Source organism: Glycine max, chromosome 16 (assembly GCF_000004515.6).
Source record: "Glycine max cultivar Williams 82 chromosome 16, Glycine_max_v4.0, whole genome shotgun sequence".
NCBI lineage: Eukaryota > Viridiplantae > Streptophyta > Magnoliopsida > Fabales > Fabaceae > Glycine > Glycine max.
In genome coordinates, this window is record NC_038252.2 from 2,513,140 (window position 1) to 2,576,563 (window position 63,424).

General features: G+C 31.9%; 8 protein-coding genes across 9 annotated transcripts; 5 read left to right on the forward strand and 3 right to left on the reverse strand.

Moving 5' to 3' along the window:
- Positions 1 to 2,382: 2,382 nt before the first annotated feature.
- On the forward strand, positions 2,383 to 6,024 carry LOC100500065 (abscisic acid receptor PYL9-like). Its single transcript, NM_001249399.2, is given in 3 exon segments — positions 2,383 to 2,713; positions 4,176 to 4,391; positions 5,267 to 6,024. Coding segments are annotated over 3 exon segments (558 nt in total). The 5' UTR covers positions 2,383 to 2,587; the 3' UTR covers positions 5,483 to 6,024.
- A 1,784-nt stretch (positions 6,025 to 7,808) lies between these two features.
- On the reverse strand, positions 7,809 to 11,126 carry LOC100801069 (pentatricopeptide repeat-containing protein At4g01030, mitochondrial). The gene has a single exon (XM_003548376.5). The coding sequence runs from the start codon at positions 10,835 to 10,837 to the stop codon at positions 8,000 to 8,002; it is 2,838 nt and encodes a 945-aa protein (XP_003548424.2). The 5' UTR covers positions 10,838 to 11,126; the 3' UTR covers positions 7,809 to 7,999.
- Positions 11,127 to 13,154: 2,028 nt separating this feature from the next.
- On the forward strand, positions 13,155 to 14,152 carry LOC100781253 (uncharacterized). The gene has a single exon (XM_003548422.5). The coding sequence runs from the start codon at positions 13,245 to 13,247 to the stop codon at positions 13,455 to 13,457; it is 213 nt and encodes a 70-aa protein (XP_003548470.1). The 5' UTR covers positions 13,155 to 13,244; the 3' UTR covers positions 13,458 to 14,152.
- A 1,871-nt stretch (positions 14,153 to 16,023) lies between these two features.
- On the forward strand, positions 16,024 to 21,870 carry LOC100784482 (rhodanese-like domain-containing protein 4, chloroplastic). Its single transcript, XM_003548427.5, has 8 exons — positions 16,024 to 17,008; positions 17,625 to 17,727; positions 17,839 to 17,919; positions 18,281 to 18,358; positions 18,477 to 18,551; positions 20,206 to 20,286; positions 20,488 to 20,748; positions 21,524 to 21,870. The coding sequence occupies exons 1-8, from the start codon at positions 16,368 to 16,370 to the stop codon at positions 21,569 to 21,571; spliced, it is 1,368 nt and encodes a 455-aa protein (XP_003548475.1). The 5' UTR covers positions 16,024 to 16,367; the 3' UTR covers positions 21,572 to 21,870.
- Positions 21,871 to 22,675: 805 nt separating this feature from the next.
- LOC100788198 (histone H3-like centromeric protein HTR12) lies at positions 22,676 to 26,295 on the forward strand. Of its 2 annotated transcripts, none has more exons than XM_006598851.4 (6): positions 22,676 to 22,890; positions 22,980 to 23,041; positions 23,132 to 23,158; positions 23,292 to 23,399; positions 24,358 to 24,456; positions 25,934 to 26,295. In XM_006598851.4, the coding sequence occupies exons 1-6, from the start codon at positions 22,851 to 22,853 to the stop codon at positions 25,934 to 25,936; spliced, it is 339 nt and encodes a 112-aa protein (XP_006598914.1). In that variant the 5' UTR covers positions 22,676 to 22,850; the 3' UTR covers positions 25,937 to 26,295. The 2 variants fall into 2 exon arrangements, with proteins under 2 accessions (XP_006598914.1, XP_006598915.1); XM_006598852.4 differs by having other exon boundaries at positions 24,358 to 24,432.
- An 11,266-nt stretch (positions 26,296 to 37,561) lies between these two features.
- WRKY60 (WRKY transcription factor 60) lies at positions 37,562 to 40,783 on the forward strand. The gene is given in 3 exon segments (NM_001251748.2): positions 37,562 to 38,228; positions 38,333 to 38,461; positions 39,777 to 40,783. Coding segments are annotated over 3 exon segments (1,122 nt in total). The 5' UTR covers positions 37,562 to 37,908; the 3' UTR covers positions 40,450 to 40,783.
- Positions 40,784 to 48,703: 7,920 nt separating this feature from the next.
- On the reverse strand, positions 48,704 to 52,552 carry LOC100794524 (protein trichome birefringence-like 25). Its single transcript, XM_003548443.5, has 3 exons — positions 51,948 to 52,552; positions 50,944 to 51,221; positions 48,704 to 49,799 (listed from the first exon to the last, which is right to left on the reverse strand). The coding sequence occupies exons 1-3, from the start codon at positions 52,219 to 52,221 to the stop codon at positions 49,032 to 49,034; spliced, it is 1,320 nt and encodes a 439-aa protein (XP_003548491.1). The 5' UTR covers positions 52,222 to 52,552; the 3' UTR covers positions 48,704 to 49,031.
- Positions 52,553 to 57,793: 5,241 nt separating this feature from the next.
- Positions 57,794 to 62,999, reverse strand: LOC100798240 (protein ENHANCED DISEASE RESISTANCE 4). Its single transcript, XM_003548447.5, has 5 exons — positions 62,330 to 62,999; positions 59,884 to 62,107; positions 59,214 to 59,274; positions 58,905 to 59,128; positions 57,794 to 58,211 (listed from the first exon to the last, which is right to left on the reverse strand). Exons 1-5 carry the CDS (start codon positions 62,442 to 62,444, stop codon positions 58,157 to 58,159), a joined length of 2,679 nt encoding a protein of 892 aa, XP_003548495.2. The 5' UTR covers positions 62,445 to 62,999; the 3' UTR covers positions 57,794 to 58,156.
- Between the last annotated feature and the right edge of the window lie 425 nt (positions 63,000 to 63,424).

Sequence of the window (63,424 nt, forward strand, 5' to 3'; positions counted from 1 at the left end):
GATGGGAAAGGAAAAAGGGTTGCGATATGGCCAGATGGGAAAGGGAAAAAAAGGTTAATAACTTGTTTAGCTTTGGAACAACATTATTAATGTACAAGAGCAATTTTTACGTTAAAATAAAATAAAAAAACGTGAAAGCTATTGAAAGTAGCTTTAAGTCTGATGTGTGTTTAAGGGTGTACGAAAAAAATCAATCGCATACTAAATTAGAGTGAAGTGAGATGATGATAATCTTGATAGTGATGACGTGATTTATCATTAATGAAGTATATTTTTTTTTATTTGTAAGAATTAAATATAATATCTCAGAAATTTATAATATTCATGTTCATAAATTGAATTAAACTTCTTTGATATTATTTATTTATTATATGAATAATAAAGTTTGGCTCTAAAATAACAAGGAATAAAATGTTTAAAAATAAATCATAAGACCAACATCATAAAATTGCAAAATAAAAAAATTTAAAAATTTATTATAATGAAGTAATGTAGCTTTTAAGCTTGATGTGCATCTAATGGTGCACTACAAAAAATTAAACGCATACTAAATTAGGGTAAGGTGAACAAAAAATTAAACACATACTAATTTATCATTAATTGTGTTTTTATTAACTATTTTAATTGACGATATGAATGATAAATATTGACTCTTAAATAATAGGGAACAAAAATGATTAAAAATAAAACATATATAGTGAGTGAAAAAATATAAAGATAAAAAAGAAAATAAAATAAAAAAACATAAAAATTACTGAAAAAACTCTAAATTCGACGACGCGTGTTTAGCGGTGACAACAAAAATAAATAAAAAAACTGATTAAAAATAATGGTGATAATGCAATTATCATTAATTGTGTTGAGATAAACTAAACATAATGGTGATAATGCAATTATCATTAATTGTGTTTTTATTAATTTATTTTAAATTGATGATATGGATAATAAATATTGACTCTAAAACAACAAGAAACAAAAAACTGATTAAAAATAAAGCATAGTGACTAAAATCCAAAAAGTGCAAAAATATAAAGATAAAATAGCTATTGAAGTCTAAAAAATATAATAATTTAACTTTAATACATTTTAATATTTTATACATATAATATATTATTAATATAAATTATTTTATATTAAAATTTATTTGTATATTAATATTATATTCACAAGATTAAGTGATACTATATGTTAAAATACAAAAATAACATTACAATATATTATTAAATACATTTTCATAAATGTTGTGTTTAAATAAAGTTAATATAACTATAAGTAAGAACTTAAATATTTCAAGATTTTATTAATGCCTATACGGACATATCACATACACAATCAATAAGAAACTAAAAATGCTGTCTATTTTTTTTTTATGAAATGATTTCAATTAGTTTTTTTTAAATATCAAAAGCTCTATTTTTCAGTTGATGGTCCATTGTTTTATTAATAAATGTCCATGTCGAAAATTAATCCGATTGGCATTTCTTTGAATTAAGTTTTTAACTATTGTTAAAATTGTGGGAACTGTTTGAAGGTTAAGTCAATCCCACTCTGTAGTTTGACTTTAAGTAAGTGCATTTGCATTTCCTAAATGGACAGAAGAGATTGGCTGTGATTCCAAAAAGACCTTGTACACTTTGTGACACCACTAGACCTGTACTTGCACTTTCTTTTTTTCCAATTTTTTAACCTAACAAAAGAAATACCAAAACAAAGTACTTTATTAGGTGCTATCATTTACATCTATTATCATATCATATAAATATGAACAACACCATCGTTATAGCATTTTAAAATTCATAAAAACATTTTTTTTTTATGAATACAGGGTATCTTTCATAGAATATCTGGATTGACGTTCCTATGTAGTTAAGAGCGCGTCAATCTGAAACTACTTTTTCTTGCTTCTTTGTCGTTTTTCTCATTTAAACGTGAGTTTAACTGTTTACTTGCGTTTTTGAAAATCAATTCAAACATTATTCTGTCGGCAGCTAAAAACATATTTTTTTAAAATATTAATATATATTCATAAGCTTCATTTTTACTATAATAACAAATATTTTTTTCATACATGTAAAAGATTAAACCTTTAATTTACCTACTTAAGTGATATGATTATCCAATCATATCATATTGTCATGCTATGTTCCACAATGTGAATGAGGATCCCTTTTGTCTCAAACTTATTTAAAGAGGCAATAGTGGGGCAAAGGGAAAGGTCATTTGGGAACATGAGATAGATAAAATAATAACACCCACTCATTATATGCTTAATGTTTTGATATTGATGTGTGCTAAGCATAGTTGAACAAAAACAATAAAATATAAACATTGTCGGTGAATTCATGGATTTTTTATGTACTGCCAAGCTAAGCTAAGGTTGACACTTTTTTACACCAACTCTTCTCTCTCTCTCTCTCTACACAGCCTAAGCTTAAGCTTATCCCTCCCCACTTGTTCCCTCTGCCGAATGTTATAGCCAAAAGGGTGCGAGAGAGAGAGAGAGAGAGAGAAACAGAAACAACAACCAACCATCAAGGGAAGTTAGTGAGAGAGAGAGAGAGAGAGAGAGAGAGAGAGAGAGCGGAAGATGAATGGTGGTGAATCTTATGGTGCTATTGAGACACAGTACATAAGAAGGCATCACAAACATGAACCAAGGGAAAACCAGTGCACCTCTGCACTTGTTAAACACATAAGAGCTCCTGTTCACCTTGTTAGTTTGTTTTTCTATCTTAAACTTTTTGGACCAATATCATGTTTTTTGTTTTGTTTTTCTTCTGAATTGTGCGTGTTTGACTTGTGTGGTGTGGTGGGAGAAAGTTATTTATTTTTTTGTTCTTTGGAGATCTGCGAGGTTTTGCTTGTTTTGTGGTGTGTTCTTTGAGTTTCCAATTCTGTATAGTTATCTGGGTGCGTGACTATTAGCATTTCTCTTGTTTTTTTGTCTCTTTCTTGGGGATGGGTGGTTAATTGGTTATTCTAGAATTTTGGTTCTGTCAGGGTGTTCCAAAAGTTGGTATTTTTCAGCTCATTAGATGCTAGTTTTTGTTGGGTTTTTGGCTAGATTTTAAATTGTGGTTGCGGTTGCAGTTTTGTCACCATCAGATGCTATCACAATTGCGGTCGGGATGCGGTTGCAGTGACTCTAAAAACCTCGATACTGCCATCAGCTGCAATTGCAGTTGTGATACAGTTGCAGTGACCGCAGCAATTGCAGTCTTGGAGTGATTCCAAAAAGCTTGATGCCACAGTATTGGCCGCAATTTCAGTCATGATGCGGTTGCAGTGACTCCAAAAACAATGATGTTATGGCTGAAATTGCGGTTTTTTAAAACCGTGATGAAATCAGTTTTGGGGGAAACATAGTTTTGAGTGTGTGCGTGGATTTGTTTGTCAAATTTTACAAAAGTTTGATTTTTCAGCTCATGAGATGCGAATTTTTTTTTGGGTTTTGGCAAGATTTTAAATTGCAGTCGCTGCTGCGGCTGCATCACCATCCTTGCTGTTGTGGAAAATTGTGGAGAAATATGATTGATGCAGCCGCAATTGCAGTTGTGATGCAGTTGCACTGACATAAAAAACTCTGTCGCTGTGGTATCAGCCACAATTGCAGTTCCGATGCAGTTGTGCTGACATCAACAATTGCAGTAACTACAAAACCTCCATGCTGCGGTAATGCGGTATCGACCGCAACTTCAGTTGTGATGCGGTTCAATGACTCCAAAAACCATGACATTGTTGGTTGTTTCTTTGTTTTTTTGTGTGTGAATTTGTTTGTCAAGTTTTAAGTTTCAATTCTTTTGGCTATAGTGAGTGTAAGCGGAAAAAGAAGGAACTCTGAAAATTTTACGGCTGGATTTTTTATGCAATACATTTTGCTTTGCAGCTGATGAGAGTTCTTCACTTATTTCAAGTTTCTCATCTCTATAATGCCCTTTAATTGATTTTTTCTTGCAGACTTGTTTTCAGTAGACCAAGTAATATGTAATATTCTTAACTTTACAAAGTTATCTTCCAAATTTATTCTTTTTATGGGAATTACAATTGGGATTCAGTGTCTTGAAATTGAAGAAATAAGTATATGTGATGGCATGTTTTGTTATTTGGTGGATTTTGTAGATGTAAAGGAAAAAATGAACTATTGTTTGATGTGGTTTGGTTATTTCCCTTCTCAGGTGTGGTCGCTGGTTAGAAGATTTGATCAACCTCAGAAATATAAACCATTTGTTAGCAGGTGTATCATGCAAGGGGACCTAGGCATTGGAAGCGTTAGAGAAGTGAATGTTAAATCTGGCCTTCCAGCCACAACAAGTACTGAGAGGTTGGAACAACTGGATGATGAGGAGCACATTCTTGGAATAAGGATAGTTGGAGGTGACCACAGGCTGAGGGTATGATCCATTGTGTTGCTCCTTATTCGTTTTTATTTTTGTATTATTAGACCTTGAAAGCCAAATTATTGTTCTTTTCTACGAGATCATAATATTGTATATGTAAAATGTTAGTGTTGAGTTATTAACTGAAAACACTCTTCTCTGTACAAACGAAAAGAATTATACAATCTAATAATTCTACTGCTTTTGAAAAGAAAATCATGAGAGCTAACTATTAATGATTAAATCTGGCTGATGGGAAACAAAGCGGGCATTTGAAGATATTGTTAAATTGGTATAACTTTGGGGATCTTTCTTTTCATAATTACATTTGATTTTTCTATATATAAAAAAGCCTAAAACTAGCTCTTTTATCATGTATTGTATATATAAAATAGTTTGTAAGGATTGTGGATTGCAGAGTCCTATTTTGTCCTTGGTATGTACTCTGTTTGGTCTATAATTTGTTATGTCTTGCAACCTTGGTTTCTCAGTTTAATTTGCATGATGATTACCTTATTTTTCCAACTTATTGCAGCTGGCTATTCATTTACCAAAATATACCATTAATTGGAGGAATATTTTTATCAAATCAAGCAAATTTATTGACAAAACTTAGATACAATACCATAAGTGCAGTAGGTAATGTCCTTTAACCAAAATCAACATTTCATTGTGGTAATTGTGGCCTATTTTAATCATCGAGATGAAAGCAAGGGTTTTACCAAGATGAAATGCCGATATTTGTTTGAACTTGGATGATATGCACTTAGAATATGCTAACTATTAAGTTTGTTAATTCATTCCTTATGCTGTTATGTTGTCACTAAATCATGTATTTTCTAGCTCTGTCACCAACTGTAATGCTCAATCATGTTATGTGGAATTTGCAGAACTATTCTTCCATAATCACCGTCCATCCGGAGGTCATTGATGGGAGACCCAGTACAATGGTGATTGAATCATTTGTGGTGGATGTGCCTGATGGGAACACCAGGGATGAAACTTGTTACTTTGTGGAGGCTTTGATCAGGTGTAACCTAAGCTCTTTAGCTGATGTCTCAGAGAGAATGGCCGTGCAAGGTCGAACCGATCCTATCAACCATTAAGCATGTCTAGGGAAGAATGAAGCTGGGTTCATACAAATTACATGATCCATTGCTCTCTGATCGTAGTTCAAGTGTGGACATTGGTTGGAGTATACCTTCCATGTTCCCAGAAGTTTTGGAACTTTTTTCCTCTGTATCATGGATACATTCCCCCTACCACCCCTCTTGCACTTTTTAGCTGTGTAATCACTCTTTTGAACAGCTAAGTTTCTCTTCTTCAATATTTGTAAGATGAGATTCAGGGCCTCATGAAAACACAGGGATGTAGGGGGGAAGTTTTTACCTGCTATATTCTTTCTGGATTTTGTGGATGGTGTGTTACCTATAGTTATTTGTAAATATTTTTGTTGAACCAAAGACAGTTTCTTCAGTTTTTCATGTTTCATGTTTCATGTTTAGTAGCAACTTTTTGCCAGATTTATGTGCTGACACAAGGAAACTCCAAATAGTGGATACTTCCATGTTATTTTCTTTAATAAGTAGTGTAGCTTTTGTAAGTTATCTATTCCATATTCTCCTTGTTTAGGACTATGTTCAGAACACTCAGTTAAAATGATTTTTGCTTCTGGCTCACGGTTGGTATCATGCACCTTGTTTTGTGGAATTTCAGAGATACTCTTTCTTCGTCCACCTTACTTTCAGGAACTTCTAAGATATTATGTTTCTTCATGCACCATGCTTTGAGGAACTTTGAAGATACTGTTTCTTCATGCACCTTACTTTGAGGAACTTCAAAGATATATAGTGTCTTCTTCCAAGTATTGCAAGCGCTTCCGAATTGAACTTTTTTTTTTTTTTTTTTTGTGTCGCTTTGTTGGGTAGATAAAATGCTACTCATAAGAAAAGAAAAAAAAATGGTTTAAAGCAATAGGTGGATCCTTGAATCCTGGTGGCTTCTTTGATCTATAACTTGGGAGGGACTGCATAAAGGGGTGTTATGTAAGTTGGGCATACGTGACACGCATACAAGGGTTAGTGCATGTTTGGTTTCTAGTTCCGTAGGTCAAAAGTAATTTTACCAATATACCAGGATCATTGCTTATGCGATCATTTTGTTTTTGTCCTTTGGATTTGTATTAGAATGCCTGTTATAACATTTCTAACTGCAAATTCAATTGAATCTGAAAAGGGAAGTGTGAAGAGCTGTGTTAATCATAAGGATGGAATTGCAAGGGAGTGAAGTTTTCGTGGTACTTTTTTTTCTCATATGTTTGAATGTATTGACATAAATATTTATGAATATCACTTTCATCTTGTCTATACATGAGATAAGATTGCATTAAATACCCTGAAGCTTAACCGGATCACGCTTGTAAGTGTTGTGCCTGAACCTTGACGTTGAGGTAACAACACAAACAATCAATACTCTAGAAGTTTTGTAAGTTCAAGTAGGAAGGGGGTGGAGCTATTTAAGAAGGTATTTTAATGCTCAGTGTTTATGTCGGTGAAGTAACATTGCTAAGAGTAGATTGCATAAACATAATTGATGTGGCTTAACTGGCCTAGGTGTAGGAAGTATAGTTGTTAATGTCATAACCACTTATGGAATATAGGGGGGTTGTAGTAGAAGAATATTCTAAAACTACTGTTATGTGATGTGTGATTATATTGCGAGGGATTTTGTGGTTTTTGAGTTGTGTTACTCCACGTAAAGCATTGCAAAAAATATTATCCTAGTTCCCAGTTCCTACCACTCAAATTCACCTCAAAATGAGGTGCACGTTGATAATTATCCTTTTGTCATTTATATATGCAACTCAAACTCGATTCCAAACTCAATTTTCAAAGCCCGTGTTACCGTCTACATCACTTACTAACTTGAGTGAGAGTCAGAATAACTTGTCAAACTTGTAATATTAAGTTTTTATCTTATACATACCCTGAAAATTGCCTCACGTATATATTATTTACAAGTGCACGCTAATAAAACAGTGTTTCTGACATCGAACTTATGTGAAAGGTGGAGAAGAGGAGAGGATGTGAAGAAAAATACTGTAATAGCCATAGACAAAATTTCTATTGAAATAAATGATTGCTTTTTTGTCAAACTGGATTGCTAGCAATGTGAATTTGAAAAGTATTTTTTATACTTTACTTTCATTTGCTGTTGAAGCCAACAGATGGCCACTCTTGACAGTGGTGAAACCTGGAAGTACAAGAACTTGTTGCAGAAGCAGCACAAGGCACATTTTGTGCCACTGTTTAGTAACTTGCATGATATTTTTCTTCAGATTGCATGCAACCTTTTAAAGCGAGAGCTAAGCCACGTTGTTGGTGATGCTGGCTCCCAAGTAATGTATCTATTCTAACTCCTTCATACTGTGACTTGCAAAAAAAGGCAAACTATTTCAGGTGAAGATTGCCACTTGCAAAAAGGGTATTCTATGATTCCCCGAGAAACTTAGTCATTCCTTAACTTAGCACAAAGTTCCCTTCATGAACACACTCCCTCTGTTGATACACAAGATCACAATAGCCAGAGAAGAAAATGATTCAGGCTTTTGGCCATGTATCTTATTACCAGCGATCTTTGCAGGAGCATTCTCCATTCATGAAATGGTGAAAACGGCCACCATCTCTGAGGAAAATCTCGCGGTTTCGAGCCAAGGAAATGTACTTAGCTGTTGTGTGACAGTCATGACAAATTCTTGTGTTCTTCACCACCCTGATTGGTGACCCTCCTTTAGTTTTCATCAGTCCATATGTCATAGCCAACTTCTCTGTGTGACTGAGCAGAACCTTCTCCTTCTCACTGTCATCAATGTTCTGATGCACACAATTAATATCAAGTACATACCCCAGCTTTTTTATCTCTGAGATTAATTGATACAGCTCAAAATATATTTCTCCTTCTTCTGGATGTGATTTCCCTTCTGTGGAGAACACATGAATAGTCTGCTTAACTTGTATCCAACTCCAAACATTTGGGATTTTCACCCCCAAGGCAGTCATTGACTCTTTAAGGCGCTCCACGTCCCCCCATCTGTCAAAAGTGGAATATATGTTCATCATCAACGCATAGTTAGCAGAATTATATGGCTCCAACCTTAAGAGATTCCTAGCGGCAATCTCCGCTATCTTAATGTCTTTGTGAAGTCTGCAGGCTGCAAGAACAGCACCCCAAATACTAGCATCTGCCTTTTGTGGCACGGCATGAATGAAATCCAAAGCTTCATCAAGAAAGCCAGCTTTTCCAAGAAGATCTACCATGCAAGAGTAGTGCTCAATTGTTGGATTAATATTGTAATCTGTCTTCATGCTGTCAAAGTACTTCCACCCATCCATAACTAAACCTGAATTCTTGCAGCCAGATAGAAGAGCTGTGAAGGTTATAGCATCAGGTCTAACACCAGTTTTGCGCATTTCGTCAAATAGAGTAAATACCTCTTCCCCATGGCCATAAATAGCGTATCCCATCATCATGCAATTCCAACATGGTAGTGTTTTCTCCTTAATATTCCTGAAAACCTCATGGGCTACTTTAAGTTTTCCTCCCTTACCATACATGTCAATGAGGGCTGTGGCTATATATATGTCATCCAGAAACCCATGTCTCATACTGAAGCAGTGTATCTCTTCACCTATCTTTAACAGTGATGAGCCTGCACATGCCCGGAGAAGTGTGCAAATGGTAGTAGAGTTAGGTTTTACATTTTCTTCTTGCATTTGGCTGAAAAACTGTAGGGCATCCATGTAGTTCTCATTTTGACAACAGCCTGATATCATAGCAGTCCAGGACACCACATTAGGAGTTAATCCCAAACTCTTGATCCGATTGATCACAGCCAATGCTTCCTCACTGCGGCCGCTCATTGAATAACCTGAAACTAAACTATTCCATGTCACCAAATCAGGTTTTATTCCTTCCTCCTTCATCTGGTTGAGTAGCTTTTCAGCATTGTCAAACAAACCCTTGTAGGTGTAACCAGATATCAATGAATTCCAGGCACAAATATTTTTGTTTTTTGTATGATGGAACACTACTTCAGCTTTATCTAAGCAATCGTTCTTAATATACTTATCCACCAAAGAAGTACAAACGTAGACATCATACTCAAGCTTACTTCTCATTATGTAACCATGGATTTCTTTCCCTAAATTAAAGCAACCCAATCCAATGACTGCTTGTAGAGCACTAGTTATTGAACATGAATCTGGCTTGAAGCCTGCGCTTTGCAGGCTCCGGAAATTGGTGAGAACATTTTCATATGACCCCTGAAGAAGATGGCCAGACAATAGAGAATTCCAAGTTATAATGTCTGGTTTGACGCCGGAAGATTCCATTTCTTGGAGGAGATCCCAGGCACCATTCAAACAGTCATTGACTGCATAACTCGAAATTATCGAGTTCCATGATGCCGAGTTATGATCCTCAGTTGAATCAAAAGCTACCCTAGCTAGTTCAAGTCTATTGTTCCTAGAGTACATGCTAACTATAGAGTTGCAAATTGAAGTATTTGACACTCTTCCGAATCTTATAACATACCCATGAATCTGCTTCCCTTCATTGAGAGCTCTCAATTTTCCACATGCTTGCAGCAGCTTGACAATAGTGCCATCAGTGGCTTTGGCAGAAGCCGATTGCATTCGACGGAACAGTTCCAAGGCATCCTCCCACTTCTCACTCCTCAAGTTTGCCATAACAATTGTATTCCACAAGAAATCTTCTTGTAGTGGGGTCTCATCAAAAACTTGATTTGCCCCATCTATTCCCAAATATTTCTCATAGAGATTGATCAATGCACAACTCAAGTGTACATCAACATGGAAGCCTCTCTTAACCAGACAAGCATGAACTTCCATCCCAAGCCACAACTCCATTAAAGCCAGACAAATTTTCAGAACAACAGTGAGAGCTTTACTGTCAAATTTCACTCCTTTATCATGCAATTCCTTGAAGACCGCCAGAATCTCATGTGAATCACCTCCAAAACTTGCAAACTCCTCAATAAAAGAGTTCCATAGAAGGTAGTTCCTTGCAAAACCCACAAAAAATACCTTTGTTGCTGACTCAAAGTCTCCAAATTGCAAGTAGTTTCTCATCATGCTTCCATCCATTGTAACCAAGTTCCTCTTTTTTGGCATTTTGATAATCTGGGCATGCAATTCCCTCACAGAATTCAAGGTTCTTATCTCACCAAAAGGGTGAAAGAATGGAGAAAATTTTGGTGGGGAAAATTGAGGAGAAGAAACAAGCTGAGCTTCTGACATTCCAAGAGAAATTGAAGAGGGTGAATGGCTTCTTGGCGGCATGTGTGTTTGTGGGTTATGAACAAAATAAGGATTAAGATGATGGAAAGGTGCTGCTAGGTTATCCATGAAGCTATGGTACTGAAAGGAGAAGGAAAATGTCATGAGAGTGTTTATGTCAGTAGTGATGAAATGGTAGGGGCAATTAAATACTGAGAGCTCTAGCTTGAGCTGTAACTCCAATTATCTATTTGCAAATTTGTTCATAGTCTGAATGCTGAGTAATGTTAGAAAGTTCGTGAGCGTGTGGGTTCTAAGATTTTTTTTGTTGATAAGGTTTATCCTATCCGTAAAACTGAATTTTTTTGAGAGAGCAATGTTCCCCTTCATTCAAAATAGAAATGGTGCCGGTAACTGCTTGGGGTGCCCGCATTTTTCCTAGCCATCCAACATTTTTTTAAAATACTAAAAATGTCTTTGAGTATTTTTATTATAAATAATAGATTAATTTTTTTATTTTTGTAGTATTTTTTCTTCTTCCTAAAATTGCACTTAGTATAACTTACTTCTGTTAGCATCTTTTTGTGAGCGTTTATTGTCGTAGGTAATATATGTATGTTATTTACAGATATATGGTGTGAAATTTGCTGATTTTTCATCGTTAGAGAAGAAGAGGTATACATTTTTTTTCTTCAAAATATATAAATTGTCAATCTGTATATTTTGAATTTTTTAAAAATTATAATTTATTTGGATTTTTTTATACATTTAATTTATTTACAAAATTTGATAATTAAATAAATTTGATATTTAACTGAATGTTGGATTTAGATGTTTATTATAGTAATTAATAATAATAAAATTTTAATATTTAATTGAATGATGTATTTGAATGTTTATTACAATGATTGAAAATTAAACAAATATGATATTTAATTGAATGATGTAATTAGATGTTTATTACAACGATTGATAATTAAACAAATTTGATATTTAATTGAATGATGTATTTAGTTATTTATATATGTAAAAAAATACATTATTAGATAAAAATTAACTGTAATAAGATCAAAAAATAAATTAGTAGATTTATGTTAATAATGTATTTTTTTACATATGTAAATTTTTATTAAACATATGAGTTTTATTTACAATTTATATATGTAAAAAATTAATTATAAGATAAAAATTAATTTTCACAAAATTTATTATCTAAATTTACATGTGCATTAAATATACATTAGAAATTTTAGTGTTATATATAACCATATTAATTATTTTATAACATAATTGACCTATCTCTTGCCCATCAACGTGCATGCCTAAAACTTTCTACACTTACACAAGGACATTGCATTGCTTTACGTGACTTTTCGTCATTAGCACCACACTCTAATCAACTAAGTTAATAAGTTAATTATATTATAAAATAATTAAATGTCGTTATATATAACATTAAAATTTTTAATGTATATTTAATACACATGTAAATTTAGATAATAAATTTTGTAAGAATTAATTTTGATCTAATAATATATTTTTTTACATATATAAATTTTGAATAAAAATCATAGGTTTCATAAAAATTTATATGTGTAAATAAATTAATTATTAGATCAAAACTAATAGTCACAAAATTTATTATCTAAATCTATATGTGCATTAAATATACCTTAAAAATTTTAGTGTTATATATAACGATATTAATTATTTTATAATATAATTGACCTATTAGCTCAGTCGATCAGAATATCGTGCTAATAATGTGAGACTCACATGTTTGATTTTTGCTTGTGTCATTAATTTTAAATTAATTTGTAAAACATATTTTTTAAGAAATTAAAAAAAAAATCGTTTGGGCAACTTGAACTATCTTATTTTTTTAATCACATTAATAAGGACATTTGGTTTTCTAGTGAGACGTCGATTATCTCCATAAGCTTTGACCTTAGGGACTAATTATATGACTAATCATTAAAGCTTTTTGTTCTTTTAAAAAAATGTGTTGTATAGAAATCAAACTCAAGTTTAATCTCACAAACTTAACGAGTGTTGCTAACTAAGTGACATCTATCAAGTCTTAAATTGTGTTATTTGATACCAATTCTAATGACTTTTGTAGGCAATATACTAAAACTATAATTTATATTACAAAGATAAATGGTCACTAATAATTTAAAAAATATGAATTTATTATTATATGTTAGAGTGATCAGTTATTCAAATAAATTTAAAGAGGTTAAAAAAGAAGATCTTAAGGATATTTATTCATCAGGATTCTTTCTCAAATGATCTATAAAACGTTAATTGTTAATTGTAAACATGCTAACAAGTTGGTGGCATGTGTGCGGGTATGAGTTGTAAAATGTGAATGAATGAGAATCACTTGATTTTGTAACCTTTCTAGGCAAGAATTTCTGCCTTCCTAGTCATCAATTTCTTGTCCCTTTCTACCAACCTCACCTTTTTTCAAGTCCCATGTGCACATTACACTCATTGAAACCACCAACCAAGAAGCATTGAAACTTGAAAGACACAAGAGTGAGAGAAGGAAAAATAGCAGAAGAAGATCATGGCTGATTGGGGGCCAGTTTTTGTGTCTGTGGTGCTCTTCATTCTCTTGACTCCAGGGTTGCTGATCCAGATTCCTGGTAAAGGCAAGATGGTAGAGTTTGGCAACTTTCAGACAAGTGGAGTGTCGATATTGGTTCACTCCATCCTCTACTTTGCTCTCGTTTGCATCTTCTTGATGGCTATTGGAGTACACATGTACACTGGTTCCTGATCCCATACCATCTTTTGTATACACATACAAACACATTATTTATAATTCATTTCTTCTTGGTTTAAATTGTGGGGTTTATTTATTTTGGTAAAAACAAAATCCTGTGCATTCATATGCCTGTGAGGGAATGACAAACATTTTAGTTTTCAGCGTATCTGTCAAGTAAAACATCATGGTCTGTTTGTTCCAATGATTCTAATATTTGTTACTAGGAATAGGAGTGTTACAAAAGGGTTGAGACTTTACACTTCAGTGTTTGTATATGTCATTACGTATTGGCTTCTTCGATGTATTTTAATTTATGATACTACTAATAAGCATTTAGATGCCAACATTTTAGGTCAGATTCCCTTATATGTCATAATAAGGTTTTCATTATTGTGAACAAAAAGATTTATAGACATTAGTTGTTAATGCTTTCAACGATCCATCAAACTGCTTGAGTAGGTTTGATGCTTTAACCGAGACAACTTTCAATTCGTTTCTTGTGTCATAATGATTTTCTAATACAAGAACAAGGCTGTCTAAATCAAGGGGCGCACAGCGCATGGCTATGCTGTTATGCCATCTTTTACGAGAAATTTGATTCCTTATTCTTGGAAAATTTTGTTAAGGGAGAAAGTTGTTGTTATAAGTGAGATTGATGTACTAGTTGATTTTGTACACGAAGTTAAATGTTCATATCATTCCTCCTTCCTACTATGTTTATTTCAATGTTTTTGAGTCTAATATGAGCCGGACTGTGAGTGAGTCTAATACTCATTGTGTGGTCTAAGTTTTGATTTATCAAAGAGACCGGATTCTGGATTTGATGCAGAACATTCCAGTGATTCCAAGTGTTGTCTTGAAATATTTCTCTGTTTCTAGCCTTCCAAATTATCCAACACGCAACATAAAAAAGAATTCCAGAGTTGCCATTAACATTGTTACGGATCCAAGATGAAATGTGTCAAGAGTCTGAACACCTTGATGCACATCCAAATGAAGAGAATTCCAAATGATTTTGGCTTTGCTGCAGTCCCGCAATAAATTTCTTGATGAGCACCACACCTGTTACGAGAAGAATCAACAAACAAATGTCTTTTAACAAGAAGTGTTAGTGGGTAGGCTCTTATAATCCATGCTTAGAATATCTTTGAGTTACTTAAGCGAGTTGATTTATATTTTTTTGACGTTGAGTTAAAATTAAGGATTTTGTTTAATAATTGGAGTAAATGAGGTTAGTTTTTTATATTACAACTGTTGTTTGTATGAGAAACTTAGTTTGAGAATAAAAAATAATATTTTCAAACTTAGTTTTAAAAAGTTTTTGAAGTGAAAAAAAAGTATTCTTCGTTGAAGGGATTTTTTTGAATCACTCTGGGAAATCAAATTCTTTCTTCAAAGTATTTAATGTAGTTGAAAACATAAGATTCAAACATGAAATTATTGATTAAGTTAGAATAATTCCATATAAGTTGATGCATATATTTAATGGTGTTCTTATCAACGTTTATTATCTCATTTAATATTTTTTTATATATTAAAATCTAGTACTTCAATTATTAAATATTTTCAAAATACCTTAGCAATCATTCACGCTAAATTTTAGATTTTTTTAAGGAAAAATACTTAAGAAGTTTCATTCATAAAGGATACATACAAAGGCAGAATGAAATCAAAGATTTATTGAATAACATACAACCTGTACGTGCTAACAAAACAATGAACAATTTGATTCGTTTGTCTAAAATAAACTTAAATTTAAGATTAAACAAACACTTATGATTAAGTAATTGATACTTATATATATATATATTTAAGAGGAATCAAATTACCTAAAAAATAGATTCAATAATTCATTTTATACAGTAAATTTTATAAATTCAACCATTGTATCAAATGTTCTTATGGAAGATTTCACATTTTTAAAAAAAATTTAAACCTATTAAATACTCCATTAAATAAATTCAACTTAATATATAATATAATAATAATTATAAAATTACATTACTACAGTTGTCGATTTACTTATCATTTTTTGTTAATTGATTTGTCTAACATTTGGTGTATATGTTCATTGATTTGATATCAAAATATTTAATAGTTAAATAAATAAAAATAATATATACAAATAAGTATGGAAAATAATAACTTTACCAATAATTGTGAAGTAATTCCATCCTTATGAAAGTATATCAAATGAAAAATAAAAGTAAGTAACTAAATTAAAACTAATTAAAACATAGTATCTCATCAAATAAAAAAAAGAGTGTAAGAAACAAATATCATCTGTATACTTAAAATAAATAATTAAATTAAAACTAATTAAAACAAAGTATCCCAAGATTTAATCATAATTAAATTGATGTATTAATGTTCAGAGGTGGACGATCACAATTTTTTTAATGGAATAATTCATATTTATATAAAATTTCTTTAAAACAATAACAATTATGTCTTGTAAGAATACTATAAGTTTAGAAAATTGTACTACACTCTCTACTCTCGAGAGTAGTCGTACTCCCATTGTTCAACAGGTGGTAGCAAGTTCATGAGCATCTCTCGGACGTTTCTGAGCCACACAATTGCAGACCATGAAACCTCAACTCAACCCTCATCAGCTGAAGAGTCTCATCTTCATTCTCCACGTGTCATTCAACCATTGGCCATGTTCCTATATCCTCACCACATCAGCACCTCCACTGAATTGCACTTCACCTACCAACACAGGCTTACCCTTTTGCTTCTTCTCTCTCTCAAGAGTTTCCACTCAAACCAGATAGATCACAACCTCCAAAACACAACACCACAAGGAAACAAAACAACCCATTGAGAGCTTGCACAACTCTCATGGTAGTAGTAGCACTACTACTTCACACACTCTCTCTCTGAGTGCCTCACACCACAGATTCTGTGATATATATACCAATGGAGGCCCTCAATGCTGCTGGCTTGACCCCTCTATCTGTGCTCTCTGATGCAAAAACAACAAGAACTAAACACCCTTCTGTTTCTGTATGCAAAGTCTCAAACTTTTCCACCTCCACCAACAAAAAACAAACCTTGCTGCAAAGTTGCATATCAAAAACTTTGCATGGGGGGCTGATTCTTGCAGCTTCCGTTGTAAATGGTGGAGCTGCCACAGCTTTAACGTACGATGAAGCCCTGGGACAACCTTTGAGCCTCCCTGGTGCTGGGGACTTTGATGTGAACGGTTTTGTGGAGAGTGTCACTGGCTTTGCAGCTGAAAACCCTGCAATTCTTGCTGGGGGAGTAGCTGTTTTGGCAGTGCCATTGGTTTTGTCTCAGGTTCTTTTCAAGAAGCCTAAGGCTTGGGGTGTTGAGTCTGCCAAGAATGCTTATGCAAAACTTGGTGCTGATGGGAATGCTCAGTTGCTTGATATAAGGGCACTGGTGGAGATTAGGCAAGTGGGGTCCCCAGATGTTGGGGGTCTGAAGAAGAAAGCAGTGTCAATACCTTATAAGGGTGATGATAAGCCAGGGTTCTTGAAGAAGCTTGCTTTGAAGTTTAAGGAGCCAGAGAATACCACATTGTTTATTCTGGACAAGTAAGAGTAGTACAGAACAATTTCATTTGTAGTTTATTTTTTATCTATTTTGTTGTTATAATCCATGTTGATGATATAGCATATTGAGAATTGGGAAAAACCCATGTGACATGTCCCACATTGACTTGAGATTATACCTGCTAGGAGGTTATAAAGCTTAGGCACCCACTACCTTACATGTTAATTTTGTGAGGATGTGTTAGGCCTAAATCTGAATTTTTGCTATTAATTAATGGTGAAGGGAAAATTGAAGAATTCTCTTTAGCATTCAAGCTCAGTTTTTGTGAGGATGATGAGTTAGGCCTAAAATCTAAGATTAAGTCAACACACTTTTGCTATTAAGTCATCACAATTTTGCTATTAATGGTGACAGGAAAATTGAAGAATTCTCTTTAAAATTCAAACTCAGTTTTGTGAGGATGATGAGTTAGGCCTAAAATCTAAGATTTAGTCAACACACTTTTGCTATTAATGCTGAGGGGAAGATTGAAAAATTCTCATTGACATTCAAAGGTTGTTTGTTGTGTTATTTTATCATGGATATTTGATGTTTCTAATTGCACTTTGCAAGAGAATATTCTTGAATCTGATTGAGTGAACTTGTGATGGAAGCCAGATTTGATGGGAACTCTGAACTGGTTGCAGAGTTGGTTACCGTTAATGGGTTTAAAGCAGCTTATGCGATTAAGGATGGTGCAGAAGGACCGCGAGGATGGAAGGTATTTCCTCTCCCTTTCCATTTTTCTAATCATATTTCTAATATTTGCATTTTAAGTACCAACTTTTTTTCTCTATTGTTTAGTATTCTGACATTGGCTGGAATTCTGCAGAGTAGTGGTCTTCCTTGGATAGAACCACGGAAAACATTGAGTTTTGACAATCTGACAGATGCTATATCTGAAGCAATAGGAGTAAGTATCTGGGATTTGTCTAATTGCATTTCTTATTTCAACGCTGATGCACTTGCAAAATACTACTATTGGTTTTCAGATTTAAAAATAGTAGGCATTTTCATTCTGTTAAATTTAAATGTTTGCCCTCTCAAATTGAGAATTTTTGCTAGCAAGAAAGGAAACTGACCGATCAGGAAAAATTTAGAATGAATTATTAACTGGACTTGCTCATCAGAAAAGTTAAATATGAGATTGAGATATTGTTTTTCAAGAATCTGGTGATTGATCCATTTATAGATGCTTTTAACATAAACAGTTTTTGTTCATGATCTTATTTGACCATTTCTATGTCTTTCTAATGATTGGAGGTTTGTTGCAGGATACCACTGATGGCGTGGCAGTTACTCTTGGGGTTGCTGCAGCTGCTGCTGGACTTAGTCTATTAGCTTTTTCTGAGGTTGATCTGATGAGTTATTACTTACAATTTATTCCCTTCTTCTGAAAAAGCAATAATCCATTATGATGTTACTTCACTGACATAAATTTCTTGTTCATGATGTTTTTTCTGTTTGTAGATAGAATCAATCCTCCAGGTTGTTGGATCAGCTGCGCTCATTCAGTTTGCAAGCAAGAAGCTTTTGTTTGCTGAGGTAGGCAATGTTTTCAAATCAAGATGCATGCTTTTTCCATTTTTGTTGTTTATTATCATCAATTTCTTGAATAATTCTCCTTTGCCTCTAGTAGGCAACCATCCTTTTGTTGCATGTCTGTGCTTTAATTTTAGAGTATGCCCTTCTGTTGAGTTTATTGAGGCATTGTATCAAAATCAAACTTCAGATATTTCTCTTCAAGGAATGAAGAATATGTTCATTTCTTTTTTAATGATATCATCAAAATGTAAGTAAAAGAGAGATATGCTCATGAATTGAATTAATTATGTAAATTAGAGAAGCGCCATTTTAGGGTTTGTAACTACATGTGAGAGAGAGAGGCAGAGAAAGAGAGAGAGAGAGAGCAAGAGCAAGGGCCAAGGTACATTTGAGGTTAAGAAACCAGTCTCCCTCTATTGCTGAAAGAAGAATGTATGAGGGTTTTTCCATTTAGTCCAACAATTTTAACCTGTCAGTTTGTGATCCCAGATGCGATTGTGAGTCCCATATTATAAGCATAGGATCCAATTTCAAGTTATGGGACTTGAGTACCACATATGAAGTGTGAGGTTTATAAGGCCTTGGGTACTCCCAACTGTTATAGGCTTTGATACCATGTTAGCTTTCAGCTTAAAACCAATTGACACTAAGTGAAGTTGCCCAACAAATATATAAGCTGCATCCCGAGAATTGAGGCAGGTCTTGTGGAACTTCCTAACATTTTGGTGATAGAAATGGGACAAATGTTTGAATATTCTGCTACTCTAATGGATGTATGATAACTGGCAACAATGTTGATTGTTATTAACAGATGGTTTTCCATATATCATGTGAATCAAGATTCCTATGTTCAAAAACCAATCTTAATGAAGAACATTTTCCCTCTTTAATGCATTAGTTTTGAGACTTGTTGCTAGAGCATGCAAAGCTATAGCCTGTAGTTTTTGGGTAATTTTCATTTCACATAACATAGTTGTATTCCATGAAAATCCACCAAAGTTGATAGTGATGACTGAAGAAGTTAGAATATAAAGAAAAATACACTTTTCTCCCTAGAGAGATACTTAAATTACATTCTTCCCCTCTTTATTTAGAAGTTGCTTCCCTTTTTCCTGAGACATCAGTATGAATACTTTTCTTTTTTCTTTAACTTTGAAGGCCACTGATAATTAATTCTGAACATTGTATTATCAACATTTGGACTTTAATAATATGTAATGATATTTTGAATTCTCATACTATCAGCTTTGAAACTTCACTTGGAATCATTATTCATCTTCTAAAGTCTCAAAGTTCATAGCAAGAATTCAAAACTAGTTGCTGATAATGTTGAAAGTCATAAGAGAAAAAATTAACCCTAAGATATTTGTTTATATTAAAATAAGAGGGGTAGGGCGGTGTATTTTAAACCTCTCTTGTGGGAGGGGAGTATAATATACTCTAGAATAAATTATTAGGTTAGTTTCACACTCGGGAATTTGTACATTATGACATTTGTTGACAACTGAGGCTGACTGTTGCATGACAATTAACCCTGTCTCATTGGTCATCATGCCCTTTGCTCTGGTTTATTGTCATTTATATGGGTAAAGTCTCAATATCGCATTATTTTTGTTTTTTTTTTTTATATTAATTTCATTTTATTTGATGGCAGGACCGAGAGCAAACCGTGAAACAACTTGGTGAGTTCTTGAACACCAAGGTTGCCCCCAAAGAACTTGTTGATGAAATAAAGGTACTTAATATTTGTCTTGATCTACATCCTAATAAATTAGCTGTAATTATGATGTGATGCATCATTTTGGAGCACATATTTAAAATTTTAATTGAGATATTATATCTGTTTCTGAAAATTTACCTTATATGATTTGTGAACTTTTTTATCACTCTTGCTCTGACCTTGTTCTCTTTGAATGAAATTGCTGGGAAACACTAGGATATTGGAAAGGCTCTTCTACCATCCTCTACCGATAATAAGGCTCTTCCTGCTCCGGCAGAGAAAAGTTCAGAGCTTGCTACAGCTGATAGCACTGTACAGAGAGCAGTAGCTACTCCCGAGTCCAAAGCTGAAGCAGTAGCAACTCCCGAGCCCAAAGTGGATGCAGTAGCTCCTGAAGTAAACTCTGTGCCCAAAACTGAAGTCAAGGCAGAAGAATCACTTCCTGTGCAACCAAGGCCACTTTCACCATACCCATATGTAAAGTCTTAACTTCCTTTCTCTATGAATTTTTCCACTTTTGGTGCTGATTAGTCATGCTTGTGGTGGCCAATTTTCTTGGAACTTTTCTTTCCATATATTATATATTTTTCTTTAAGAAATGCTAGTAACATATTTTCCAAAACACTCTTCAGAACCCATTATTATTGGTTGAAATTGATGGAAAATCACAAAATTTGGTGGGTTTCACTTCTTATATAACGAGTTTCACTCATAATTTGTAGTTTCTAATACATTTTACTCAATAATAGAGGTTTGGTAACAGTAGTGTGTTAAAGACTGTGTTGTTAACACTCCTATTTTTTTTCCGGTGCCATTATGATTCCATTTAATAGAATCTCTTTAATCAATATCAAATGTCACACTGCATTACCAACAAAGGTTGGTTCAATTGGTAAAGAACAAACTCATATCCCAAAAGGGCATGAGTTTGATTCTCATTGCCGATGTGAAGACCTTGTTTGTGGGTAATCTCTGTATGTGCTCTTTGAGTCTTGACGCCAGTCCTGACCCTAGTGAGTCCCTAAGACCCAACTCATTTGTGAGATCCCTCTGCCCAAGAGAAGACTGAAATATTGAATGAAGTTTGGGATGAATATGAAGTTTCATGTGAGAGGAAACATTATATTTCATATTTTTTTTAAAAAAAATAGTAATGAATGGAAATTTAATTTATGAAAACTATATACTCTGTTTATACTGCATGCTCCTGATATAACTCTGCTTTTCCTTTTTTTTTCTTCTTGAATTGTAGTATCCAGATTTCAAGCCTCCAACATCTCCTACCCCTTCACAGCCCTAGACCTTCACTTCTTTTAATCTTGAACAGAATTCCATGGAAGGCAAATCAATTATCCAAATATCCAGCATGTATCAAGAGGTGTACAACTCTACAATCTATAATCCTATCAGAAATAGTCATGCATCTTAATTTGCAGATAAGATCCGTGACATACGTTGTATAATTTTGAAGTTGTTATGATTATCCTTCCACTTTGTGCTACTCGGTACACTTTTTGTAATTGATGGATGTGTTGTAGAGGTAGGTGTCAAGTTAACATTGTAGTTATTTTGAGATTTAGTATAACATTTAATCTTTCAGTTTTGGAGCAAGCAAATAAGGTTTATGTATGAAATTCTGCTTTGTACGGATTCATCAACACAAATTGACTATGCAATTGTGAAAAGAAAAATGTTGATGGTAGACTTTTTCTGAAAATATCAATATAAGATGGATTTAATTTAAGGCAAATGTTAATCAATAATTTTGGTGCATTGATTAAGAAATTAAATGTAGAATTATTTTTATTGAGACGTTTAAAATTGTAATGTCCATGAAATTTTTAATCTTTACAATAAATATTTTTTTTTTAGTTTCTTAACTAATACAATAAAAGTACGAGTTAGCATGACCCTTAATTTAATATATTGATAGTGTGAAATTTTTTTACTGTTAATTAATTAGAAATTAGTTTAGATATACTTTTTAAGTAACTATTATAAAAATTAAATACTAGTTAATATAGTCGTAACAATCCGAAATTGAATGAAAGTGTAAAATGTTTTGTTGTATCTTTTGCTCTGGTGTTTTATGTTTTATGCACGTATTTTTTGCCTTGAAGGCTTTTCATTTTCAAGCGATACTATTATAGCATTCTACTTTCTTTACCGTTAACATCTCCACTTATAATAGGAAAAAATTAAATATGATTAATAATATTTTTAAAAAATATAGAATTTAATTAAAAATACACTGATTTTATAAACATTTTTTTAAACTATCATCTAATTATAATATAATTAAAATTTATTAATTTTTATAATAATAATTTTAAAAATCATATACTTTTTTGAGTTATACGTGAATAATTTAATTAAACTAAAAAGTAAAACATTTTTCAGTCTGTGCGATAATTTGGGTATAATGAAGAAAATGGAGGCAAACCACTGCATTTTGAAAATTCACAAAGTTCCGAATCCGAAACAGAGCCAAAAAGAAGAAGAAGAAAAATGCAGAAACCGAAACCGAAAATCAAATCCGAAGCGTGAAGAAGGTTCGTTCGTTCGTTCGTTTGAATTCCATGGCGAGAGTGAAGCACACGCCAGCTTCTCGCAAATCCGGTATGTCTGAAATCTCATCACTTCACTCATTTTTTTTTCACTTCTCAAAAAATGCAACCCTCATTTTCTTCGCCATGCAAAATTCGCAGGTAAAAAAAAAGCGCCACGCGCATCCACGTCCACGCAGCCATCACTATCATCATCCCAATCGGTAACTCACTCTGTCTCTATTTTTCTCTCTGTGTTTTGATTTGCGAAATCCCTAATTTGACCTTTGTTTTCTGAATTTGAATCTGTGAAGCCTGCAACTAGAGAGAGGAGCCGCAGGGTACGTCTTTTCGCGAAAAGCCTCATTCTGAGTTTGTTTGTATTGTGGTTGTAATAATTATGGTGCTTAATTGTGGTGTTTTAATGTTTTGTAATTATTAGTTAAAAAAATAAAAACATTGCCTGAGACTCAGGGAAGGAAAAAGATGCGCAATAGGCAGGGCACTGTGGCGCTTCGTGAGATTCGGCATCTTCAGAGGAGTTGTGAGCTTCTTATCCCGGCTGCTCCCTTTATCAGATGTGTGAGTATTTCTGAAACCCTCAGCATTTTGCTCTCAAGTGAAAATTAACAGATTTGTGTTTGCTTGTACTCGGAATGATGATAATAATAATGATTATGTAGTGTTAATTTTGGGTGTGCTGCATTGCTGCTGCTTAGATTTTACTCTAAACTTTGTCAATTTTGCCAAAAGAAAAAATCATTATGGTTGTCTATCTATCTTTTATTACTAATGATTAGGGGTGTGTTTGGAAAACTGTTTGATTGGTGTTGAATGGAAGTTTTACATATTATAATGCCAAAGCATAAAGTAAGAGAGGTGTTGGATTGGTGTAACATTGGATGGAATGGATATGTAAACACATTCTAGTTAAAATTAGGCACTTTAGTTAGTAAGTAGATACTAGTTATATTTGCTAGACAGTTAGCAGAATTAGTTCTCGCCTTCATGTATTCACCACAGCTACTAATAGCTGAAACTGTAATTAAAGTTCAAAATCTGTTTTTTTTATAAGGACAAAACTAGGATACAGTTTTGGTTACTTTTAGTGATACTATTAAATTACATTGAAGTTTCACCTCGATAATATGCACAATAAAGGTTTGCATTAAATGTTAGAGTAGGTTACCAAGATGAAACATCAATTCTAATTGGAGAACCACTCCAAAAGCATCTAAGGAGTTGCTTCTAAATTTTTCCCTTTTCATAATTCTTCATTTGCAGCTTCCCTCACTCTAACACTATTTGATGTAAACTTAGGCGTAAAAGTGAGCATCATAGTTTGGTTGCTGTTTTATTTATTTTTTCGTAGGAATATTTTTGTAACTTACCACTTATTCACTGATGAAAGTGCTTGAAGAACATGCTCTGTATGGAATTATTATTTGATTTAGCTGAATTATGATTTGATTTGGCTGAATTAAATCTTGTGAGAAGTTTGTTCTTGCTGTTTTGGTAATATTTTTCTTTTTGGCTATAGGTTAAACAAATTACAAATCAATTCTCCTCAGAGGTGTCTCGTTGGACACCTGAAGCTGTGGTGGCACTTCAGGAGGTATGCAACTTTTTCCATGCTCATGTGAGTTATTGCTAGGGAGCTTGTTTCAAATTTGCAATTCTTCTAATTATAATGCAAATGTGGCTTGTTTCAATTTGCTTCTGGTTGAACTATTTAAATTTTCATACTTACTGTTACTGTTGTCCACTATATTGTCTGCTTAATTTATTTGTATGTTTTACATGATTATGTATTAATTGAAACTCGGTCAGATATTACCAAATCTGCATAGAAAAGAACCCATTGATTACCAAGGGGGTCTGGCTGGTTGAGCAGAGTGTGTGAGTGTTGTAAACCCCTTGATATCGTGTTCTATTTCTACATATATAAAAAAACCCCATTGATTATTGAAAATTGAGATTTTACACATTCAACATTTTAGTATAACACAATATGCTTTAGTTATCTTCAGTCTTAGTGAAATGAGAATAATATTAACTTCTCTACTTAAGAGGTGTTCCATCAGACTTCCAAGTGATATATGTTTCATTAGAAGGCTACATTTTTAACTTTCAATTCATATTACAATATTAATATATCGATTATGCAAGGACCTGGCAATTGTATTTCATAATTCCTTACTAATTCAACAGGCATACTTGGAACTTTTCTTTTTTCCTTGGTATATAGAGGGAAAGGTTATGCATGGCTCCAAAAGGGAGGGGGAGTGAAAAAGGTTGCAGAGTGTATTGCAGGGTTTAAACCTGTTCCCTTGCACTTTCCTTGTATGTCTTAGAGCTCTTCAAACTAAGTTACCTCCAGGGGTGATTATTAATTGAGATCAAATTCTCATTAAGAATGTTGACTGTTTTTAAACCATATTTAAGAATGTGAACTTTATTTTGCTACCACTAGAGTTGAACAGCACACACACGCACTAGTGCAGTGCATGCTTCTTTAGATAGCAAGTAATGCTTCTATTCTCTTCTTTACTGTTCCATTCATATAATCAATTTCAGAATACTTTTTCAACAACTTAGCTATGTTTGGAATGGAAGCGGATATTATAAAATCGAATTAGAGTATGGAATGAAAAGGATTTGCCTTTTGGTGATAGAAAAAAGTCATTCTTAAGCCAAGCTGCCTTTTGGTGGGGGAGCTGGTGTCATACTGTTCTTGATGGATCTCAGTAGCTAAATATTTAAATGAACAGAATAGTTGAGCATACTACTTTTTTGAAGGAAAATAAATGGGCAGAATACTAAAACACAACGTTGGTTTGCTAACATAGTGGTATTTGCCAAAGATCCATAATTCCATACTAGTCTATAGATTAGCGGGCGCTATAGTGTATTAGCAGAGCAGAGAGGCCCTGGACTGCTATGGAATTCAAAAAGCAGAGCAGTTTTTAATAGCAACCACAATCTGAGATTGATAATTATGCAAAGATCTTGTGTTATTAACTGGTTTATGTTTTTCCATTGTGAATATTTTTGTGTTCTCTTTCTGTAACCTCACAAATATATGCTCCATTTGTTTTTCTTGTTTGTTCCCTCAGTGAAAAAGGATATCGAGTTGGCCCGGAGGCTTGGAGGAATAGGAAGGCCTTGGTGATTGGACAATGCCAGTAGAAGACCATTGGTTCTTTTGTTTGTAAAACTTCACACAGTAGGGGGGACTAGAGAGTACAGGGAATTTCAATGGAGGCATTGTTGCTTCTATACCCAGCACTCAAATTTGATGATTATTTGGCTATTAAATGTTAGGAACTACACACTAACTAATGTATGTCAATGATTATATCTTCGTAGGTGAAACAACCATTATAGAATGGTTGCTACTATTTATGACTTTAATTTGATGAGTGAGGTAATAGTGTACCATTGTAGCAATGAAATATTCCAAGATTATTGTCATTCATGTTAACTTTCTAAGGTAGAAGGAATTCAAGTGTCAACAAAATGCGCAGGCTTAAAATTTCTTCCTCATTTATTTGTAATAATTTCGTTTTTCTTTTTCTGAAATCAGAAACGCGTAACGAAAGTGCACTGTAATTTTAAATGACTTAAAAACCAGTAGTTGTTCTCTGGAAAGTGCACTGTAATTTTAAATGACTTAAAATCCAGGAGTTGTTCTCTGGAGAGTGACATTCCAGGTCAAACTGTCAAAAGACATAAATGTATTAAAAGCGTTATGCGATATTATTCATATTCATTCAACATCGGTTGAATCCATTTATTATAGGAAGAAATTTGGTTTGACAGTTTTTAAAATTAGTATCTTAAAATATTCAGAATACTTGTATGCCTGTGTTCACATTACTCATACATGATGAGCTCAAAGATATATAAGGTTGAACAAATATAGGCCAATGGCAAGGATGCTTACTATCATTTTGTTATAATCAGATGACAATGTGAAAAAGTATATTATACATCACTGTTTCTCTTTAGTTTTATTAAATTTTTACCACTTTTGTATATACGTATATTAAAACATTGTCATAAAATTAAAAGAATAAAAAATATCTCACTTTTAATTATATACCCGACACTGGGGTCCAACAATGTTGTTAACGTTTGATGTAACGTCTAACCAAACTAGAGGCCAATGCTTATGTTTTTACGACAGTACAATAATAAATCGTAATTACAATCTTCTAAAAATTCCTATTAATCCTGAGTTCGATATTTGATATTTAACAACTGAGTTAGAAGAAAAAAACAGCAAAGTTAAAATAAAAACAGTTAAATTTCTAATGCTGCTCTTCATACTATAACCCTTTTAGTTGTACATAGAATGAAAAATCTCATCTAATTTTACAATAAATTTAAAATAAAAAATATTTTAAATTCCATCTAATCAAAAGGCATAGACTTGAAAGCATAGTTATGAAATCCGACTCGGTTATTAACCCGATCAAGATAATGGGCTAGTGGTTCAATTAGTGGACCTGTAATTGGTCCAGTTTGATCCAATATATATTAAAAATTCAAAATTATATATGTATCTACTATATATAAGTATATCACTAATATTATTTGAGTAAGAAAAGTTCATTCATATTTTAAAATTCAAAACTTTTTACAAACTCCGAATCACACAGAGACACTCTTCCCTTATGTTGAGATATCGTTACAACTTAAGAGACCCTGGGTCTCTTAAACAGATTTCTTTGTATAAAAAGAAGAAGAATTCTCTCTTTAAGAGAAGAATATTACAATTGAAGATCGATGAAGATTCCTTATTGAATTTGTAAGTGTTTTGGCCAAGGAATATTTTGAGAGTGATAAGACAATTTGGTTTTGAGAGGATAAGATAATGTTGTTCAGAAAAACTCTAAGGAATTTCGTGTCCCAAGCTACCTATTTATAGGCCTTTGATGACTATTCAAAAACCTTCTTGAACAGTTATGACTCTTGGGAGTTATTTTCGAAAATTCCTGACTGGTAATCGATTACATAGTTTCTAAAGAGTTGTGACTCTTCAAACTTGAAATTTGAATTTTCATGTCTGGTAATCGATTACATGCTTTAAAATTTAAATTTAAATTTCTAAAGACTATTACAAAACGTTTAAAACTTCTGGTAATTGATTACAAGCCTTGTGTAATCGATTACAGGCTTAAATTTTAAATTCAAATTTTGTAAGAGCATTTCAGAAATTATTTTGACCACTAGTAATCAATTATAGCCTCTGATAATCGATTAACAGAGAGTAAATATCATAATTATGAAATCTCAAAACTTTTAAAAAATATCCTTTGGCCAAACCTGTGCATTATCAATTAAGAAAACTCTTCCTTAAATTCTATGAACTAAGTTCATCAATTATCTTGAATTTCTGAATTCTTGACTTTGATCAAACATGAGAAACACTTATCTTTGACATTATCAAAACTTTAGAAAATTTCATATCATATTTACTTCTACATATGGTGTATGGTATTAACATGAATCTTAAACTAATTTAAGGATTAAAAAAATTTGTGAAGATACACAAGAAAATTTACTTCTCCACCGCCTAAACAAAATACTTTTGCATCTTTATAGAACCTTGAACTTATAATGAGCAAGTTTCTTCAAATGTTTCATGTTGAAATTATGCTAAAACTGTATACATCTTCCATGTAAGTATCATTCTTGCATCAAAACTTCTATAATACATTATACATCGACTTTAATTCATATTTATTGCTTTTAACACATATTATCATTGACATTAATCCATTCTGTTACAAAGGTGTCTCCTCATCTTCCATAAAGTCCAAATGTCGTTAAACATGCTCTCTTGCCCTTGTAAGTGAACAACTCAAGTTGTGGGTCCATTTCCAAAAGGGCCCCACACTATTTATTTAAAATGTTATTTTTGAATCATTCAAATGTGTAATGCCTTTTAGAGATTACATTATTTTTTAAAAAGAAATTTAATAGATGTTAGAGCCACTCTCTCTGCAATATTATTCGGCAAGTACACTGAATCGTGTAAGTAATATAAAACAATAAAAATCGAATATCATATTTCCAGGAAATTTGTTTCATTCAAAAAATATTTATACACAATCAAAAATAAAATATATATGAAATGGATTTATTTTGTACACGTGCTAATTTTTAACATTTCAAATCTTTTATTATTTTCTAGTATATATTTTTATTTGCACCCTTTACAAAAGTATATATGATTATATATATATATATATATATATATAATATTTCTAATTAAACTAATATTTATAAAAAAAAAATCATTCATTTTGTGTGAAATCAAATTTTGTTTACAATATTCCTGTACAAGTATTTTTCAACATCATGCTGTTTGATACACAGTGCTTCATGGAAATTTTAGCAATAATCTTGTTTGTAAAAAGTTGAGTTGGGAGAGGTAAAGTACACCGGAAAAGAAATTAATCTCCCGTTATTGGTCAGATTAATAATAGATATACATTTCATTTTCATTTTTACATTTATTTACTTTACTTCTAAAAAGACATTTATTTATATTACAAAAATCAAATTAATTAAATACACGTTTATTTATTTTTAAAAGTTAAGTCCTACTAAAAAAAACAGTTCCACAAATTCTTGAAAGAAATAAACACGACAGGGTTGATAAAAGAATGCAAGTCTCTATAAGGCCATACTAAATATATTTTTCACATGAAACCAATTTATTGATATGTCATCGACAGTCTCATATGTTTAAAGTTTATTGAATCGTTTAGCATAATACGTGATAAAATTTTCCAATCATCTATTAGCAGATAGAGAAGTATATGAAAATTCAAATTTTCAGGAAATGACTAAAATCATTAATTCGAACCCATTCTTACTCACGTCTACATACACATACTTTTGAAGTTTTCAACTTGTTGGGCTATATGGCACATGTTCACACACGTGGCTGCTTGTTTGATTCTCTGTATCCAACGCTTTCCTAAAGTTTCTAGATTTTTTTCATTTAGATTTCTGTCCCACGGGTTAATTTAATCATAGAAACAAACAACAAACTTAAAAAAAAAAAACTAAAAATCAATTAGTGGAATTAGTTTTTTTATATCAACAAAAAATGGAATTAGTTTTGATATCGGTAATTTATTAAATTTTAGCTGATCACTATATTAAGTGTGATGATTGTTATGACATGGATAGTATCTCATTTTCGATCCAAATAATAAATAAAATAATTTTAAAAGTAATGATATTTCACTTTTGTTGACTTCATGTTTCACTTTTTCTACACCTCTCATCTTATTCGTAATAAATTAAAGTTTAAATTTCTATTAGAAGATATGCTTACATCAAATACGAGTCTGAATAAGTTGCAGCAACATGCATATATGCATGTTTTCACGCCAAATTCGCTAAAACAACGCAAAAGCTAATATTAAACGCTCCAGAGAATGCCACGCCAAAGCAAACATGTTATAAATATATATTTAAATGCGTCTTGAATAGAATTGTCCTAGAAGAAAATAATGTAAGGAGGAAAAAAAAAAAGGAAAGTTAGAAAAGAAAAGGTGTCAATTTGATCCCAGAACTTTTCTTTCATTTCAAAATTGAAATTATATAAATTTTTTGAAATGAAAAAAATGCCCCTGAAATAGAAATAAATAAGTATTCTAAAGAGAAACCATGTGATATGAAGTAAAAGACAAAACATTTCAAGGTCCAAAAGGCACGCGGTTTCTAGTGACAAAATCTTGAAAACATGACATACGTTACTAGTGTTCCCTGCTCTCACTTTCCACAAAATAACTTGGTAATTTCGTTGTGGAAAATTTGCAACCCGTCTTGGTCTTATGTTATTATTGTTGTTGACAACTTCGTACCCATTTCACTTACAAGAGAAAGATATGTGAATATTATTAAAAAGTGTTTACCAAATTGGAACGCGTCGTTGAGGAGCTATCTATTATTGGGTCTCATTTTCAGATTATATCCTTCCAAAAGTTCGTTTGAATTCCACAATTTTCTTTCTCATATAAGATATATATGAATCTGTTGCGACATCGATTATCAAATCGCCATCATAGTCAAACTACAAAAGGTGTTAATTAATATCTTTCCTTCGTTACCCAAAATTAATTTACTATATATTAAGTGCCTGGATGATTGGTTTAAACTCAACCTTTTCATTTTATGTTTAATGTGTTGTCAATATCATGTCTTCACGAAATGATAATGTTCCAAATATGTTGATGCACTATTTTAAAAAAATAATTAACGTTAATTGGCTACTTAAAATAATGATTGTGATCTGGTCGTTGAATTTTCTTATTAATTAAATAATATTCCATAGTTCGACAAAACAAAGCGTCAAAAAACTGAGTATAAAATTCCAAAAAAATGAAAAGTAGTATATATAAATAGATATGATTTATATATGCATTATCTCATAAATTGATGAGATACAAAACACAAATTTAAATAAATATAACCAAAAGTTGATCGTGTGAAAATAACTTCCCAAACATTAACGTTACGTGTTTAACTTAACTTTCCCAACTGAACAGATGGAAAATGTTCGAGATTAACTTGTGAGAAACTCACGTTATTAAAGGCTAGACTAAAACACGGAATAAAGAAGGTCTTCGGAATCATCGATCTCAATATTTCCCAATTACTCCAAAGTTAAATGAGCTATAGAAGAAGGCATAGTACCCAACAAATATTTGGAGGTAGAAGAAATTTAAGTTAGAAGGACTTTAACTTTAACAGCAAACTTGTGGTAGTAGTAACAATTTAGAGAGATCCTTTTCCATTAAAAGTCTAGATCTAGATGAATGGAGGATGGAGAAGCAAACTTGACATTATTCCTTTTGTGTCCATGCTTGGAGGAGAATGTTATATTTAAGAAATTCATCAATAGGAATGGTTTGAATTGACCCTAATAAAATTAATTTTGAAAGAAGTCGATTTTATAATATTATGATTAAAATTGATTATTAAGTAATAATATGTTTTTTTTTGTTTTTAAATAACAAATATTAGAAAAATGTTTTTCAAGATAATGTTTTTTTCTTCTTTCTGAAACAGCCTAATCAAAGATTATTATTAAAAGAGAGTAGAGGTACAAGACTATAGGTCATGCCCCTACACTCAAAGGAAAAACAATGTTATAACAAAGACACTGCGCCCAACTTGGAGTAGAGGCTCATTATAACGTTGTTATAACAAGGACACTGTACCCAACTAGGATTCCAAAATAATTCATAACCGACATCACAGACCCACCCCCCCCATGCAGATCAAGGACACTGCACCCTACAAAACATATTGTATGGCTATCGATAATAACAAAAGATCAATTTCCACACAAACATAACAGAGGTTGAGACCATCACCATTCAAGATAATGTTATTTGGATTTTTTAAATCAAAATTGATTTTTAGTATATAATTATCAAAATGGACTTGATGTTTATATGTATACTTATTTTCTATTATAAATAACTACGTCAACATTTATATTAACATATTAAAAATAAGGCAGAGCCATAAGAATGGAGAAAAAAGCATCGGGCTAATTAGATGAAGAAATTTAGCTAAAACAATGATGGTCTTGTAAATCCTAGATGACAATACAACATATGTTAAATGTCTTGTATTGTGTAGATCCATGAATGTTTATTTCTTTAATTTATTAATATAACACTTTTTATATGCTTTGAGAGTTATGATTATAGTATTATGTGAGAAATTTAGTTAAACTAGTGTGAACAAGCTTGATTAGTTGCATCTTTGTTCCATATCAATTTTCACTTATAGCACCTAAATATATACTCATTCGTTTAATTTAATCTTTATTTACTCAAGTTTTGCAATGCAAAATTTTTTTTAAGACTATAATATAATGTTTGGGTAAAAGTGGAGAACATATTTTTGATAATTTGAATATACATCCCTGAATTTCAAGACATAAAATAAAGAAGAAGAAGAAAATGATTACTTTGAAAGTAGAACTACTTTTAAATTCTTCCAATTGACATCTAAAGATAATTAAATGGTTTAGTTCTATTTTCTTTTGCACTTGCTCATTTATAAGTGTAAACATGTTAGATATTTATCTTTTTGTGAACATAAATGCTTTGAGTGATAAATTATGTTGAAACGTTTATTGGAGGCATGTAAATGAAAAATCAAACACTTAATCATAGGAAAGAAACACAAAAATTAAAGTGAGGTAAATAATTTCTTGTTAGGTTCAGTTTTTTTTCTACTTAAAATCTATTTTTAAATTAAAATAAAAATAATTTTTTAAAGAAAAATAAGGACTGGTTGCAATTTTTCATTTTTTGGCTGGAAAGATCATTTTAAATTAAAATTTGTTTGATAATTTTTTTTTCAAAATTTACTTTTTTTAAACTAGTTATTTGATTTAACGAAAATTATATTTATAAAATAAAAAAATATTATGTAAATTAATTTAGTTTGCATAAAATTACTTTGGTTAAAAAAGTTAGTTTAATAATAATTTGTAAATAATAAAAATTCAAAAATCACTTTGTTAATTAATTCAAAGTTTTGAAGTTAATAAACGCAAACACTTTTTTCTTGGAGATTGTTTTTTTTTTCATGTCATGGAGTAAATTTGTAAGTATAAAGACATTGAAAATATAAGGGAGCATTAGTTCATTAAAAAGCCAAAAAAAGCTAATAAAAAAATGTAAAACCAACTTTGCACGATAGCAAGATTAGACTGTCCTTATTAATAATAGTTACTCTCTCTTATCTTTATTATAAGGTAATTTGGACATTAATTACACAGACCAATTAAAATAATTAATATAATTTTTTTATTGAATTTTATACGTATACACATACGAATATGATAAATTAAGAGATTTAATTAAAAATACATAAAAATAAGAAATAAAATACTTATCTTGAAAGTCGTAAGACTAAATAGACTAAGAATTCGTACAATAATGTAAAAAGTATAATATGATAATCTTTTTTTTTTAGGACGTTACTATTATATCTTTTATTTGTTCGTTTCTTAGCTAGTTTCTCTGAATGAAAGATTGTCCGCGTTGTCTTTCTAGAATATAGAAATTAATTAACCTCTGCATCATATAAGTTGAAGTGTGCCAACGCGTTTACAAGAAAATAACGTAAATATGGAATGCTAAAACGGAGAAACCAAACCATTGACTTAGGACTAAACAGCCGCAGGTTAGTGTTCGGCGGCTACAATATTCATGTTCTGTTTTGCACTTGTTATTGAATTTATGTTACAAATCACACTATTTAAACAGTGATATTAATCTTTTTTTAATGTATTTATAGTTTATTAAATTTTTAAATAGATTTCTGTATTTTTATTCTAAGTTTCGGGTCTCTCAATCCATTATATTAGAAATTAGTTTAGCTGGCACTGCATGATTGTCTTAGTAAAAATTAATCATAAGTTCTTGCATCAAATAGATTATTGTTACTCACTTGAGTATAGTAAAACCTTACACCACTGTATCAATTAGTGTTGTGAAAATTAATTCGATCATTGACTTAATCAAAACTAGGTCAATGATTCAGAGATTCAATGACTGAATTACTTATTGACTTGATTGATCATATATATATATATATATAACATACAACTAATATTGTAAAAAAATAAAAATAAACATACAACTAGAGTACTTTTCAATTTTTTTGCAGCTTGAATATCTACATGTCATAAAATAATTTTTACGTTCAATGTTTAGTTGTTTACATTTTGAGTTATGCAATTTAATTATACGATGTATTGTCAAATGACATGTACATGTAGACTATGTATGTTATACCACTCTTTTTTTTCATAAAGAAATTATCGACTACGTTTAAGTTGGAAGTTGGCTGCCTAATATTTATGCAAATAAAGTCTACAGTATTATTTATTTTATATTGAAAATTTAATGTAATACTGACAGTTTAAGAAATTAATGTCAACTCGATCATTGTAAAAATAAATAAACATACTAACAATTTAATCATTTGACTTTTTTTTGTTGTTAACACATTTGTTATACCTTTTTAAATTCTAAAAAACTGTTTAAAACTAACTTGCATGATTTATATTAATATTGAAAATTAATGGCAAGTTGGTATTTGCCTATTTATATTATATTGAAAACTTAGTTAATTAATGTCTTGACATTTTAAGAAATATTAACTTGAGTTGCATGCTGGCTAATTTTCTTGTACAATTATTTAGTAATCACGTGAATCATTTTGAAGAAAGACATTCAGTCTTAGAGAGTATCATACATCCAGTTATAACACATATTTGCAGCTTGAATATCTTCACGCCTTACTTTAGGCTTAATATTCAATTTCTTCTTCAAGTTTTACTAAAGTATTTTAATTCAATCCTCATATTTTTAAAAGCTCTGAGTTTTCAAATTTTTAAAAATATATTAGCATTGTCATTTTTTGTCAATTTAGACTAACGTCAATAAAAAAAATATTTCCAACAACATTATCATTTTAAAAAATTTAAGAACTTAATTAAAGTTTTTTTTTAAATAAAGGATCCAATTCAACACTTTAATAAAATTTGATAATCAAAATATTAAATCCTTAATTTATTGTCAAATGACTTATCGACTATCCATAATGGCAAAAATTTGCACACTATCCATGCAAAAAAAGTCTACACTATTTTTTTATTTATTGAGAATTTGGAACAACCATAAAAATTAGATTATTTCAATATAATCGATTATATTCTAGAATTAATTATAAGCATAATTCATATTTTTTTGGATAAATTTGTTGAAAAGTAATTTAAAATAATTAATTTTGGTTAGCAACAAAAAATCAGATTTTACACAGCAAAAGAATATGAAAACAACTTAAAAAAATTGTTGAAAAATAATCATATACTATAAATTTTCAGCTTCGTAAAAAGAATTTAAAAAGTTTTTTTTTTCTTTCTAAGTTTAAATTAGGATCCGAAACATCCAGCTTATTTTGAGAATACTTTGTTTTTCTAAAAAAAATGCTGAAATTTGAAATTGTAAGTTATCCCAAACATGTTCTAAACAGTTAAAAATTGAATATTCATATTTTAAGTTTATACTAGAGATATGATTAGTATAATACATTAATGATATATACATATATAATCATCTATTAAGAAAAATCAGTCCTTTAATCAAATAAATCTCAATCCTACAAGAAATTAAAGTCTCATTCCTTAACACGGACGGCTATAATGTTACCCATGGCCATGGGTAACATATACCAACATCTCTCCTCTCGGTAACATGTACATCATTAGCATATTGATGCAATAACGTAAATGATAGTGATAGTGATACCCATCATTATAAGGGCCATAATGTATCGTAAATGCGTAATCGTGGGAATAATAACTAGCCACATGGCCAATACATAATCAAATAACACCGATTATGAATAACATTATCAAATAACCAAGCACATCAATATGCAAGTGCTTTTTATGCATAAACTAGCACCATTTCTATTTTTCCCCTTTTGCCTTTTCTCCATTATAATAATAATAAATAAAAAAACATGTTTAAAAAACTATGCCTGTTAGCCTTCAGAAATTGTTATGGCTGCTAGGTAAGACTTTAATTTTACTGGACTAACAAAGTAAAGCAAGGGTTTTCAATGTTCCATGGATAAAATTTGTCAACTAAAAATCACAATTATATGAGTGGTTGTTATTTCATTCTACACTCCCAAGTTAAAATAAAATAAAATGAGATGAGATTCATGCAAAAAATTTAATAATTAATAAATACTGCCCTTGGGATTAATATCATTAAATTAACTAAAGAATTAATTACTGGGAACTCTGCTTATACCGCGTATAGAACAAGACACCACCAAACCAAGCTTTTTGATTGGTGGCTCACACTGTATAACTATCAACATCAACGTAAGCAAAGTGTTGCACAGTACGCCAACTCTTCACCTCAGTTTCCTTGTTGTTCAGTAATACTATAATGAGTGCAATTTAATATTAACAGTTAATAAACATAAACATAATTCAACAAAGACAAAGAGAGTGCATGGGAGAGTAGCAGAAATATAAAATAATTAACTTCTGACATATTTTCTCTAGCATTCTTTTTATAATTGATTATAATTTATTAAAAATCTCTTATTTTTGATAAATTTTATTTTTCATTTAATAATTTTATCTGTTGATTTATATTAATAAAAAAATAAAACTTATTAAAATTAATGATTTATAATAAATTTTAATCAATCGTATAAATAGAAAGAGTTTTGAGGAATCTCGAGAATGAAAAAAAGTGTGCTCAGCATTCTTTAATAATTAAATGTATTGAAAAAATTTTAAAATATGAGATGCAAGTGCAAGGAAGAATATTCGACCCCTTTTCCGCGTTGTTGCTCTCCCCCACCGTTTGTGTGTGCTTTTCTATACCCATCCAATGGGTCGATGTGGGACATTTCATACTCATTTGAAGTGGTCAATAATTCAACCAGCATATTCATGAATTAGAATTACTCTTCTCTTTTACTTTTTTTTCTCTCACGAGAGATTATTTATTCTAATTGATATGTTAAAGCCATAATCTTAATTCTGAGGGACCCACAAATGTGGAAAACTCGCTTGTTTTTGGGGCAGTCAAATTCACCTCTTTTTCCTTCTCTTTTCTCACCCTTTAAATCCCCCCTTCCTCTCACCTTCTTTGTTAAGAAAAACCATTCTCTTCCCTTCTATTTGATTCACACCTCCACACTGTCTCTATCACCAATCCCTTATATCCCCCCTCCACTTAGCATACCATAATTCACCGTCAATTTCCCCATTGATGATCCATTTGGCATTTCATCATATTTCACCACTTGTCCTACTCCACTTGGATAATTTCCTAACGTATAGTTTTCAAAAATCCTTGTTCTTCATGAGCTTATAGTTTATGAGTCCTACGATTTTTGGCAATTCAGCAACACTATAGATATATCTTAGGCTAAGAGAAGCCTTAGCAGCAACTCAAATCCAAAAGTGTAAGCCTTTCTTCTTGTTATTAGTCCATCTTCACCAATGGAAGAGAATATGAAGTGTGAACTAGTTGGTCTCATTGATGAGTTAATGCAAGGGAAGGAGCTAGCAAAGCAGCTTTGTGACCATCTAGTCTCATTATCATCATCATCTTCTCATGAAACAAATGAAGTCCTAATTGAGAAAATACTTTCCACCTATGAGAAAGCACTTGCCATGCTGAATTGCAAGGCTAATGTAGGAGAAAGTAAGGCCAACATTAATGGCAGCATGATGGATTCCCCTTGTTCTTTCACAAATGGTAGCCCCAAAAGTGAGGTCATGGAGCCTGAGATTAAGAACAAAGATGTCTTTAAGAAAAGGTAACGTCAAAAGTTCTTTTTTCAAAAAAGTATTGTTTCTTTTGAACATGGGGTGAGAAAGTTAATGGTCTGATTTCAATTTGGGGTTCTTTGAATTTGTGCAGAAAGACCATGTCAACGTGCACAGAACAAGTGAAGGTGTGCTTGGGAACGGCGCATGAAGGATCTCTGGATGATGGCTATAGTTGGAGAAAATATGGACAGAAGGATATTCTCGGAGCTAAGTTTCCAAGGTAAAAATTTGGGTTTTTTTGCCTCAAATATGCATAATTGAAGTTTTTTTACCATAAGGGAAAATTTGCATAATTTGGTATTTGAATATGACTGAAATTAAAGAAAGGTTCATCTATATAGCCTTTTTGATAAACTATTACTGGAGTTACTGCCAAAGGCCATAGGTAGGCACCCCTCAAACAAAAATAACAAAAAATCATTGGCCAATGGAGTCTAAAGAGGGAAATAAATAATAATAACAAATTTTGGCACGCCTAGCTCATGTTCCCTCGTTGTAACTTTTATCACTTTTCAGCCAATGGAGTGAGTGAGGACAAAAGTGCTTTTTATAAAAAGACAAGTAAAACTTATCTAAAGGACAACGTTAGCTAGATTGAATTCACTACAATTGCAGCTTTTTAATAAATGCACAAAGTGTCATTAATTCTGAGGCTCCGGTATGTGTCCTGCAATATAGAAGGGATGCATTAGTACATTAGAAAAATCTGGCAATCTTATCAAGTTGTGGAAATTGTTTGTTTATTTAGCATGATGGTCTTAAAGGGTGTGGCAGGTCAGTTACCCATTTTATTTAGCATTAAAAACAGTTATGTGCAAGCCGAATTCACAATTGTAGTAGAATAGGGGGACAGATTAAAATACGGCTTTAACATATGGATAAATTATTAAGGATGTGTTTGGAAAACCATCCAAACTTCGTTGAACGGGAGTTTTCCACTTTCCAATGTAGAAATGAGAAGCAAGGGGAGTTAAGTTTGGTGTAACTTTTATACAAACACACACTAAATGTGTCTGAGTTCTCTTAAACGCAACCCGAAAGTAATTATTTTTCTGCTTTGTAATTTTTGTATCAGAAAGTGTATTTTTTTTTCCATTCAACATGATTCTAATGCATTTCCAAACATGCACTAAATGATCCAAAATTATTATAGTAAACATTAACATTTATACGATATATAATAGAGATTATTAATCATTTTTTATAAATTGAATACCTACTACATAGAGATTGATCAAAATTGTACATATGTAATTATTTCATACTATTTAGTAATTTCTCTTTGATATTTCTTTATTATTTATATTTTTAGCATACAGCCATACACTACAGGTCAATATAATCTTTGAAGCTACTACTAAAAAGAATACAAAAGCTGTTCAATAATATTAGTTTTGATGTTCCCTATATCATCAGCATATAAAAAAGGGCATTGTGCCATTCTCCTTATATATTCTAATTACTGAAGTAGCATTTTATATTGAAGCAATCCGTGGTCATTTTTTTTTCTGACAAACAGTGGTTTTGCATTGCAGAGGATATTACAGATGCACATATAGAAATGTACAAGGATGTCTGGCCACAAAGCAGGTGCAAAAGTCAGATGAAGACCCAATGATATGTGAAATAACCTACAAAGGAAGACACACATGCACCCAAGCAAGTCACTTAAACAAAACAGTGATACCCCCATCAAAGACAAAGGTGAACTTGTTGGGAGAAAATAAGCACCAAACCCATCAAATTAAGAATCAACCACGGCAAGAGAAAATAGAACAACAACCACCAGAGACATTTTTCACATTTGGATCATCATCAGGTCTTGAAGTTAAAATAGAGGACATCGACCACAAGGAGGGCATATTCCCATCATTTTGCTTTTCTTCTCCATCAATAGTAGGGTCAGAAAATGGGGACGACAACAACAGCAGCATATTCTCATACACCATGATTGAGAACAACTTAATGGAAAGCTTCTCTCCTGCCTTCATATCTCCAACAACTTCAGATATAGAATCAAACACTTTCTGCCACTGGGGGAGCACTGGACTAGGCCAAAGTGTGCAAAGCTCAGGGTCTGATATCACTGATATAGTTTCAGCACCAACTTCAGTCACCAATTCACCAATAATGGACCTTGATTTCTTTTTCGATAAGATCGATTTCGACACAGATTTCCCTTTGAGCACCATGGAACTTTGCACTTAATAAATTGTCCCCACTTCTAAGTTTACAGCATATGTGATTTCTATGCGGATTAACTGTGAGTTTTGTAGATCCTGACTAGCACCATAACCGAGGGAAGGAAGTCTATAATAATCACCATAGATCATGTCCATAAATGAAGACAATGAAAAACTTCCCTCTTGTGCTAATTAAGAGAGTTTTCATGTACCTAGGCTGCAATGTGAAAATAATTTGTAGGTTGTAGCTTAATTTGGTGCATGTTTGGTTTGCAATGGAAATTGTTGTAATGCGCGTTCCAATGTAGATCTTATGGATAAAAGTAAAATGAAATCAAAAGAGTTCTAATCTTTTAGCATAATTATTTTTGACTCAAAAGTCATTCCGCACCGGATTTCCAAACATGCTCAGTCTCGTGTGGTTTCTCACTTCAGTTGTAACATAGTCATGTATCTTGGCTCAAACACAGCAACAAATTGTGAAATAAATGAATTTTGTCTAAAATTATGATCAAGATTTTGAAAATTGGTCCATGATCGAAATTTCGGCCAACATGTTAAGGTTTTTAGAATCACTGTAATTGCAACTGCATCGACAGTAGCCGAGAATAATTTCTTGCAACAGTAAAGATCGTGACAAAATCGCAACTGCAACGACAATTTTAAACCTTAATTATAATCAATGCACCATTATGAATAATGGCCTACTAGTGATTGACAGATAGGGGTGTTGCTAGGTGCACCCAACAGTATTCATGGTGCACCCAACATTTTTATTAATGCCCAAAATGCCCTTGGCTTGTTATTCCTTTTTAAGTTGCTTTTTCTGACTGAGTGGTGATTCGTAAGCAGATTTTCACATACGAATCAACTTGATTTGTATGAATTATATGAATGAAGTTGATCCGTAAGTATGAAGTTTATCTGTATAAAACATACGGATCAAGTTGATCCGTATGAACTTCATTCGTATGCTTTATACGGATGAACTTCATCTATATAAACCATACGGATGAAGTTCATTTGTATTGTTTTTTTGTTATTTTTTTTAAATTTCTTAGTTTTATTTTTTAAAATTATTAATATGTTAAATTACTCATTTGTGCATTAATTTTTTTTACTATTACAAAATTTAATATATATTAAATTTTGTAATAGTAAATAATTTTTATTTATAAAAAAATATACTGATTAAATAATTCGTATGATTTATATCAAAATTAATTGTCACAATTTATTATTTAAATTTACCTGCGCATTAAATATACATTAGAAATTTTAGTGTTATGTTTAGCAATATTATTTATTTTATAATGTAATTGACTCATTAGTTCAGTTGGTTATAGCATTGTGCTAATAACCTGAAAGTCACAGATTTAATTCTTGCTTGTATGACTCATACGGATGAAAAGACAAAATTAGAAAAATACAAAATTACTAGGTGTACCAAAAATTTCGCTGGGTGCATGTACGAGTGCCCCACCTCAAAACCTACCAGGCCCAAGAGAACACAAGAGGCCCAGTTACCTTGAGGACCAGGTGTAGTGCTGGAACCATTCAGCAATTCCACTCAGAAATCCATTACAACAAACTTAGGATATTTCTACAATTCTGTTATTAGGATAATTATCATTATGTTGCTTTTTGTCTTTTCTTTGGTTGGCCTTTTGAGTGGCAATTCTTATCTTTCTGGAGAAGATGCTATAAATACCATAGAAATGAATAATAGAAGCAAGAAAGAATTATGAAATTACCTGTTTGTGTCGAATAGCATAGAGTAGCTTAGTCTTCTGTTCGTATCAGGCCTACTGCTTACTGACAGATTTCAGATACATACTCAATTATGCATTCTTTGAGTAAAAACAGCTGCATATTGTGTTTTTATTAGAATTGGGACCACAACTATTATTCATCAAGTTACGACAATCGTCTTAACTCTAAAAGGCTAAATGGAATCCTAATTCCTCACAAGGAAACAAATGCATAAAGGATAAATGGAGATTTGTATGAATCTGGCTCTCAAACCTCGTCTATCGTTTAGAATATTTGTGGATTGTCTTAATTCCCAACAAATCAGGCTACTCTGAATCCTATAGTACAATGTTTGTTAACCTTGGTGAATAAGCATTAACCTTATTCTCATTTTACGGGACACAGGGACAAGAGGGGGTTACAGAGGTGATGAAAATAATATGCCACCCCTTATGTCAATGTCTGACCACATAAAAATTAAAAAAAAAAAAATCAATTTGACTCAAGTCATGCCAACTAATGTGGCACGATGATTTTTGTCTCTTTCTGTGGGAACTATGACTCGGAATGAAAGCACTAGTGCAAATCTGTATTATCTTGGTACCGAACACAATTAATCAATTATTTACTATGTGAATTCAGAACTTGACTTATTTTTTGGTTTATTTGTGGAAAGTTGCACAACAGAAGATAACTCTTTATTTTGTCTGAATTGCTTCGTCTTTTTCAAAAGACCACGTTTAATGTTAACATATTTTTAGTCAGCACAAAGAATTGAATAATAACTAAATCGTTTATTTTTCCATTCCTTTACTCATTTTCATAGAAAAAAGGTCTTAATCTCCACAGTTTTTACTCATTTTCAATCTTATCCCGTTATGGTTTTTCAATTTAAATAAGTTCTTACACTTCCAATTTACAGCATGTTTTCGTTATAGCAACTGCAACTATTAATTTAGTCTCCAATGAAAAAATAATAATATTAAAATGAAGAGCAATAAATAAAAGAAACGTATACATAGAAGAAAGGAACACATCCTAGAATAAAAGATCTAGAGCGTCTACTATATGTTCTACTACTATTTAAAAAATGAACTATCTGAAGGAGTGCCTACTAGACAGAGAAGCAAACATTGGGTTAGCTAACGAACAGTAATATGATAAAAAAAAAAAATTGACAGCTGAAAACCAGAGACTATTTCAAAATTACATTTAAGAGAAAGAACTAATTAATAGAAAAACTATTGATCTTCAGTCCAAAAAAAAAAATATTGTACTATGTTTAAAATAAAATAAAAATTATACGTACGAAAATTTTAATTTGTTCTTTAAAAATGTTCTAAATGTATTTTTGTGGGGTGTCAAATTCTGGTTAGTTTAGTCCAAGATATTTTGTCGCCTTGTGCAAATATATGGAGATTTTTTTCGAATTCATGAGAGATTAATTGTCTGTTACAAGAGGAAGTTCCAGCTAATTAAGGTTTGTCTTCATCTGCTACTTTTGGTACGATGTTTACATGACAGAGATAAAGGATGTCTTGTTGATTCATGTGGCACTCTGTGTCAAAATTATCGAAATCGTTGTGGGAAAAATACTAGCTCCAAGTTCGAGAAACAAATGCATACGAGGTTCCAAACATTTGTTTTTGATTTTTTGTTTACTTTCTAAAATTGAGTTTATACAATTTTTATATAAAAAGAATATTTTGCATAATAAAAATATTTGAAAAAAGGGGATAGTAATAATAAGAAAAGGAAACCTCAAAAAAAAAAATAAGGATATAAAAATAAAATAATAATTACCTAAGTGCACACACAATTAACCTATTTTTTCTTCTGGCCAGAGAAAATGAAGATTACAATAAATCAATGGACAAATTAGTTAAAGAATTATTATTAATACAACTTATCTAAAAATAGATGGTCCAGCTTAGTACCACAAAAATGGAGAAATAAAATAACTGAATATCGTATAGCTCAAAATAATGATTTAACCAAATGCAATTCATATGAAAAAAGTTAATTAATTCTTTAAAAAAACAACAAGTAAACACATTAAAAAAAATAGAAAACAATATAAAAAATGAAGATATTAAAATGCAGTGATTTGAATCTTGCATCTGTCAACTTTATCATGCACTTTTCATTTTACGTATGGGAACAAAAATAACTTTTATTCCAGAACGGTGATTTTGGAAAGTAATTTTTATTTTTCAAAATGATCATTTTAAAATAAAAATAAATATTTTAAAATTATTCCAAAAATTAAAAATTATTTTTTGAAATAACTATTTTGAAATAAGGTGATAAAAAATTATTTTAAAATAACTATTCTAGAATAGAATTTCTTCTATTATGAAATAGTTGTTTTGTAAGTGTATTTATATTCTAGAATAGAAAAAAATTTATTCCAAAATAGTCTTTCGGAAATAATTTTTTCTATTTTAGAATGGTTGTTCTCAAATATATATGTATTTTAGAATAATATTTTTTTTTGAAATAGTCAACATGAGAAGCTTTAGATTTGTGATTTTTTTTTATTGGTGTGGCGCAATGGTGATGTCTGAGGTGTTATTAGACGATGTTGGAGGAGAGGATGAAGGGTGGAGGGTGGATGCACGTTACTAAAGGAAGAAGACAAAAGAAAGAAGGGGCATTTAACTTCTTTTGGGAGGTGTGCATTTTGGTCTTTGTAATTGATGGACTGGGCCTTATTGGGCTTCTTATGGGCAGTTATTAAACATACCTCCCTTTAATTATTAATATACCTCCCTTTTCTATTTTTATTTGTTGTAGAAAAAGTTATCTAATAATTTATTTTTGGATTGTGAAAAAAGGAAAAATTATTTTTAATATTTGATTTTCATTTTTTATTTCTGAGCAAGAAGGGCTAAAGCCTAGGGAAGACAGGGAAACTAAAACAAATTTACTAAAGTTGAAGCATCATACTCAATTGATTGAGTAGAATATGTAAGTGTTATAAATCATTTGATATTATGTTTAATTCCTACAAATAAAAAAAATTAAAAAAAAGGAAAAATTGATCATGAATCAATATTTGGTGTTCATTCTCGTGCATGAGTGTCCGAGTGTATGGCATACATGAACTAAATTTATATACACTACAATACTCTATATTGTATTTTTCTCTCTCATATGGTAATTGAAGATGATGAGTAGATTTTGAATAAAGTTAAGAATAATTTTTTAAAAAAATATTACTCATTTATTTTTATTTATAAGACTCAAGTTTAAAATAATATTTTTTTTATAAGTTTCAATCTATAATATTTCTTGTACTGATTATTTTTAAACTAAAAATATTTCTAATTAAGAGAAAAAAGAATATGTATTAACAAACAATTAAAAAAGAAAAGAATATTAATTTTGTTTGAAAGACAAATAGAAGAGTATTAATGACAAAGATAATTATAAAAAAATTATAAATCTATGACAAATTTATTATTATCAACTAAATTAATCACCTTTGTTAATGTTAATGATTTTAGTAATTGAGTCTTATAAATAAAAATATAAAAAATATAAATATAAACAAATTTAATATTAAGAATTAAATTAACTAATTTTGTTAATAAACATAAATTAATCAATTATGCTTTATTTATTTTTGCTTCCATCAATTGTGTTTTAAAATTAGGGATAGAGGGAGTCCTACTTTATCTCACGCAAATTGAGGCATTAAAAAGAAGATATACATTAGTCAATTGTATAAAGTAATTTTATATTGTGAATTTCAATCATATACTATAATTTTGTTGATTTTAATGAAAATTATATTAAAAGTTATGTGAATGGTGGTGAGTAATTTGTGATTAAGTGTAAAAATCTGGCAACTCAGAATTAAAATAAGAGTTTACTCATAAAAATATGGTCTTGTTTGGGGTCACATAAGAGTTTACTCATAATTTGTGATTAAGCTTCCATTGCAGATTTCGTTTCATTTGTGAAAAGACGAACCTGAAAGAGAGAGAATCAGAGCAAGAAGAAGAAGATGATCTATCGGAAGTGGAGTCTCCTTACCGGCCCGGTCACCATCCTCGGCGGCGTAGTCGTCGCCATCGCCGCCGCCAACGTTATCTTCGTCAAGAATGTAAGCTTCTTTCTTCCACTCTCCAAATCCCATCACTCCCTTTCTGCACTTAATCCAACCCCTTCATGGTTTTTTCCAAAGTTGCGATTTTGATTGATTTTTCCGGATTTGGGTGCTGATTTATGATCTGGGTCTTCAGTAATTTATTGAAATTATTGCTACTTTTTTTTTTTAGATTTGCTTCTGTAATCTCGCTAGTCTCTGATGTGTTTATCTCTCATTAGCTAATTGTGTTCATTTGATTCATTTTTATTTTTGAATGAAAATGAAATTTTTGACAAAGTTTAGTTAATTGCCTCCACCGATTGGATTATGGATGTTAATTTGTTTGCTCCTGATCCTGAAGATGTGGGATTCATCCTTATAAAAATGGAATTAAAGGCCTATTATTGAGCTTGATAATTGGGTTTGTGTGGAGTCCCCTCTGTTATTTTGATTGATTAAGAGCTTGTACTGGGCTGAAGTATTAATCAACTTAGCTTTATGGTTTTTGAAATGGATTATTAGATGCCATAACGTAGGAAGACAAGAGAACCGTGTTTGGTTTCATTCTTGAATTTTTGTTGTTCGAACTTCACGGGGTCCTTCCTCTTCCTTAGGTGTAACATGTGTGTTCCCTGGTGAGTGTGTTTTGTTGGTGTATGTAATGTGAGCCAATTGCTGGCTAAATTGTGTAGGGATTTTTTTTATCAATTATATCGAATTAATTAAAGAAGACAAGTTTTCCACTCAAAGATATCATTATTTCACTTTGTGATTGGCCAAACAAGGCACTATCCAATTTATAGTAACAGCCAACTTGTAACCTACTAGGTGAGGTTGCTTAGATGAATCAACCAAGTCCAAAGACTATTGAACTCTATCAAAAACCAAATTCTAAGCAAAAATCATTTGTAAGAATTGCTTTCTCAATGGTTTGTCCTAATATTTAGAGGTTGAGTTATATCACTCAGATCTGTTTTTGTTGCATTTTTCTGGTTGTTGTTTTAAAGAATGAAAATATTATTAAGTGATGTAATTTACTTGTACTTTACAGGATCCATTCCTCCAACCAGAGGAGAGGAACTATGAAAATCAGCCTGCTACCAAGTAGGAGAAAAGAGACAACAGAAGTTTGCGTTTTGATGTCATTTAAACCCTGATTTATGAGCTCTGTATACTGTTTTGCAAGATACGCTCTCGCTAGTTAATAAGATTGAGTTTCTGAATGAAGTCTGGACTCTGGAGCATGGGCCCTCAGTTTAGAACTAACCTTCCAATGTTCTAGAAAACTGGTTCATACTTCAGAGATCCTTACTTGTCTCTTTTGTACAATGTCAACTGCAAATGCTTAATGTGGTTTCTAATCTTCCATTTCTTTCGTTTATCCCTATATATTTACTGTTAACGCTTGCCTTTTTGGATTATTATGGCAAAATTCACACCTAGCTGTGCTTAATGCTTGGATTGATTCATAAAGATGGCTTATAAAATTTAAGTGTAAGACTGATGCTTGTATCTTGCATATGTGATTAACTTGGCTTCAAGCTTAAGATGTCCAAAATGTCTTATAAAACAGAAATCCCACACAATTTTGGATATTGGGCATTTAGGGTGGTTGTCATGAAGCATCGATACAGACATTTGCTTCACAAAATTTGTACCCATTTTCATTACGTATTTGATACTGATCCTCTTCGATACTTTATCAGTGTGTATTTGTAAAGTATCAGTCTTTAAAATAAAAAAGCTATGAAAATCTAATATAATTACATATCAAACATGATCATTATAATGTAGAAATATAGAAGCATTGCTCTTTAATGAATACAAAAATTGAAACTATCCACTCTGAAAGATATTAAGAAAGGAGTGAGATTGATATTTTTCCTAATTGTAGATAGAAAGTCATTTATGATGACAATGATTTATAATTTTTGCATTGTTTGTAGAAATGTCTAAAAAGTATGTTCTTAACTTGGATTTGCAAAATAATAATTATATATTTTATGTTTTTATGAATTTTTATAGACATTTAGATATATAGCTTACATGCATTGTATCATATATATCTTCAGAATAATTGTATTGTTGTATTGAATACGTATCATATCTGATAAACATCTATAGGGACATCATAGGGTGGCAGTAGTGGCAGTAAACTATTACTGTTATTTCAAAATTGGATGGACATCATAGGGTCGCAGTACTACTGATCCTGCTCTAGTCTTTTTTAAAAACTGGATGTCATTCAACAAAGTAGCACAAAATTACAGGATGAAATTTCAGTTTGCTATATGGCAACAAAAATGTCATTTCATACATGTTTTATTTACACATATGAAACGAATCAATGGTTGCAAGAAACTTTGCCGTAATACATGAAAAGAGAAATTTGCATTGGTCTTTGCAGCTTACCAAGCACACCAGCTTCAGCATTATTCAATCCTGTGACTTTATCTCTTCATCTAAGTATAAAAATAAATAGGTATACATGCCTCACAAAAATTATGGTGAAAAGGACATAAGATGAGTTTATACTTGAGTGCTACGTTTACATTTGTGTCTGGCAAGCTTTTATTAAGCTATACAGTTCCATGTACAGATCGGAGCTCAACCTAATGGCTTTGTTGTATAAATCTGTCCTTTGCAAACTAATAAAGGTATTGGAAGAAACTACCATGCATCAAAGAATCCTGAATTTCAAATGATCATATTTGTAAGCATCTTCAAACCCTGATGATCCAGTGACAGATTATTGTTTATTAAGCATTGAGTAGCATTTGCATGATTATGTCATTCCATGAGTCGATTGGTCCTGGCAAACACCAATGTAGACAATCATTCTGAACTTTAGCATTCTTATCTTTTGCAAATGGCTGGAACTTCCTGTAAGGTCCAGGATGTCCATCTGGTCTCAGCAGTGAAAGAAGAGTTGTGTCCAAAAGTTTCAAGTTCACCCTTTTGGATCCTAGAGAAGCAGCCTTCTCAAACTCTTCAAGTTCAATACTTCTCATGATGGAATCTACGTCTATCATATGTATCTGACCCTCTTTGAAGGGCACAGTTCTATTGCAATACCCTCCACTAAACCACTCCCCATTCTCAAAGTGGTCTGGTGTGGTGGTTCTGAAGAGAACAGTGGCTTTGTGGTTAGACTTTGTGAAGAACTTGAAAACTTCTTGTAGTACTTTGCGGTACGCGTAGTCGAATCCCAGCTCTGTTAAGTTCTTTCCAGGGCAGTAGTGGCAGCCTATGACTGTTTTGTTTTCATGGTAGATTGCAGTCTTGAGAAACCATTTTCCACCACCAATGACAACATAATCAAAATTCTTATACTGTTTGGTCCACTCGTCGAGTGTGTCGAGATAAAGCTGTATCTCTGAAGAGGTAACTCCATTGAAGTCCTCAAATATAGCTGCTTTGACAAGGAAAGGGGTCCAGATTACTGAGAGTGTGAAGTTGTGAGAACGAAATTTCCATATCTTTGATCTATATTCCTTGTCATGGTAGATCTCAACAGCTGGTTCCACCTGCAGATAGAATAATTGGAATTTGATCCAATAACCCAGTTTGTAGGACCAAATAGGCAGACACTACTCGATGCCACAAATAGTTATGCCAGGTATGTTTGTAGGGACAAATCTAATGGCACTAAAGAGTACAACACATACCAATTCGTGAAAGAAGCATTTGAACAATAAAATCAGTTAGACCAAGTATTGAGACCAATGAATCCCTTGTTCCTAAACATTTAAAAGAAAAAAAATGTTCTTGGCTCAAAACTAAGAGAATGGTTTATTATGAGTTATGGCAACAACAAATTGAGGAAGATCCAATGGCAATAGGTAATTTAGTGATGGACACAACTTATTTTACACACTAAAGTAAGTGTTATAATCTTGGAAAGTAATATCTCAACATTTTCACACTAGTTATTCAAAGCTAATCTTGAAGGTTTGATCTACGGTGTACGTAGACAAGTCTTTCCATATCCAAGATAGGTAAAGATGCTTGAAAAAGACACTGTAATAGTATATACTGTTTGAGTCTTGAAGGCTATAGACCAATCGTATAATATAAGCAACAGCTGTCATCCACAAATGGAATCAACAGCTTTATTCAATGAAAAATATTATTATGCATAAAATAACATGCAGTGCAAGCTATTGAACCTTAGTGCCTGTAAATCATAAAGTGAAAACAACTAATAGATGATTGATTTTGACCATGACGATTCATGATCGATAGACCAGACACTCTATAAACAATGAAGGTGCAACTACAGAACTACTTAGTAAACATCATGCAATCACATGACTCCATTTTAAATTATTGGAATCTTGGCCTTTACAAAATCTAAACAAACAAAAACTAAGAAAGGTAATGTCACACTTATTTCTTAAAAATAGGCATGCAAAAGAAAGTGGAGGGAAACACATGTACACCTACTGAGGTATCAAATTTACAAACTGATTAACTGAGCTAAAATTTACAATCTTTGCCTTTAATGCCACACTGATTTCTTAAAAGATGGCAAGCCAAAGAAAGTGGAGTGAAACTCAAGTAATGTACATATACTTAGTACTAACGAAGAATAAAATCTTTTTTAGCAAAAAAGGCTAATCATATCAAATTGCAAAACTAGTTAACTGAGCTAAAATTTACAATCAATACCTTTGAGAGAACGCAAAGTAGGGACTGAACTTGGTTGCGGGAGATGGAATCACCAATGAATGACAATGATTTGTTTCTCATGAGTTTGAGAAACTTTCTGGGATTGAATTTGGGCAATTTACAGTCTCGTGGGGTCCACCTCCAGTAGAGGTACTCTGAATCAGGACGTCCATTCTTCATACAATTTTGATGAGGCTCAATCACACGGCAGCTCTCATTGGTGTACACTGGCCCAGATAGGTCTTGCACCCAATCTCCCACAAAAAGATCACATTTTTCTGCAATTAAACATTTATAATAATGCACATTACCACTGACATCAAAGGCTAAGCACCAACATAAGCACTTGACATTACTCAACATTTTTCTAAGATTGTTCCCTTTTTTTGTTAAGAAAAAGAAGAACAAAATGTTTTATATGATTTGGCATAAAAAATGTTCATTTAAATTAAATTCCCACTCTTGTTCTAATTGCAAGCAAGTAGAGCATAAAGCAAGGTTTTAAATTGTAGCCGCAGTTGTAATTTTGTCGCGATCCTCGGTATTGCGAAAAATTGCAGATAAATTGTCACATAAACCCCCCAAAACCTTGATATTACGGACAAAATTGCGGTCGCAGAACCATTTTTTAAAATCTTGTCAAGAAGGAAAGTATCAACAAGTTATATTAGTTGAATTTTTGTTTTAACACTCATTTGAAGACTTGAAGAAGAAGAACAACAATTCCCAAAATGTAGAAACAAGAAAGCCTTGGTGGATAGTTGGTACATTCCATGACACCCCACCAACTGAAACAAAAAACCATGTAAAGCCAGAAAATCTAAATGGTCCCAAGCAACTAAAAATGAGAGGAAAGAAGCAGTTGGTTGGTACATTTTTTATGTTTTTGTCCATAGACAAAAAATTTCATCTTTGAAGCTCATACAAGACTTTTTTTCCACTTCATGCAGGTCTCATTAAAAAAATAAAAAATTAATCACTACAGGAAAGTAAAATTCCCTTACCATTCTTAGAGATTTGTGTCTGAATCTTCTGATCATTTTCTGGAAACTCATCAGAATCCTGAAGAACAGAGGAAGAGAAAACAGGGGACACTGCTTTTGCATCTTCCAGAGGAGGAGGTGTCTCCACCACCACCGATGAGAAACTGAATGAATCCCACAAGAGAAGACGAAAAGCGAGACCCACCAAGAAGATTGAAACTCCTAACTTCACACACCAATGGTTGTGCTTTTGCAGAGACAATGGACCCGAATCAGACCTCACTCTCTTCACCATCTTGTGTCAGAAACAGAGCAAAAAGATGGAAAAGGAACCACAAGAAACTTTGCTGCTACTTTCTCATGAAACGGTGCTGTTGAGTAATTATTATAGGGAAATGGAAGCAACTGATTATATTGAATAAAGGAACCTGTTTTCTGCATACACTCCTTGTTGGGATAATAACGTTTTGCTGATGTAAAAACATATTATGTGACATGTACCATGTGGCAGCCATAAATGGTCAAAATAAAACCAAAATAAATTAATATTATCATTTAAGAAATTGGAAAACTTTTAAAAAGTTTGCACAAAGAGAAACATCTGTGAACTTCCTTTGATAGCGAAGAATTTGTGTCATTTGGTCTAACAGAATGCTCTCTTTTTTAATCCATGTGCACGTGTGATGTTCACAGATTTTTTTACCTTGAAACTATGATTTTGGTGAATTTCACATTGTACTTTGTTGGTAAATTCATTCATATTTTTTTGTAAATATGATTTATTGGACATGTAACTCCTCTCTCTCTCTCTCACACATTCTCATGCATTGCACAATGGAATGAAAAAAGTAGTTTGATGTTGTAGGCTACCAACATTACTTTTTATTTTTTTAGAATGAAACTCGCTGCATGTCAATAGACTATAGTTGAGTAACATCAAAGGGGTTGTGCATATAATTGATGAAACCACCAACTTTATTCAGAGATGGTATAACTGTTTACCTTTTCCAGTTTCACACTTTCTGTGCTATTACCTATTAGCCTAGTACATTATCTGGAAGCTTCTTGTGTAATTTTTCTTTGAGGGGTTAGCATTTAACAAGACACTCTATTTCTTTAACATACTTTTTATTATTACTTAAAATTTATTAAAAATTATAAATAAAATTTATAAAATATAACATGGGACCACAAATTAATGTGTGTTTTTTAATAAATTTTATTCAAAAAAAATATTTAAAAGAATATGTTCAAGAAAAAATTATAAAATAGTAACACGTTACTAAATGTTTATTATCTCAACCAACTGTATAATATATTTTTAATTAAGTTTTTTAATTTATGAAAAAAATAACAGTATACAGTTATACTGGAGATTAGTTGGGATTATAATGATTTTGTATTACTTAAAAATTTCTCGATGTGATTTGAGAGTATCTTTCTTTTGCTTTTATTGTGATTATAAACTATAAAGTCTGGACACAGATTCTTTAATATTTTGGGATTATTTGGATGTCGGTGCTAATGACAGCCACGATTCTTTTTTCCCACATTTAATGATTTGCTTATAAAAAAGAAGTCCATTTAATAGTTTCTTTAACCTGATTAAACCAATATGATAAGAAACGGTCACCTACTTTTAATGAATGTTATAAACAAGGCACAGTTGGAGAGAAGAAGTAGTTTGTAAATTTAATGAAGACCGATATATAAGAGCTAAATAATCAATTAACATAGTAGCTGTTCAGTTTATTGTATTGACTTTTTTAATCTAACAATCAATGTTAATAAATATTTGACCCTTATCAATAAATAAGTTATCAAAATATACTCCTCAACAGCTAGTCCCTATTAATCATGATTCATGACTGTTTATAACATATCTTGGTGTTAAATTTTTGGTTTATGACACAAATTTTGCAACTTCATGAGGTCACGACTACACTTGTGTTCAAACTTCAAAGTTCTTCAAACAACTAACACTAACAAAACCGAAAATTACTATAAAAGGTGGTCAGAAATAATAAAAAAAAATTTGAAGCTACAGAAGGAAGTTTTCGGTGGATTTTAGCATTTTATGAGTTTGGTATGACATGATGAACACATCAATGGCCAGCATTGAGTTGAGTCCTATTGTAGGGACCAAATGTTATTTCTTACCTTATCTTCTTCTAATTGAGAGGAAGATATAGGGCTCTCATGTCCCTTCACAAGGATCCTATCTCAGTCTATATTTATTTTCTCCTCATCTGTCGTGCACTGCATAACCAAAGACAACCCGTATAAAGCTCGAAGCTATGCTAGCTCATACATCCCTTTCGTCTTTATTTCATTATTAAAATAACTAACATAAGGACAAAATTAGGATACAATTTCTTACAATATTCTTTTAATAATTATTCCAATATATTAAAAACAATAAATCGACTAAAAGATAGATATATTTAAGATCAAATATGTTTTTGGTACAGTCCCTTAAAATATTTTAGAATGTTAATTTTAATCCCTATAAAAGTTTAATACGTTCTTAATCTTTACATATACACAAAAATACGTATTTTAATCCCTGGTGAAATACTAAATCCACACCATTTTTTATAAATGTAACAACTAAAGATATATTTAATTTTTATAGGGACTAAAACCAAATATTTTAATATAATTTGAAAGATCAAAAATATACTTTATCTATATATTTAATATATTAAATATGTATAAATATTTAATATTTTATTTATTTAATAAAAAATAGAAAGAAGATTTTACTAAAATTTAAAATTATTCACATAAAATATGAAAAACACTAACAACAAATTTACTCTATACCAAGTAGAACTAATGTGAGTTCTGTTCTTTATTATGTGAGTATCCCATTTCTTCATAACTATTGATGTTATATGAATTTCAAGTTTTATTAATTATTTTATTGTTATTATTTTCACATACTAGTATACCTCTATTTAAAATACTAACTATATTTGATCTTTACGAGAAACACTATATTTACAATGTATTAAAAAAAAGAACTTCAACAAACAACAAACTATATTATTAAATACTCTTTAATGGTTACTAACCTCTAGCATCAATAGTTTTGAAACGGAGGGAGTATTCATCAACTCACATCAATTTCACCAAATAAAACTAAATATGCAGAAGAAGTGTCTTATTAGCATTTTCCTAACGATATATATAAAGAGCACAGAGGAAAAAAAGCCTCTTGAAAAAATGGGTGTTTGCCTAGACTATATTCATGGTAGCTTGTAACATAATCCAAAATATTGAATACCAATTATTTTTCGTCTTTCCTAAAGTGCATACTTTTATGTGTGTGAACATATAGGACTTAATAGTTAATACTGTGATAAGGATGTCTCATCTTGTCATCCATGTGATACATTAGCATACTAATCAACTCTAGAAGGCTCTTAATAAACTCAATTAACGATTTTGGAAAGTTTGAAAACTTGGGGTATGACCTTTCTAAAGTGAGACATGTCACACTTTAGAAACTAAAATAAAAATCATGGTGATTGATTAGAATATAAATGGTTAATCTTACATGCATATACAAAATAAATCATGGAGGTACTGAAATATCAAATGTTATTTTTTTAATAATAATTAAAATTACTTATTTTACTCACTAAAACAAATAGCTAATATTTAGTATATACGTGTAGGAATAAAAATAGGTCTGGTCAAGTCAAATTTTACTTAAGTCGAACCTAACTCACTTTATATTTCAATAACTCAAGTTTAGGTATGTTACCTGGTCTATTTTTAGGCCTAAGTCTGACCATTGTATAAGTTTGACATGACCTATTAATAATGTTATTAGAATTGAACTGATTATTGAATTAATAAAGATAATGATTCAAGGTTCAATGGTTTAATCGGAGTTAAATTGAGATCAAACCGGTTTCAATAAAATACATTTTTTTTAAAGTATATAATATATTAAACATAAAAAACATGATATGCATAAAATTATAATGTTTAAAGTTAAATTTCACTTCAAAGTATATCAAGTCATAGCATATAACAAAAGTAAGTTATATACAAAAGTAAATTTAATGCATCATAATATTTTAAGTTCAACAATAACAAATAAAATCAATTAAAAAAAATAAAAAAATAAAATATGATTTTTGTTGAAATGTCAAAACCAGTCCAACCACCATTTTTAGTGGTTTTTCTGATTCTTTACTAGTTTCTCTAGTGCATGATTGGTTCAATTGTACACTGATTTTGGGGGTTAAACCAATCAAAAAAGCCATTGGTTCAGTTGGTCTAGTCCAGTTCTAACAACCAAGCATGTTAGCCTATTTAAAGGTTTGTTTCAGATGTGAAAAATTATTGTATAATAATAAAATTATTATGCAGTGAAATATTAGAATATAAAGTAATGACTAATATGTTATTTCTTTGTTACCCAAAATTCAATGTGTTGTATTCTTATTTATTTTTTTATTTAACAAAACTAAAGATTTTTATTAAAAATAATGAGACAATTTTAAATAACAAGATGTGGCCAAAACTTGTCGCCTACAAATATTATACCTAATAGGCTACTAAAATCTTTTAAATCTCACTAAAAGAAAATAATTATTATTCTCAATACCTATTTATACTTATAGGAATTAACATATTTCAAATATTAAAATAATTCAAATTGTCAAATCCTTAAAATAATTTTATAATTTCATTGAAATAATTATAATGTTATATATTCAAATAATAATAATAATAATAATAATATTTTTATTAAAAATAATTGTTATTAAATAAGTTAGTCCGTGAGATTTAATAGTTTTTTTTTTAAGGTTTATGGTCTAACCTATTTAACTAAAAAGATTAATTTTTTTTTAGTGAAACAGTTTTGCTAAATGAATCGAGCCATTAAAAGGACTGAGGTGCTATTTCCATCCTTATACACTTGCATGTTTGTTTCCAAAAGGGGTAGAATGGCTTATGAGTAAAGCAGAAGCAGGTCGTGAGGAATCCACCTCCAAAGCATTAGAGCTGGCCTAGTCATGAAACACAGCAAGGCATAGCATGGTGTGATTTGTGACAAACTTGTCTTGCTGCTTTTGTAGTCTACCCTCATTCCCCAATCATTTCTTTGCCCAATTACATCTCTTAGAAATTTGCACTCAACTCCTGGCCCTACGGGGAACCACCTACCAACTCAATTTTGTTGGATTTTCACTTTGTTAATCCATGCCAATTTTCAACACTGAGATTTGGTTCTTCTAAGTTGAACAACTCATCTTGGAGGGTAAAGTAAATAATCTCAGTCATTGATTAGAAAATTACTTTACAATGGTTTTATTTATGCATGTGCATATAGTATCAATCATTAATTTTCTCATTAACTGATATTATTATTACTTTACCCTCTAGAATGAGTTGCTTACTTTAAAGTAGTTACATCCATACATAATCCCATAGTCACTCACATCTATACAGGCTGCACTACTCGAATGTTGAACACATGGTCGAACTTGTGATTATTGGCTATGTATAACGAGATTCGTGGGGACTAAATAAATATGAAGTAGTTAAGATATATTTTCAAAGTACAGTGGCTTATGGTGGATAACAATTCATCATTCATAACAGCCCAAAATTAAACTAAAAGAACCAAAATCAAGTAGAACTAAATTTATGTTATGTAACAATTTACTATAAAAAGACAAGCATAAAAAACAATTTAAAAATACAATTTCATATTCCAAATGGTTTTTTTTTATTTAAAGTTGTTTTTAATAGAATCTAGAGGTGTCAATTTGTTACTTGTTATTGCGGCTGATTAAATTACAACTACTATTTTGTCAAAACAAAAATACAAGTGCTATGGTTCATAAAAAAATATTTGACTACATACCGATCGATCAAGAAATACGTTACATTGTTTTCCACATCCGATTCTGGACCACAAGCAAGATTGCGAGCAAAAAATTGTTTATGCTTTTTTTGGTAAACCATTTATGACAAAAAATTTATAGTACAAGAATGACAAATTTACATATCATGTATATAATCTATGCAAGCCACGTGGAAAATGGTTTGGACCTTGGCAGCAGACTGAATAAATTCTAGTAAAAATCATGAAAAGATTTCAAAAATTTCCCGTGATCTGATCCGAAAAAATGTTTCCAAATCTGTGGAAGGGTGAAACAAAGATCTTCTCAAATCTCAGAAGAAATTTTATTTCTACACTTGTATTATGCAGCTGCTCTGGGTACTTTCATGCCAAATCCACGCCTTTCTTTCTCCACTCTGTCAAATTGTAAACACAAGAGGATTAACAACTATCCTAACTGCAGGTTCTTAAAGATTAGTAAATTATGTAATGAGAAGAAAATTATTTAAGAAAACATACGTTGAATCATCAAATTGATAATCCTGAATTGAAATAACAAGTACTGGACAGATTGATCTTTATATGAATAAGCATCATAAATGTAATAAGAAATTACTCCTACAAAACTTGTTCCAAAAATCCAACTGTTGAGAACTCTTTATTTATTTATTTATTCATTTCCACTTAAAATCTTCAACAAATAATGCAGTGGAACCAACAACCTAAGCATATCCTCCTCCTTGCAGCACACCAAAATGATCCAAATAAATAACCCTTGTGACTGCTTGTTACAAAATCATGCACCCCCATACCAGATAAATTCATATTGATTTGCATTGTTTGCTTACTAACCTAGGAATCCTCTACAAGTCAAAATATCTAAAAGAGACAAACAGATATGTGGAAAAAATCCTCCTAATCTATAGGCTCAAGACGACATGCAATAGTCAATACATTGACTGCTAGGTAAAACAAGCATGGGTTGTTAATATAGGGAACCAACATTTTAATATCTTCAAGTAATAAAAAGAAACAGAAGGGCACTAAGACAAAAGAGGTAGTCAATCATTAGATAAATGGAACAAAATCATTAGAAACTCGGCACTTACGTTGGTGCAAGTTTGCCAAGGCTGTCCAGATCTTCTCCTGTGTCTTCGTCCTGGACTCTCCCAGAAATCTCAACAATATAATATCTATTGCTATCACGAGGAAGTCCTCTACGAGAAAGCAAATCTAAATCTTTTTGGTGAAGTTCTCTACCATTTACATAAACACCAGTATTTCCACCAGCACATTTATCTGGCATTGGATGCCGGAACTCTTCTATGAATGGCTGCAAGAGAAACTAACAGATTAATTTATATTGATCAGCATATAAGCATGTGAGAAATGGAGTGTGCCAGACTAGCATAACTTACCAGAATTATTCCAAGACATGGTCCACCCATGACACCCCAAAATCCAGCTCGAGAATCATACCTGAGGAAGCAAAATTATATAGGCAAATCAATTACTAAACTATATAAGCAATCGGTATAAAATTTAAGACTTTTCTTCTAAGCTGTTATAACTCTTCCCAAAATGATATGTAAAAGACATGTAAAAGTGAAACTATCAAATTTAATGTTATTTTGTCAATGAACACACTGCATATGATAAGAACTTGACTGATTCTACTGCATTAAATAATTTGATAAATTTTATCAATGCAATTTTAGAAAGCTTTGGTCCATATATAAATAAGCAAAGCAAAGAACTAAATTTCAAAATCTTTGCTTATTTATATATGGACCAAAGCTTATTTATATATGGACAGCTAGTAGAATCAATGGGAGAATGTCTAATTTCAAAATCCAGCCTGGACAAATCTTTGCCAATTGGCAAATTCTATGGACCAAAGCAAGAGTTATAACAAGTAAGCAAAGATTTGTCCAGCCTGGGTAAATCTTTGCCAATTTAGTAGAACTAAATTTCAAAATCTTTGCCAATTCTATGGGAGAATGTCTAATTTCAAAATCTTTGCTTATTTATATATGGACCAAAGCAAAGAACTAAATAAGCTTTGGGACAGTAAAGCATAATACTTACCAGTAATTCCCAGGCTGGATTGGTCCAGCTAGCTTTTCAGCCTTCTTAATCATGCAATCTGATATGGGCTGTCCGTTTACAGTAACATTATTTTTTTCATTATCTTTCTTGATAATGTTTGCTAAAAATGATTCACCCCTTTTGCTAGATCTAGGATGATCATGTTCTCCGCTTGCATCACCCAAATCCTGGGAGATCCCGTTGTTAGAATAATCAATGACATCCATCTCAGTTGCAAGCACTAGCTCTTTCAAAGAATTCTGCCTTGAGGCATTCTTTTCTATTTTTTCCGTCTCTTGATCTGACCGACTACTTTGGTTTCCTTTCCCTAATCGATTTACAGCATTATTAAATGAACCACCAGGTGAAGACTGAGAGGCTTTAGTCGGTTGATGAATGGACTTAAGAGCTTCACTTGGAGCAGCCATAACCTCAGAACTATTTTCATCATTAGAAGTACTGGGAGATGAAGAATGGAAACTTTGCCTCTCCCGGGACTTGGTAGAGTTCAAGCTTGGGTCTGCAGCCAGCACAGGAGATTCTCTATCAACTGAATGAAAATCATAACCAGAATAATCATCAGACGAGAAGTTTGCAGCACCCGTGTTCACATCACCACGGGCATGGAATACACGACTATTCACAACCTCATTAGTGGCATCATCAACTCTCGTGGATGTGGTAGTTTCCTCTGTTTGTGAATGAGGAGAAAAAACTAGCTTCTTATCGATGACAGCAAATTTTATTTCTGAAGAACAAGCTCCACATCGCATTTTTTGCTGACAATTTTTCACCATGACCAGTGTCTTTTTAGGCAGTTGCAGTAACTCATAGCAAATATGACATGTGATGAAAGGAGAACCACCAGCTATAGGAAGGCAATGACGACCACCACTACCAGGCACTACTTTTCGAGGACGGCTTCCAACAAATCCACCCATCTCAGAATTGTAGTCTCTGGGCCATCTTGTATGCAGTTGTTTTTCATGCAAACTCACAGCAGGAATGGCAGTTCTAGCATTATGAACATGTGGACCAACTGCCCCTGGAATCTCATGACGGTATAGCATAGAATCATTTGGGGTATGAGGGAATCTGCTGTTACCGAATGCAGCAGGTGCCGGCACTGGACCTCTTCTTTTGTTGTCATAGCAACGAAAACATGGGCAAGAAGGTGGGTGAAGCATAGCATTCTGTGCACATGCATCATATGAATCTGGACCAGTATCAGTATAGCGTCCAGGAAAGTAGGGGTGCATTGGTTGTTGCGGGAACTGACGGGGTAAAGGATGTGAACCTCTCATCATCTCAGATACAAAAGGATCCCCATATCCAGGAACATAATTGGGATTATGCATAGAAGGGTAGAAGTTGTGCATAGCCATTTCATGACCACTTCTATAAGCATATGGATCTTGATAATTAAAATAAGGGGAACCTGCCATATGTTTATTACTAGTAGGGCCAAAGAATTGTCTTGAGGACCTGTTCATCGCTGATGATCCATCTGGAAACCGAGTTTCAGGGCCACTAAAAGGATCTGGAGGAACCATCTTTCCCTCAGGAAGAACCTTTTCTTTTGGGTTACTAACCACCTCACAAGACTTGTTCAACTGGTTGGACAACTCATCCAGCTTCCTTAGAATCTCGGCTCGATCTTGCTCAAGGTGCTGAACCCTACTGACACCATCCATGTCCTTGTAATTCCTCCATTGCTCCCCATAATTGTAAGAAAAACTGGAATAGCTATTTGAAGATCCCTCGTCGGGATAATTCAGAGTGGCAAATCTCACATCCTCCATATCTGCTTGTGGCTTTCTCCAAAACCCCTCCATCTCACCTCTTTCCCCAATTGGCAAATTAGACATTCTCCCATAGAATTGGTCCCCTCCCATGTGAGTCTTCTGCTCCTGCTGCTCCCTTCCAATTGACTTACCCCTTTTGTCCTTATTGACATTAAAACCATCCTCCAAAACCCCTTTCTCATCCCCATCTCTAGAATCATCCAAAAACCTCTCATGTCCTTTATTTGATTTCTTCAAATCCCTTCTTTGACCCTCCCTGGAGGAACCACCACTAGACCTAACATCAACATCTGAATTATCACTCAAATCAACTACCCCTTTCCTCAAGAAACTTCCTGATGCGTCTTGATCTCCCCCACCTTGTTCCTCATCTGAGGCTTGCCACAACCTACCACCACCTTCAGAACCTTTAGGCTTTCCTACAAAGGGAATAAAAAAAAAGTGGAAACCATAATAAGAAATCAGAATTTCCAACCCCTTTTCATGCTTTGACCTTTGAACACAAAAGATCCTAACTTCACCAAACCAAAAACACTAAAGTCTCAATACAGTTAACACAAACAAAAAAACTCTAAAGCACATTAAATCAAAACAGACCTTATGCTAAATTGAAGAAGGAGAGGGAGATGAAGAAAGGGTACCTCGAAGAACAGTGTTACAACCACCACATTGATAAACAGTGTAATTGGCAAGCTCTGGAAGAACATTTTGACACTTGGGGCACCGCACCAAACGCAACTTGGTTGAGTCCTCCATTGCTGAAACTGAGAGATAATACACAACACAAACACACAAAGGACCTCTAAGTGTAACCAAGCACCATAACCAAACAAAGAAGAAGAAATATTATTAATGTAGAACTTTCACGTAGAGGTCCAAAAGGAAGTGTTTGGCTTCTTGGAAAAAACAACAACAACGTCAGAAAATGAAGTAACAAGGTTGTGGGGCGAGGAAGGAAGACACACAGAGAAAAAAAAAAAAAAAAAACAGAGAGAGAGAGAGGGTGTTTTGTGCTTTTTCTTTTGGTGCTGATTTCCCTTTTGGGTTTTCTTGGTCTTTTTCTCAGAATCCAAACAGCATGAGACCAAAAACCGAAAAAGGGATGAAGAGAAGCACAGTGGGGACAAAATTTCCTTTGGGAATCTTAGAACTTAGCAAAATTGATCCTTTCATTCCATTTCAGAGTTACTGGAAAAAAAATCACAGCTTTAGAGAGAGAGACTATCATATAATAATAGTAATATAGTAAGATATTGTTCAAGGTTGTAATAAGGGGTGGTGTTAGTTGGGCTTCAAGGAGAAATACAAAACTAAAATAATTGTGTCTAACTGTCTATAATAAGTTAATAACCAAAAGAAGCAAACTTAACAAATTGGTGTAACTCAGCTAACACTTCACAACACAAATTGAGTTTACTAGAGAAATATCTAAATTCAATCTTCCAATATAAATTGGTGTAACTAAGTTTTGATTGAATTAATCCAAAGGATTAAAACTTCTGGGATACATGATGTATAACGGGAAACATAAAGTCCTCATTAGGGTAGTACGAAACCAAAAAGAAGAAGCAAGGGTTTTTTTTTTCTAAAAAAACATTTTTATTCAAAATTAATTTTAAAGTGAAATTATTATTTCTAATATTTTAAAATAAATTCTGCTGTAATTATTGTACAATTGTTAATTTCACACAGATTTATTATTATTATTATTTTTAGTCAAATTGATTTAATAATTA

Bases quoted from the DNA above. Each gene is read 5' to 3' on its own strand.
- LOC100801069 (XM_003548376.5), bottom strand. From the start codon at position 10,837: ATGACATTTTCCTTCTCCTTTCAGTACCATAGCTTCATGGATAACCTA.
- LOC100781253 (XM_003548422.5), top strand. From the start codon at position 13,245: ATGGCTGATTGGGGGCCAGTTTTTGTGTCTGTGGTGCTCTTCATTCTC.
- LOC100784482 (XM_003548427.5), top strand. From the start codon at position 16,368: ATGGAGGCCCTCAATGCTGCTGGCTTGACCCCTCTATCTGTGCTCTCT. The intron at 17,728-17,838 runs GTATTTCCTCTC...GGAATTCTGCAG, and splicing joins AAGGACCGCGAGGATGGAAG to AGTAGTGGTCTTCCTTGGAT. The intron at 20,287-20,487 runs GTACTTAATATT...GGGAAACACTAG, and splicing joins AACTTGTTGATGAAATAAAG to GATATTGGAAAGGCTCTTCT.
- LOC100788198 (XM_006598851.4), top strand. From the start codon at position 22,851: ATGGCGAGAGTGAAGCACACGCCAGCTTCTCGCAAATCCG. The intron at 23,042-23,131 runs GTAACTCACTCT...GAATCTGTGAAG, and splicing joins CACTATCATCATCCCAATCG to CCTGCAACTAGAGAGAGGAG. The intron at 23,159-23,291 runs GTACGTCTTTTC...CCTGAGACTCAG, and splicing joins CTAGAGAGAGGAGCCGCAGG to GGAAGGAAAAAGATGCGCAA.
- LOC100794524 (XM_003548443.5), bottom strand. From the start codon at position 52,221: ATGGTGAAGAGAGTGAGGTCTGATTCGGGTCCATTGTCTCTGCAAAAG. The intron at 51,222-51,947 runs GTAAGGGAATTT...GTTTAATTGCAG, and splicing joins GACACAAATCTCTAAGAATG to AAAAATGTGATCTTTTTGTG. The intron at 49,800-50,943 runs GTATTGATTGTA...TTCTATCTGCAG, and splicing joins TACTTTGCGTTCTCTCAAAG to GTGGAACCAGCTGTTGAGAT.
- LOC100798240 (XM_003548447.5), bottom strand. From the start codon at position 62,444: ATGGAGGACTCAACCAAGTTGCGTTTGGTGCGGTGCCCCAAGTGTCAA. The intron at 59,275-59,883 runs GTAAGTATTATG...TTGCTTCCTCAG, and splicing joins ATCCAGCCTGGGAATTACTG to GTATGATTCTCGAGCTGGAT. The intron at 58,212-58,904 runs GTAAGTGCCGAG...ACAATTTGACAG, and splicing joins CTTGGCAAACTTGCACCAAC to AGTGGAGAAAGAAAGGCGTG.